Source organism: Ovis canadensis, chromosome 15 (genome assembly GCF_042477335.2).
Source record: "Ovis canadensis isolate MfBH-ARS-UI-01 breed Bighorn chromosome 15, ARS-UI_OviCan_v2, whole genome shotgun sequence".
Classification (NCBI taxonomy): domain Eukaryota; kingdom Metazoa; phylum Chordata; class Mammalia; order Artiodactyla; family Bovidae; genus Ovis; species Ovis canadensis.
Window position 1 is genome coordinate 65,388,093 of NC_091259.1, and position 72,089 is coordinate 65,460,181.

General features: G+C 41.6%; 1 protein-coding gene across 2 annotated transcripts; it reads right to left on the minus strand.

Annotated features, from left to right (window-relative positions):
- Positions 1–16,789: 16,789 nt before the first annotated feature.
- Positions 16,790–58,137, minus strand: BDNF (brain derived neurotrophic factor). 2 transcript variants are annotated; one of them, XM_069553844.1, is made up of 2 exons: positions 57,813–58,137; positions 16,790–18,308 (listed from the first exon to the last, which is right to left on the minus strand). In XM_069553844.1, the coding sequence occupies exon 2, from the start codon at positions 18,285–18,287 to the stop codon at positions 17,535–17,537; it is 753 nt and encodes a 250-aa protein (XP_069409945.1). In that variant the 5' UTR covers positions 18,288–18,308; positions 57,813–58,137; the 3' UTR covers positions 16,790–17,534. The 2 variants fall into 2 exon arrangements, with proteins under 2 accessions (XP_069409945.1, XP_069409944.1); XM_069553843.1 differs by lacking the exon at positions 57,813–58,137 and adding an exon at positions 56,669–57,118.
- Positions 58,138–72,089: the final 13,952 nt, after the last annotated feature.

The following is a 72,089-nucleotide window of genomic DNA, read 5'->3' on the forward strand; positions in this document are numbered from 1 at the left end:
AGACTGAGAGAAGTGAGGAGGGTCTTGCCCAGATCTCACAGCTGGAGAAGGGCAGAGTAAGGTCAGGGATTCCAGTCCACTGACTCTCAGGCCCATGTTTTCTCTCTGTACATGCTCATCCTTATTCCTCAGAGTCTCCACTTCAAGAATCCATCTCTTTATAGTCACACACACTGAAAGGAGTTCTGCTGCACAAAGCCTGGAGGAGCTTCAAGTGGAATGTATCCATACCAGGATGAAGCTGTGTCCTTGGTTTTCCTGAGACGGTCAGTTCAGGTTGGTGTGTGGTGGGGTGGAGGTGTGGGGAGCTGGCCAATTCTGCTCTGGCAAGTCCTTCATCCTTTCCTCCCCGAAATGTATCCCAGTTATTGATGTCTTTGTGAAGCCAGAGCCCGAGCCAGTCAAAGCGGAATCGGGAACTTTGCACTGGGCCTAACCCAGTCAAAGCCAAAACTTCCTTTTTGCACAGCATGGCTGCATCCACCCGCTTCTCACACTCCCAAAGGGAACACATGGTGAAGTCTCAATGGCTGGACTGGCTCGTGGGTGTGGCATGTGCATGTGTGGAATCACTGTGTGAACTAGTAAACATAATATATGGAAAAAATGAAAAGAAATCCGTAACTCTCCCTCATACTCCATTCTAACTCCTTTAAATAGATTAGATCCAAAGAATATTGGTCCTGATCTCTACCAACCAGTCATCATTTTCAGCCTTGTCTGGCCAGTAAAATCACTTGGGAGCTTTAAAAACTGTAGCGATGCTTGAGCTCCACCCTTAGAGATTTTGGTTCACTTGATCTGGGATGGCATCTAGACCTCAAGATTTTTTACAAAACTCCCCAGATGCGTAACATGCAAGTAGAATGGAAAACCACTCAATTGGATGATCCAGTAGCTTTCTGTGACTGCTGGGGCCCATCCTTTTGCTGCTGCTAAGTTTTTTGTATACACTTAGGGTTAAATGCCCTCAAAATGTGGTGTTACACTGCGTCATTCAATCTCCATAGACACTTGTTGAGTGCTTGATGGTTAGATGGACTGCAGGGGGTGAATAGATGAATGAAAATGCCCGTGGTCCTAGAAGAATGTAGGGTAAAACAAGGGCCTCAATCTCCTAGACATTAATAACTACTGCCTGGGAAGGCAGCAATTACTTTTTCCTGGGAAAATCCTAAAGGCCTTATAAAATTGAACCTTGAAGATTCTATAACATGTGGGAACAATTTTATCTTCTTAGTAGATGATTCACTTATAGGGAGGAGAAGTGAAGTGAAGTGAAGTGGAGTCGCTCAGTCGTGTCTGACTGTTTGCTACTGTAGCCTACCAAGCTCCTCTGTCCACGGGATTTTCCAGGCATTAGTACTGGAGTGGGTTGCCATTTCCTTCTCCAGGGGATCTTCCTGACCCAGGGATCGAAACCGGGTCTCTAGCATTGTAGACAGACGCTTTACCGTCTGAGCCACCGGGGAAGCTCTATAGGGAGGAGAGGCCTGCTTAATGGGAAGGGTGCTTCGGTAAGTCCATCATCGTGTTCAAAAGCGCCTTCGGCCAGTGTCTGCATTTGCAAGATGGAAGTGTCCCTGCATAACAGAGAGTGGGAGCTGGAAAGCAGGGCTGAATGCCCTGTAGAGAAGAGCTCAAAAGAACACTTGGCGACTTTTTCACCAAGAACTAGGGCTCAGCACTTGAAGCAACATGGATGGATCTAGAAACTGTCATACTGAGTGAAGGAAGTCAGAGAAGGAGAAATAGTGTAAGACATCCCTTATATGTGGAATCTAAAAAGAAATGATACAATTGAACTGACAAAACAGACTCACAGACTTGTGACTTTATGGTTGCCTGGAGGCGTGGGGGCATGGGAATGGGAGGGGAATGGATAGTTAGGGAGTTTGGGGTGGACATGTGCACACTGCTATATTTTAAATGGAACACTAACAAGGCGCTATTGTATAGCATGTGGAACTCTGCTCAGTGTTATGTGGCAGCCTGGAGGGGAATCTGGGGGAGAACGCATACTTGTATATGTATGATTGAGTCTCTCTGCTGTGTACCTGAAACTAACGCAACATTGTCAACTGGCTAGACCCCAGTACAAAATTAAAAGTTTTTAAAAATGTAAAAACAAAACCAATTAAAAAAAAATGTGGCTCAGGAGTCCATTTAAATAAGATTTTTGAAGATGAAAGTTTAGGTATTATGGAATGGGAATTCTACCTTTCATGTTTACTAAGAAACCTTCCATAAAATCTGCACTGTTCATCAATGATTTGGTAAGAGTGAATTATGTGTGGAAAATACAAAGAAGATGCTGAGTCCCATTTTGAGATGGGCTGAGTAAAATCGGAAGACACATATGAGGCAACATCTCAAGGGCAGAGCTGCTGGATTTAGCAATAAAAATTCCAACTCCATCAAGTTTAGTTTGAATTTAAATAAATACAAATAATATTTTAAGTATGTCCCATGCAGTATTTGGACATACTTATATTAAATATTATTCAATATTTATTTGAAATTCAAATTTAACTGGGAATCTTGTATTTTATCTGGCAGTGGTTTATGCTCGGTGGGGCTTTCACAATCAGGGAGTCAGGAAGTGAACAAAGGCATGGAAAAGGGAGAATGCAAAGTGTATTGGGGGATGGCGAAGGGTAGGCTGGGAGTTGTCTGGGCAATACAGTAGGAAAATAATCTACAAACATATCTATAAGGCTCTGAATGCCAGTCTGACTGATATATGCTCTGTAAGCAATGGAAATCCCTTCAATATGTCAAAGGAAGGGAAATCATATGGCCCACCCATCTATCCATTCATCCATCCATTGCTCCATCCATCCATCATTGCATCAGTGTATCTGTATGAATATGGCATATGGGAAAGCGCACATCCTCTGAATTTATATTCTCATTCTGCTACGTGTTCACTGAGCAATGTTTGGCAAATCATCCAGCTTCCCTCAGCCTCTCTTTCTTGAGAAATGGGCATAATTAGGTCTTCATCCTATCCTTTTCATCAGGATTATCATGCTATCACACAGTGCTGAGCAAACAAGGTCGTCTTAAATGACTTCTTGAGGCCTTTCTTGAAAGCGCCAATACTGTGTGTACCAACTGTTACCCTTATTACCCTAAAACATTCCACTCAGTCTGTCAGTTTCAACCTTTTGCAAAAGCACTGGACTTTATGCCTTACCAGTGCCCTTACCAGGGTGTAAGGACAGCATCCCTCTCTCCTGCCAAGTCAGTATACAGGTGTTGCTATTTCTTCAGATGTGCTACAAACTGTTTTCTCATGATTTCCATTGAATCTTCAGGGAGATCCTTCTGCTATCATGAGGGAACAGATTGGGATGGGGGTAACAGACTGGAGGTAGAGAACGCACCAGAAGACTATTCTGAGAGTCCAGACTGGAAGTAATGAAGACCTGAATCAGAGTAGTGGAAAGGGTGAGCTGAAAATGGAAGAAATGGATGAGGAGAAATGACCCTGAAATAAAAACAAAGAAAAGTTCTGACCCCAGCATTTGGTCCCTTTGACATTGCTTCCATTTCCTCTAGGGACATGTCCTGGATAACAGTGAAATAGGATATTCCTTGGCAGTTTCAGATGACACCACCCCTGACTTTCCATTGGATGAGTGAAGGCCCAAAATAGCCTCTGGTCCCAGAGGCGGGTGATTCCTGGGACTCAGATTCCTGTTCTGAAAAATTTGGGGAAGAAGCCAGGCACTTGCCCACTCACGCTCTCACCAGCTGACCCTGCAGCCTGCTGACACAGAGCATGTGCCAATTCCGATGAGCCCTGTGGCCTAGCAAAGCTGGCTATGTCCTGCACTGCTGTTCAAAGAAGCCCTCCTGGAAGGGGTGAGATATGCAGAGGTGTTTTTCCTACTAGGAGTCAATCAGACTGATTGCTTGGCAATTTGAGGTAGAGGTGGGAGGCAGATAGAAAAATTAGAAGGGGCAGAAGACAAACCCGAGTGTAAACCTAATGGTCAATCTGAAAGCAGAGAAGACATTTCAAACAACTGAATCTTAGTATTGCTTAAGCTTTACAAAGGCCTTAGGAGTCCTGCAGAACAATCCAAGCTTTAGTGAAACGACATATAGGAGTTCATCTCGCTCAGAGTGGGCTGCTTGGAGGTGGGACAGGTGATGACCTGTCTGCCCTCTGGCCGGTGGAGCTTTGTTCTCTGCACTGCTGCCACTGGACCTTCATCTGCAGGCTCAGCCCCCAGAGTTTGTGTCTCCTGCTGCTGATCACAGTGAATTTGAAGAAATTTGAGGACCCTAGTTTGGGATTCAGTGTTTGAGCTTTCTGGTCATCCCATCCTGACTCTGAATGCTGATTTTTATATCTAGAATTGTTTTTCTTGTTTCTATGGTGGCTTCTACTTTATTTGATTTCCTCTGGGCCTAGAGTCCTAGCTGGTTAATATACAGGCCTTAAACTCCCATGCCCAAGTCCTAGGCACCAGGTTAGGACTAGAATTCTCTGATGTTTCCTAGTCATGCTTACCTGGAGGAAGTGGAGTTTGGTGCAGTGGTTCTGCCCTAGCTCGTCAAGAGAACCACTGGGAAACTTTAATAGATGCCTGCTCCCCTCTCCAGAGATTATGATTTAACTCATCTGGGGTGGAGTCTGGGCATAAATATTTTTTAAATGTTCCCTAATGATTCAAGTGTATAGATCCTGATCAAGAGCCACTGGTTTGGTGATTAAGATTGGGGCCCTTGGAATTTGCAACAATAAGAACAGACCATAAGGGCATTATGCTAAGTGAAATAAGTCAGACAGAGAAAGACAAATACTGTATGATCTCATTTATATGTGGAGTCTAAAAAAGCTGGACCTTAAATCAGACCAGTGTTTTCCTAGGTCAGTCGCAAAGCAATAGAAATAAAAACAAACATAAACAAATAAACCATAAATAAAAGGAAAGACACAGAATGGGAGAAAATATTGCAAACAATGCAACCAACCAGGGCTTAATTTCCAAACTACATAAGCCACTGGGTTTCCTATGTGGCACTAGTGGTAAAGAACTTGCCTGCCAATGCAGGAGACTTAAGAGATGAACAGTCGATCCCTGGGTCAGGAAGATCCCCTGGAGGAGGGCATGGCCACCCACTCCAGAATCTTACATGGAGAATCCCATGGACAGAGGAGGGGCCCATAGAGTCACAAGAGTCGAACACAATGAGGCAACTTAGCACGCATGCACACAAGCAGCATGTACAACTCAAGAACAACAACAAAAAAATCAAATAATCCGATCAAAAAATGGGCAGAAGTCCTAAATAGACATTTTCCCAAAGAAGAAATACAGATGGTAAATAAGCACAGGAAAAGATGCTCAACACTGTTAATTATTAGAGAAATGCAAATCACAACTACAATGAGGTACCACCTCACAGCAGTCTGAACGATCATCATTAAAAAGTCAACAAATAACAGATGAGAGAGGGTATAGATAAAAGGAAACCTTTCTACACTGTTTGGAGTAGGAAATGGCAATCCACTCCAGTACTGTTGCCTGGAAAATTCCATAGACAGAGGAGCCTGGCAGGCTACAGTCCATGGCGTCACAAGAGTCAGACATGATGGAGTGACTTTCACTTTGACTTTTCTACACTGTGGTGGGAATGTAAGTTGGTACAGCCACTATGGAAAATAGTATGGAGGTTCCTCAAAAAACTAAAAATAGAATTGCCACATGATCCAACAATCCCACTCCTGGACCTATGTCCAGAAAAAACCGCTAATTCAAAAAGACACATGCACCCCAATGTTCATTGCAGCACTATTTACAAAGTCAAGACATAGAAGCAACCTCAATGTCCACCAACAGATGAATGGATAAAGCAGATGCGGTGCATATATACAATGGAATACTGCTAAGCTGTAAAAAGAATGAAATAATGCCATTTGCAGCAACACGGATGCAACTAGAGATCACCATACAAACTGAAGTAAATCAGAAAGAGAAAGACAAATACCATATGATAGCAAGTATACGTGGACTCTCAAATATGGCACGAATGAACTTATCTATGGGACAGAAAGAGACTCACAGACATGGAGGACAGACTTGTGGTCGCTAAGGAGGAGGGAGTTGGGGAAGGGAGGGACTGGGAGGCTGGGGTTTGCAGATGTAAGCGTTTATATATAAAATGGATAAACAGCAAGCGTATAGCACATGGAACTGTATTCAATATTCTATGATAAACCATAATAGACAAGAATATGAAAAGAATGTGTACATGTGCATTTTATATTCTTTTATAAAAGAATATAGACAACTGAATCGCTTTGCCCTATAGCAGAAATTAACACAACACTGTAAATCAATTACACAATAAACAAAAATTAAAAACTGAACTTATAAAAATAGAGACTAGATGATGGCTACCAGGGGTTGAGGGTCGAGGCAAAAGATACAACCTGCAACTATTAGAAGGAATATGTTTTGGGGACACTAATGTATACGCCGAAGAATTGATGCTTTTGAACTGCGGTGTTGGAGAAGACTCTTGAGAGTCCCTTGGACTGCAAGGAGATCCAACCAGTCCATTCTGAAGGAGATCAACCCTGGGATTTCTTTGGAGGGAATGATGCCAAAGCTGAAACTCCAGTACTTTGGCCACCTCATGAGAAGAGTTGACTCATTGGAAAAGACTCTGATGCTGGGAGGGATTGGGGGCAGGAGGAGAAGGGGACGACAGAGGATGAGATGGCTGGATGGCATCACTGACTGGATGGATGTGAGTCCAAGTGAACTCTGGGAGTTGGTGATGGACAGGGAGGCCTGGCATGCTGTGATTCATGGGGTCGCAAAGAGTCAGACACGACTGAGCGACTGAACTACTGAATTATAGCATGGTGATTATAGTTAATAATACTTTATTGTGTACTTGAAAGTTGCTAAGAGAATAGATCTTTAATAGTTCTACCACAAAAAAGAACAGTAATTATGTGTTGTGATGCAGGTGTTAGCTAACATTATGGTGGTTATCATTTTGTAATATATAAGTGTATCAAAGGTACACATTGTACTTAATTTATACAATGTTACATGTCAGTTATACTTTAATAAATCTAGGTGGGGAGAAAAATGCCAGGGTCATAATGAGAATGCCAAGAGATTAACACAGAGGCAGCAGCAACTTGTAGGTAGCATATGAACACCGAAAGGAAACAATGCTGATTTGAAAAAAATGGGACCCTGAGATTTTATAGATGAGGCTTCAAATCTGACTTTATCATTTACTAACTGTGTGACCTTGGGCAAGTTATGTAGGCTATCTATTGTCAGTTTTCTTGTCTCTAAAATTATATGTATCACACAGTTGACAAGTATTTCAGATAGCATGCAAAGGACCTAGCCTGGCATCTGGTACAAAAGAATGATGTAAATTATTGTGAATGTCAAACTCTTTCCCATGTTCAATCAAGCAGGGCCTGGATCACTTCTTTCTGGGCTTCTCCCATATAGATCACCTGTCTGAAGCCCATGGAATTCACTCTCTGTGAACACATCTGTAGAAGATGCTTTGTCCTTTCATGCCCCAATTCTGCTCCAACCTGATGGGCATATCCAATCCTCGGCATGTTGACTTTGCTGCCTGATGGGTCCCATCACCTATTGGATCTGTTCTTGAGAAACTGAGGAAATCTGAACAGCAAACTGAGTTCATCTCCTGCGTCAGTTCTGTTCCACTTAAGGTCACAGAGCGTAACACCTAAACTCTGCTAGGACAACATGGATGAATAGGGGACATAGGCCCTCTCCTGATGCCAACCCAGCAGGGCCTGGATCACCACCTTTTCTCTCCTCCACCAAGCCCAAACACAAAACAACTTTATAAAGTTTTAACCTAGAAGGACTGGGCATTCCTAAGTTTAGTAAGTGGTTCTAGAACACTGTGCCTGTCTACTCAGTCCTGGCCACTCACAGGAAGCCCTTCTGAGCTGCTATGAGATGGGAGGGGTGATAGGTGTCTCATTTTCAGCTGGCACAGAGTTCTAGAAACCGTGCCCTCATGTTGTTCAGCACAGACTAGAGTGTGTCCACTTCTGGAAGGGACACCAGCCAATATGAGCCTCTTGGCATTTAACCCTTAAAAGAGCAAGCCAGTGTTCTTTCAAAAGCTAAAAACTATAAGCATCACTAGTGCTCCACCTGTTTGATGGAGGTCCAACTCTTCTGAAATAAGTAGCTAGTTCCATTTCTCTTGTTTCCATATTTGCCCTTACATGGCTTCTATTAAATTCTGCAGGAGTTAACAGACTGGCTCCAGACCAAGACTGTCTGGATCCCAGACCATGCTCGGCTACTCACTAGTGACTTTGGCAACTTCACTGAACTCTCTACCCTGTGTCTTCATCTCTAAAATGGGAGACTTAATCCAACCATCTAGTCTATGGACTCTTAAGTGAGCACGTCTTCATAAGGCGCCTTGAATGTTGCCTGCTAACAGTCAGCACGAATCATTCTTACTGTGTGAAGGGCTGGATGACCTGCAGCTGAACGATGAGGTGGGATCTTCCTGATGGGAAGTGGCTATTGTTATAAGTGTGGCTCTGGCACCTTGTATCTCTTTCCAAGGATGACTCTGTGAGTTCATCCATTTTACCCTGGCTTCCATTTTTTCCATTCAATTGGGATGGACACTTAAAGGATAATTTCCAACGTACAGTCTAGAAAGATATCTTTGACTGTAGTACATCTCCTTCTCCATTTGCCTAAGTGTGAGTATTGGCCACAGTTTAATTGTCAAGGAATGTTGCAAGGGGCTACACTAGAGTTGCCTTCCTGAGTCTTCCAGAAAAGACAAAGTGGTCTTAGATGCTAATGAAACACAGATGAAATAGGATACCCTCTAGGGGTCAGAGAATATTAGAGAACAGTCTAATATCTGGTCTAGATGAGCCCAGCTTATCTGCAGTCAATAGAATTTGAGACTTTTCCATGGGTCTATCATTTTTCTTAAGGGTTTCACGTGTATTGACCTATTTGATTTTCACAAAATCCTATGAAGTAAGTAATAGTATTTTTTACCTGTCCTTTCCAAGTGAGGAAATTGGGACACAGAGAAGTTAAGTAACTTGCCCACCGACACACAGCTCTAGTATCAGAGCTGAAATTCAGAACCCTGCCCTCAGGCTTCAAAATCCACAGTCCTGTGCTCTGATGGGGTGATAAGTTGGATCTCAGGATAAATGGTGTCCTGAGGTCACCAAGAAGGGAAAATCAGCATGAACTGGGAGCAGACATACATGGGAACTAGAAAGAAAATGTAGGTTTTCAGAGATTCAGGCCCAAAGGGTTCTGGGCCAGGAATAAGCCAAAGTTGGGAGACTAGACAAGGAATTCCAGATTCTTGCCTATCTAGAGAAGTTTGTCTCCTAAGCAGGCCAAAGTTCTTTTCAGACTGACCTTCCCTAAAAGTTTGCTGTGAACAAGCCTATTGGGTGTGGTGTTGCCATGATTTATCATGTGACACCCTTATTTTCAATGCCATTGTCTCCAGAAAGAGGCTATACCTAGAGTGCTGGGGGGAGAAGCAGGTTGAGAGCTGCATGACCTTGGTGAAGTTATAAACCCAAAGGAATCAAAAGGCAAGTCTCTTCTGTTTTGGAGGTTTTTGCATCCTGACTTCACAGGATGCAAATCCTGCAGTTTGGTCCGGGGTTTCCTGACCATAATTCAGCAAAACACACCAGATCTCTCTTTCCCAGGAACCATTTCCGCCATGGAGTGACATACAACATAGGCACATATCATTGTCTGGCTTTGAAAGCAAGTTTAGAGCCAGGCAGAAAATGTTTGCACCTTGAAGAATATATGGGTATCTTTGCCAAGGAATTTCCTGCCCAATTGTCAAAGAGTTGGTAACAGTTTCATAGTTGTGTGTGAAGGGAAAACTTCCGGGGGCATCTCCCCCACTTCCTCAACTCTTATTTTGACAGGGCCTCCTGATTTCAATTTCATGACACATTCTGCGCTGTGTGCTCGCTCAGTCGTGTCTGACTCTTGCAACCCCATAGCCTGTAGCCCACCAGGCTCCTCTGTCCATGGGTTCTCCAGGTAAGAATACTGGAATGGGTTGCCATTTCCTTCTCCAGGGGATCTTTTTGACCCAGGGATTGAACCCAGGTCAGAATGATAGACTCAGGGTGGAATTTACCTCCAAGACCATCCAATTCAGTCTCTTCCTGCAACGGATGAGGGCTTGAAGGTTCAGAGATCAGAAATGGCTTTGGCCATTCTAGTTAAAGACTGAACTACAAGGATTCCTGGCTCCTAAGGTAGGCTGTCAGTGCTCAGGTTTCCATGTTGTTTAATAAATAGGTAACATACCTATGTGGACACCCTCCACCCCAGCCCATAAACGGAGACTCTTCAAATGCAGTTTGCAGTGTCTTAAATGTGCAGGAATATGCACACACAGACACACGCACACAGATGGGGTGAGGGTGAGAATACATTATTCTCCTGTCCTCCTTTCCAGAAATAGTTCCTACGATTAGGAAAAGGTTTGCCACGGAGACTGGAGAAGCCCTTTGCATTTGCAATCTGGTCATTCTGGAGGGGTGAACCTAGGACTCTTCAGCTGGACGTTAATAGCTGATTAATTCAGAAAGCTTATTTAATTTGTGACCAATATAGCTCTGTTTTGCAAAGAGAGGGCTGTGTTGGCAGATGCAGAGACCAGCTCCCCAGATGGAATAATCTTTTTCTTATTAATTTGCTGTATGTTGCTTCTCATTTCTCACAGTCACTCCAAATGTGTTACAAACGACTACATGCTCTGGGTCCTGAATCCACTGTTGCTATAGCTTTGGGAAAAAAAGGAAAAAAAAAATATTGACTGTCAGCTGCAGTGAGCTTTCCCAGCAGTTATTTCCATGCTCGATTTTTAAATCAACATTGCCATCTCCCATCACTGAACGCTGCTCCACCTGGGAGCAGCCATTGCTCTGGTGTTTTTTAGGAAACGACAATCTAGATGGTTTGAATGATGTTTTCAGGGCCCTGGAAAGAGGTCGAGGTGTGGCTGGGATTGAAACTCACAGTTCCAACTTCTCGGGCTGTGGAGTCTTCTTATTGTCTAGCATATGTAGCAGGGTGTTTACTCCCTTCAGGCCAGGGATGCATGAGCATTGCCTGGAGAGCTTGTTAAAAACTCTGATCTGGCCCTGCCCCTAGAGCATCTGATTCAGTAAGTCTAGGGTAGGGCCTGAGAACGTGCATTTCTAACAAGTCTCTGGGGGTGCTGCTGCTGCTGCTGTTTGAACAGCGCACCTTGAGAACCATTGCTTAGTTGAATGAGAGGCACATACAGATAGGATTGCAGAGAGTGGGGCGACCGAGTGACTTTACAACAGGTAGAACGATCTTCAGGTAAACACATCTCGGTACTTTTTGAAGAAGATCTCTGATGTTCGTCGCTCAGTAGTGTCCGACTCTGGGACAGAAGAGCCCGCCAGACTCCTCTGTCCATGGGACTCTCCAAGCAAGAACACTGGAATGTGTTGCCATGCCCTTTTCCAGGGGATGTCCCCAACCCAGGGATCAAATTCGGGTCTCCTGCATTGCAGGCAGACTCTTTACTGTCTGAGGGTTTTTATTTTGTTTTGTGTCTTTCGCTTTTCCCCTGTCGCTAAGCACCAAATTAGGGTTTAGAAACGATTGTGATTATTTTTTAATGTTAAGGTTCAATTGAGACTGTAGACTAAATTAATTTGACTGTGTACCTCAGTACGTGATATGGATTTTTCCAAAATATGAGCACTTGAGCTGGACAGAAATATTTCCCCTGAGTTCAGCCATTCTATGCAGACCAGCTCCTGGTTCCTAAGGAACCATCTGAACAGCATACAGCACCACAATGCAATGCTGCAGAAGCATCCTTGTGATGATTTCTAAGTGCAGAACATGTACCCCAAGCTCAGTCTTTCAACCAACATTTTTTTCTTGTCACTTACAGGCTTATGATTATTAATACCCTGTCATTAACTACAGTGTTCTGTTTGCGGTGTTTAAGACAGAAGGGCTTATTTTTGCAAAGGAGCAGTACTTTTGTTTTGCCAGATACAAAAATTAGCAGCTCACAGTTAAATAGACAATGAATGCAAAGGTCCTATTTGTTTATTTTGCATGTGTGTGATGGGTGGGATAAGATTTAATGAACTGGAAGACCAGCTTTTACAAGTCTATGCTGCTGACACTACTAAGCACACAGGATTGTCAGAAAAGCACATGTCAGGCTGCACAGCTCCTGATCTAGGATTTTGTGCCTAGCAAATAATTTGAGGGATTGAGGTAAAGGCCTATGGAAATCCTATAGAGCCACATAAATGGCTTTTTTTCTTAATGAGGAACATCATGGGTAAGGCCACATATTTTTGTAGTACTTAAACATATTCTTCAGGCAATTTACTGCATCTACTCACAAATCGAAAAGCGGCTAGAACTGAAGGAACAAGGGATGAGGTGTGGGTCAGGCATTTATTAGCTGAAAGGTACATAAAGGCTGGCTGGTTTGGAATGGCTGCATCTACTCTAGCCAGAGTTTGGTTCTTAGGTGGGGAGTTCATAGCCCCAACCACCAGTTAGCTTATTGTAACCAACAGCAGTCAGTTTCCCAATTATTTCTCCCCCAAACCAACCACCTAATCTTTAAAACAAGTTAAAACAACCCACAGCTTAAAAAAGAAAAAGCCCAGATTCCATCACTAATTTTGCTGTTCAACATTTTAAGGTTAGAGCGAATCTGTGGATCACTGTTTCCAAGCTAAATAATTTATCTACCTACATTATGTACGTAAGTTGCTTCTTATCCGAGTTATCAACCTCCTTTATTTAACCATGGCTTACCAAAACATGCAGCCACTTCCACTTTAGCTGACTTACAGGACAGGCTTGATGAACATGGAGAAGACATGTATGTTTTAATTAAGCCTGAGTCCTAACGGTGCTGGGGTACTGGCTGAGCTGAGGCCAGGCATGAAGGCTTCTGTTACAGTTCATAAGGTGTTGACATTTTATCCAGAGTCTAATAACCACTGAACCAGGGAAAACTTAACACTGATCCATGCTAATAATTCAGATTCTAACTCAGAACTGTGACAGAATTCAGTATTCAGAATCAGTACAGCTAATAAAAGACTTCATGGACACTGCTTATGACCAGAGAGGCTTATCAATAAGGCGATAAACAATAACAATGGTCTGGGTTATTTCCAGGCATCTTCATGATGAAAGAGGTTTATCTTCTTATTCAGTGACTTGAGTACCTACTGACTACTCCTGTTATGTTCAAGTTGGATAATTTTGATCTTTCGTTGTTTGTTTGTTCCTTGGACCTCTTCTTCTGATGAAAACTTCCCATCATGTTTACCAAACTCCTTTAACTTTAAAGAGTTTGAATGTCACATTGAATTCTCACTTCATTTTACTCAAGATTCAAAGTTTCCCTAAGTTCTAATTCCATGGCTGGGCTCCTGTCTTGATTGGCTGTTGCGACTTCTAGAATTAAGAGTATTTTGCAAACTCGCTGGACCCTTTAGGATTGAGGAATTCTGTCTTTGGATCTGCCTCCTCCAAATCCACAGGTCTGTTTGTTATGACTTCCTTGATCCTTATTTATAAGACAATACAAGAGGAAACCATGTGTGTATATGTTTGAAATAGAAATGATACATTGCACAGATATAGTTCACCACGTTCTGGGGTGGGTTGTCAGTGTTCAAACGGGGAGTCTAAAGAGTAGGAACAGATGCTTTTTTCCCTTAATGGCCCTTTCTCTCATGTAAAATCCTTCCATTTATTTCCCTAAGATTTAGTGATAACTTTAAACACTTTAACTAAATTACCCAGTGGCTTGGCAGCCATGAATGAGGCAAAATCTTTTTAGAAATCCTAGCAATCTGTTAGACTGTGGGTACTGTGATATAAAATCGGCGTGTTCCACGTAGAAAAATTAAATCAGTGCAATGGATGTGAGCACATAATGCAAATGGCACCATTTCTAAACCAAGGGTACATGACCTGCCTCTAAATATTGAATTTCTATGTTTTTTTTTCAGTCACTGACTTTCTAAATTTGGGCCAATTTATCCTCATTATCCCTAAGTAAACCTACTTTGATTTTTTTAAACAGTTATTTTATAATCAAATAGAGGCAGCCAGCCCTGATTCATGGATCCTGGTGTTGCTAGGATACATGGCTTGGTATTTGATGAAAGTATATCACTTCAAAGGGGAAAACTTTCAAGTGTCCTAGAAAATGACACTCCCCCGTCTTCCACTGTGGAAGACAGGCCCAATCCTAGAGCTTCCTGAAAGCTTGCAGACTGCAGGATTGGCCTCCCATGCTTTGAAATAAGCAACCTTTCTGGAGGGCTGTGCAATTGCTGAAACTCGTCAGGTTGATCTTAAGGCAAGGAACACACGTATTTAACAAAACACGTTTTCATGTTTGTTTTACAGTAAAGAGAAAAAAACCCAGAACCCCCAGATTTTATGTACTTTGAAAATATATTTAAAAACATTAAAAATTCTATATTTAAAACATATATTATATGTTAATTAGTACACTTAAATAGAACTTGTATTTACAATAGGCTTCTGATGCGATTAAGTTTTAATGCCAATTTTTTTCAAGAACATAATTATATAAATATACTAAAATACAATAAATATTTTTTTGTTGGTTTGTTTTACATGGTGAATAATATCTTTACCATAGAGAGAACAAGGCCACAGACATTTACTTACATTGTCAATGGGAATCACCATAAAAAAAGCAACAGGCCTGCTGCCATGCATGAAACACTTCTGCCACAAAGAGACCACAGCAAGACTTTTAAAAAAAACAAAACCAAACAAAACGGAACACAAATGAACAGCAACAGAGAAAGATTTGAACAAAATCAACCTTAGGTCAATGTAAACCACCAAGCATGTGACTGTGATGTAGGTTGTTGAGTAAGAGACGGCCACTGACCACATGGTTGCTGAAATGTCTCCTACTTGGCCACAGATTCGGCCTTTGCAATACACTTTAAAACTGTGATGGGGACTTCTTTCTGGTTTTAGAATTTTGTCCCTCGAAAGGAGGCTGGGAAAAATTGACAGCAGATATTTTGAGAATTCATTACAAGTTAAAGATAATTACAAAGATAATAATTTCAAACAGCACAAAACATACCTATACTACATAAAGTTATCCCTTCTTTTAAAGACAGGTATTTGGATGGTACAATAAAAGATAGGCTTGTTCTAAATGAAAGACTGAACAAGTTACACATTATTTGCTGATGGTATCTTCACTCCCTGGGTTGTGGTAGACAGCCTCTTTTGTTTATCCCTTACCCTAAGATGCAGCAAATTTCTTGAGGCTTTCTGATTCTCCAGAACGGGCCCAGGAGATTTTCAAGTTTACACGATGGGCTAAATGGGCCTTAGCACTAATTGTCATTGAGATCCCTTTTGACCAGGACCACTATTCCAGCTCCCAACTCGATTTCTCCTAACCCAAGATGGCAGAGGGAAGGTAGGGACCCTCTCCATGAACAGACAGGATGGTCAGGAGGTGGGGAGCATCATTTCACCAGGGAGCAACATTTTGTCAGCTTGTCCTGGTCTCTCCCACCGAGCAAGGTGCCTTTAAGCCTTTGGTATCTTGGATGGGTAGACACTGTTCCAAAGTCTTGTCCCTGGACAAGATTTTCTATTGGTAACTGTGGTCATCCAACCTGAGTTTTGGGGGGACCTTTTCCTGTTTTTCCTTCCCCTTTACTGAAGTTCTCAAAAGACAAAACCCTGGTTTCCTCATGTCTAATTTCAAAGCAATCAATGTTCATGTAGCAAACATCTCCCAACTCATTGAATCCATTTCATGATCACAATGCCACCCATGTGGTTCCAAAAATGCTCTGGGCTAATACAGCTTCATGCAAAATTATTCAGGGGCGGAGGGTATAATCAGCTTGAGCGGGGTCCTCCAGCGAGAACCTCTTAGCACTGTTAGATAATGTAGGCACTTAAAGCTCGAGGTCCAAGCAACTTGACATGTGTCATGCCAGAGCCACCCCTGATGAGTCCTTTAGAGGTCTCCCTTCTGGAATGTCTCAAGTCCCCTTCCCCACCCCCACCTAGACCTCAGCATGACCACTCAGAAATCTTTCCTGCACCACCTGGAAAGGATACATCCGCTCCACACAGCCTCCAGATGGCTGTTTAGTCTCATTTCACTGGCAGTGTGGACTCCTGCTCTATATCTAGGTGTTTCTGGGTCTGTATAGAACTCTACCTTTTGCTTCCAAGGCAGTTTTAAACTTTACCATGATTTTTTTTTAATCCTTATAATGACTGACCCAAATGTTTACCCCTCATCTAAAAGAATTTTCATTTTTGAGTTTTTTGTTCTTGTTTTTTCTCTCCTCTAAAAAAAAAAAAGAAGAAGAAGGAAAGAAAAGAAAGAAATCACTATTCTCTAGGCTTATGAGTACCACGGTGTGACAGAACGTGTCTACTCATTTGCAGCAGTGGTAAACTACTTCAGAGCTTGCAATTGGTGTTTCTCCCTTAAGAGAAAACAAAACAAGGAGGGGACCAGAGGGGGTGGGGGGGAAAGAATGTGCTCAGAGTAAATGAAGATCTTTCTGACCGAAGAAGATCCCCCCACACCCCCACCCACCGACCAAGGCCCAGAGGGTGAGTGGGCGCCTAAGTGGTGCGCCATGGGAAGTGGAGTGAGCACTTCATTTACTTGTCATAATTTTATTCACTTTCCAATCATCTGATTGATACTGCCAACATCTCTGCAACAGACAAATGAATCTTTTTATCAACCAGAATATAGATGGAAGGAATTCTTTCCCCATCCCTACACCCTATGGGAACTAAAAAACAAAACAAACAAAAAATAAACACAAAACAAACAAAAATATACCCCTCCCATCCCCGATCCCCTAAGCCAGTAAAGCGATGACAACAGCACCTTGACATTGTTTTAATTCCAACGCTATCAGAAGTTAAAAGCAGTAAAACAGATAGAGTACTAACAAGAACGAAGATACTTACTGTCTAAAATGTAAACGGAATGTTTTGGTTCAAATTTTTGTTAGACTTTTTTTCTTTCTTTTTTTTTTTTTGTCTGTTTTCTGAAAGAGGACAGTTTGTTATCAATTCACAATTAAAGCAGCATGCAATTTATTAGTAGTATTTTTTAAACTTTTTTTTTAAACGTTTTTCAATTCTTGGCAACGGCAACAAACCACAACATTGAGGAATGTAAAGCAGACTTTTTAAAGTTGTGAGCAAAAAAATGACTGTTTCCCTTCTGGTCATGGAAATGTCCAATAAATAGATTGTAGAACCACTGTACTGTATAAACTTCATTTATACATGCAGTTCATAAAATTATTTTTTTTCTTAACTGAATAATTTACCCTGTTATGTATATATACAAATAGATCATTTTTGTCTCAATATAATCTATACAACATAAAGCCACTATCTTCCCCTCTTAATGGTCAGTGTACATACACAAGAAGTGTCTATCCGAATGAACCGCCAGCCAATACGCTTTTTGCTATCCATGGTGAGGGCCCGCACGTACGACTGGGTAGTTCGGCACTGGGAGTTCCAATGCCTCTTGTCTATGCCCCTGCAGCCCTCCTTCGTGTAACCCATGGGATTGCACTTGGTCTCGTAGAAGTACTGCTTCAGCTGGCCTTTCGAGACGGGGACTTTTTCAAGGACCGTGACCGTCCCGCCCGACATGTCCACTGCGGTCTTTTTATCCGCTGCGGTCACCCACTCGCTGATGCTGTCGCACACGCTCAGCTCCCCGCGGCGGGCGGGGTCCGAGTGGCGCCGGACCCTCATGGACATGTTCGCGGCATCCAGGTAATTTTTGTATTCCTCGAGCAGGAAGAGGAGAGGGGGCTCCAAAGGCACTTGACTGCTGAGCATCACCCGGGACGTGTACATGTCCGCGTCTTTATTGTTTTCCTCGCTGGGCCGAACTTTCTGGTCCTCGTCCAGCAGCTCTTCGATCACGTGTTCAAAAGTGTCAGCCAACGACGACGAGGACGTCAGGCCTCTTGAACCCACCTTGGGCCCATTCATGCTCTCCAGAGTCCCATGGGTCCGCACACCTGGGTAGGCCAAGCTGCCTTGTGCTCGGAGGTTGGCTTCTTTCATGGGGGCAGCCTTCATGCAACCGAAGTATGAAATAACCATAGTAAGGAAAAGGATGGTCATCACTCTTCTCACCTGGTGGAACTGTAGGGAGAGAGCAGAGACAGGACACAAGACGGTTTAGGGCTTTCTTTTGCTGGGATGCAAGGCAGCCCTCCGACTGTAATTCCAGGCCCTTCTGCAAGGTCAAGGTTTCTGCTGTATTGGCGATAAACTTGCAGCTGCACCAGGCACGGGTTAATGTCAGTAGTGTGCGCAGTAGGCTTTAATATAAACCAGAGCTGTGCAGCCCTGGTCCCAAGGTTGAGCATGTAAACCCTAAATTTGATGGCTCCTGAGCAAGTGAAAAAAACTATGGCTTTGAGTGTTTTTTCCTCCCACTTGAGCAGCTTTGTAAGTTTAATTTTTAATGATCTCTGCTCAGGCTGTCACAAGAAACACATCAAAAATGTTACCAAGCAACAACTGCAGGGGCAATAGTAATTCTTTCCCCTCAGCTTGGCAACATGGCTCTAAGGCAGGAGTGTGTGATGGGACCAGTAGTGGCCTGTGGGGGGTGGGCCTTTCTAGCTATAGACCATCCAGGCATGAATGAGAAAACGAGTCAGGGAGCTACAAGGAGTCTTCCCATTGACTCTTTCCTCTCATGGAGATAATACATTAGAAGGAAGGAGGGACTTCCTTGGTGGTCTAGTAGTTAGGATTTGGCACTTTCACTGCTGTGGCCTGAGTTTAGTCCCTGGTCAGGAAATCGACCAAAACTGTGTGGCATGGCCAAAAAAAAAACCAGAAAGATCATTTCATCAAGCCATCCAGTTTTACTGTTAAAAAACCAAAGGCCACGGAGGACTTGCCTCCCATCATGAAGAAAGTTTCTGTTAGAACTCAGGGCTCCCAAGTCAAGCTCTAGTGTCTTTCTACTTATTTTCCTTACTACACTTTGGGTGGCCGTAATGAATATAAGTTTTGCTTATTCCCAAACAGAAATCATTTGCTACATGTTGATTTTAATGATGCGTCTATGCCTGGGGCTGCTATCATGAAAGCAATGTGTCTGCTTAAGAGAGAGCTGAAGAAGGAGGCATCGAAAAGCTTGGAAGGCAATTCCCAATGCCTGCCATATGTGCATCCATGTGCATCTCTACTAACTCCCCTGGCCCCTTGCCCCTTGCTTTTCTGGCTCATATGCAGACCCATCTAAGAGAGCGTAGCCTCTCTTTTTATTGGAATGTGGCCTGTGTGCATGTGTGGATGCACGCAAGCCCTGAGCTGATCGTACCTTTAAAAGGCCGAGGAGCATTGTATACATTTTGGTACAGGCAGCTGGTGATTCTTTCTGGGCTTTTGAAGTTTTCTGGGAAGTCCCTTAAGAGCACACCACAAAATTAATCTTTTCCTGTTTGCCAGAGGGTAGCTATACTCTAAATTTGACTCTCTCTTTACAAGCATGCTCTGGGAAGCCAATTAGAATGAGCGAACAAGTGAAATGAGAACATACCTACAGACACAAGGTTACCGTCGGATGGTGGAGGACATCAGAGTCACTTACCTGAGGCATCGCATCCCTGAGTAGTAACGAGAAGCATCCTCCCCCCCCCCCCCCCACACCTGGACACTCTAACTTATTCCTACTCCTCAGTTCTGGAGCAAGGACTTACAAAAACACACTCACGTGCCATAGCTGTTATACTGTGTCAATCAGTAGGAAAGGGGACTGCCTGTCTGCCCATGAAATGTCACTTGCCAGGGAAGGTAACCTACCTCCAGTCAGTAGGTCATGCTGCAGAAAGAACTGAAACTCTGGGCATAAGGAGCCAAGGTGTCTGTCCTCTACTTTTATTGAAATCACAGTTTCTACTACTATGGGGGGGTCAGTCGCTCAGTCGTCTCTGACTCTTTGTGACCCCATGGACTGTAGCCCACCAAGCTCCTCCGTCCATGGGACTATCCAGGCAAGATTACTGGAGTGTGTTGCCATTTCCTTCTCCAGGGGATCTTCCCGACCCAGGGATCGAACCCAGGTCTCCTGCATTGCAGGCAGACGCTTTAACCTCTGAGCCACCAGAGGTAATGAATATCATGAAAGCCCTCTTTGAGACTTAATTATCGTCCCCAGACACCAACCAATTTCCTTGCAGATTCACTCTTGCTTTGTGCAAATAGCAAGCATGCTTGGAGCTACTTGGAGTTCACAGTCTCAGATTGGCACAGACACAATGGTTTGGAAAAAACACAGATATCCATTCTGCTAATACCTGAACTTCTGGAAAGGTTCTGGATTCTACACCATCAAAGAACTGGATCCTCCAAGGAGATTTCTATTCCTGGCAGGCAGTATTTACACACTGAATGAAAACCCTTTCTCCCAGCATTCCCTGTCCAAATTAAAGCAACCCAAGGGGCACCTCAAATGCAGGTCACTGAAAAAAGACAAATATAGAATATTTTACTCCTGCCCTCTATATACTGGCTGAGATTTGCTGTGATGAGCTACCTTTTTAAAAAGAATTTTATTTTGGCTGTGCCAGGTCCTTGTTGCAGCTTAAGGGATCTAGTTCTCTGGTCAGGGATGGAACCTGGGCCGCCTGAAATGAAAGTGTAGAGTCTTAACAACTGAACCACCAGAAAAGTCCCTGAGCTATCTTTTAATACTATATTTCATGAAATCTAAGATACCATCCTTATAAAACACATAATTTTAGGTACCACTAGGATACAAAAAAAATGCAGCCAGATAAACTATTGCTTTCATTACCACTTAGAATGGAAAAGAGCTCTTTTAGACTTATTTGGACATATTTTATCATAGATAATTTTTGCTGCTGCTGCTGCTAAGTCGCTTCAGTCGTGTCTGACTCTGTGCGACCCCATAGACAGCAGCCCACCAGGCTCCCCTGTCCCTGGGATTCTCCAGGCAAGAACACTGAAGTGGGTTGCCATTGCCTTCTCCAATGCATGAAAGTGAAAAGTGAAAGTAAGTCGCTCAGTCGTGTCCGACTCTTAGCAACCCCATGGACTGGAGCCCACCAGGCATGGCCCTCCGTCCATGGCATTTTCCAGGCAAGAGTACTGGAGTAGGGTGCCATTGCCTTCTCCAGATAACTTTTGTGCATATGTAAAAACGAAAATTAAGCAAAATAACCTGGTTAAGGCAATGACAACTATGTTGCAACTGCTGCACAGCCCGTGACAATAAAATGACATTAACTGTAAGACACGAGCCAATTCAGAGATGTTTAAAAAAATGAATAAGAAAATGTGCATCTTAGAATTAACAAAATGGGTAAGTTTAGTAAATGTTTACTAACTTCCCAAACTTGCTGCTTAAAATGGCCCAAGGTATTAAGATATCTTAAACTATACAGTTGAAAAATTATTTTATTATCACTATCATAGTGAGTCTTTAAATGATCCTTTTTTCTATACTTAGCTTAAAGAAGCTGACACTGTAAAGTTACTGCTTTTCACTTGTCTCATTTTGTCTTTTTATTAAAAACTTTTGGCTTATAAAAGTAGTTAGCACTTCATATATGACTTTCTCATCAGTTCCACAAGCAAGTACTTCAGGGGAACAAATGGCATCTGAGTAAATATAATTTGGCTTTCACCCTGAGCCCAAACATGGGCCTTCCTTAGAGCAGAACATCGGGAGACATTCAGTAATTAACCTACCTGGTGATAAAGCCCTCCCTGCACACCCCTCCAACCCCCCCTCCCCCCAACCCGCCACCTTTCTACAATGCTGCCTGCCTGCTGGCTTATCAGGTCAATACTTCCTGTAGGAACAATGTTCCTTTCTAACTCTTCTATTTCTGACAATGGTTTCTTGATACTTTGGACCACCCAAGATGCAGGTTAGAAATCTTGGAATCAATTCTGATAATGTATTTCTTTCAGAGCCTTTAAATCCAGTCAATGAAGAAATCCTGCTCATTTTTCTAAAATATGTCTCCTGTCCATCCTATTTTCTCCATCCCACTGCCACTATCTCAGCACAGCCCTCACCATCTTATTTTGACTATAATCCTCTCATCCCCTTCAATGTACAGGACATCCTTTCTGCTCCACTTAACTCTGATGACCACTGTCTGACTAACCTCTCATCTTAGGCCCTTATATGAAGACATGCAATGATTATTTATTTCACCAGATCAAATCCATCCTTTTTTTTAACTTGGTATTCAACACCTTCCAAAACCTGGCATCATCCCACTTAGCTGACTTTCTTATGTTACTCAGTGTTCCATCACCTCTGCTCTGATCAAGCCAGTGTCCTTGGGGTCCCATATACATCATTACCCGGAAGTGACTTGTTCCTTTCTTCTGGCAAATTCTTTTTTCTCTGACTAAATCTTGCTTATTCTTCATGACCCACTTCAAGCATCAAATCACACGTGCCACCTTCTCTAATTGCTCCAGCACACACTGATCTTCTTTGCCTCTAAAACTCCACATGACGTCTCATTTCGTACTTCATTCCGTACTCACTTGTTAATTGTTAACAGTGTTTGTTAATTATGGCCAGTCTTCAGTTGGATGATAAGCTCACTGAATCGTAGGTGATTCCCCCATAATGCTTAACGCTGAGTAATACAGTGGTACTCAGGCCAAACTTACTGACCATTTTATTAAATCATGAGAAAACATAGTTCTGACATCATTTTCATAGGAAGTCTTTCCACATGGCACGTACCAGTGAACTCACCGAAATTATTAGGCCAAGTACAGGCTGTGCTAATCCCAAATTATAAGCTCTAAAGTATTTGATAGATGGTAATTATCAGCCATGGAGTTTCTCTAATAGGATAAAATTTTACTTGAGTAATAATTTTTAAAAACAAATAATACTATAACACACTAACTGTGTAGCTGTTTCTAAGAGAAACAAATAATACTATAAATAATTTTTAAAAACAAATAATACTACAACTACTAAAAATACTACAAATAATTTTAAAAAACAAATAATACTACAAATAATACTATAACACACTAACTGTGTAGCTGTTTCTAAGAGAAACACTACTTCCTGTGTAGCTGTTTGTAAGAGAAGACTTGAAAAGGGGGCAGTAATAATAATTATAGCAAAAATTAGAACTTTCAGTCTTTTAATGTCCTTTCTTCTATTTACCTCTTTAATGAGTGATTCTATATACCATATTAGGAAATCATAAAAGACTAAGTAAGTACTTCCATGACAATTTTCTTCTCTGACAGTTTCTTCAGATGAGCCTTTATTATGCAGGAGATAAAAGAGGCTATGCAAAATTACTAAGTAGATTGTTAGTCTATATATCTATTTATATACAACAAAATTCATTGCTGCTAATTCTGTTCCAAGCCTTACAACAATCAACTCAACCACATGTATAAAATGCTAGGCAAGTTGTTTTTAGCCCCATTCTTGAAAAATTAAACACAGTGCACAGGGCTAAAAAGAAACTTAATGAAATAGAAATGAGGTTTGCTTTTAAGCCTTACTCACAAGTTTTAAACATTCAACCAGATGAATATCCATGACAGCATGCTGTAGTAATAGCTTTTATTTGTCTAAAAGACTACAGAACATTCACAATCATCATTTGACTGTCACAAGGAGATAGAACAGGTGTTATTATCCACATTATACAGATGAGAGAATTACTGTTCAGAGAGGTCAAGTAATCTGTCAGACATCATACAGCTATTAATAAAAGGTTACCTGTTTCACTGTCTACATTTTTACCATCAGGATATATGTTCTAAACATTTTTTAAATTTAAAATATTTAACTGCAGGGAGGAGAGGCAGTGCTATGAAAAGTGGTCAAAGAAGAAGCTTATAAAGTGTGGACACAGTTTTCTCTGGTTGTATATATCTCAGAGTCCAACTTTCTAAAGGCAGCACCATTAAGATGATATTTTGACCTCCAAGACCCTTCAGTTTTAAGGCTTGATTAGTTCAGCAGATGGAATTTCAGACAATTCAGTCCTCCTCTAAAAGAAAGCTTTGCAAAAATTTACGCATGCTGGAGCCAAGTTTTCATGCCAGAGCTAAGAAGGGGAACCAAACAATAATATGGATAATTCGGGAATACAGGGAGAGAACTACAAAGCTCTGTTTGTTCCCCAATCCCTTTGAGTTCTGTCTATGAGCATGTAGTCAAAGAAAACACAGTTTAAAGATATACTTGCTCATGTTAGTTCTATAAGCAACAAGAATAATGGTAGTGTTGGCAAAATTATCAATTAATATTTAATTTCTAACATACATGATGCAAATCAATTAAGAGCCACCTTAACAAAATCTTTCAAGTCAATATCAATAATCTTTAATTTGTATCCAGTTTCATTCTATGCATATATTAGGCTTACTGTTGTTCATTCATCAGACATGACCTGTTTTCAAGCTTTACAGTCTAGGACGGAAGTAGAACATATATGTAAAGTAACTAAGATATAAGGGTGGAAATGACCCAGGAAATTACAGGTACAGTTCTATAAAGAGAACGAGGTTACTTCTAGCTACAGAATGAAGAATACTTTGTGAACAAGATATCGAAGGATAGAAAGGATTTAAATGTATCCAGAAAGGATCCCGCTGGATGGACAGCAGCTGGGTTAGAGGCATGGAGCACACTTATTACTTGTCTCCTGAGAAATCTGTATGCAGGACAAGAAGCAACAGTTAGAATTGGACATGGAACAATAGTCTGGTTCAAAATCGGGAAAGGAGTACATCAAGGCTGTATATTGTCACCCTGCTTATTTAACTTAAATGCAGAGTACATCATACAAAATGCTGGGCTGGATGACTCACAAGCTGGAATCAAGATTGCAGGGAGAAATATCAACAACCTCAGATATGCAGATGCTACCATCCTTATGGCAGAAAGTGAAGAGGAATGAAAGAGGTTCTTGATGAAGGTGCAAGAGGAGTGAAAAAGCTGGCTTAAAATTCAGCATTCAAAAAACTAAGATCATGGCATCTGGTTCCATCACTTCATGGCACAAAGATGGGAACACAATGGAAACAGTTTTCTTGAGCTCCAAAATCGCTGCAGGTGGTGCCTGCAGCCACAAAATTAAAAGATACTTGCTCCTTGGAAGAAAAGCTGTGACAAACCTAGACAATGTATTAAAAAGCAGAGACATCACTTTGCCAACAAAGGTCTGTATGGTCAAAGCTATGGTTTTTCCAGTAGTCATGTATGGATGAGAGAATTGGACCATAAAGAAGTCTGTGTGCCAAAGAATTAATGCTTTCAAACTGTGGTGCTGGAGAAAACTCTTGAGAGTAGCTTTGACTGCAAGGAGATCAAAACAGTCAATCCTAAAGGCAATCAACCCTGAATATTCATTGGAAGGATTGGTGCTGAAGCTGAAGCTCCAATACTTTGGCCACCTGATGCAAAGAGCTGACTCATTTGAAAAGACCCTGGTGCTGGGAAAAATTGAGGGCCAGGAAAGGGGGCAACAGAGGATGAGATGGTTGGTTGGCATCACTGACTCAATGGATCTCAGGGAAATAGTGAAGGACAGGGAAGCCTGGTGTGCTGCAGTTCATGGGGCTGCAAAGAGTTGGACACGACTTAGCAACTGAACAACAACAATATTTCTGGGTAAAAGAGTTCTAGAATAGGGAGGAATAAGAGAGACTGACTGACAGGTTTTGAAAGACTCTTTTAGGGTGATGCTAAAGAGTTTGGAACCTGCCAAACAAGCATGGAAGAATCAACCAGAGTTTCTGAGTGGGAGGAATGCTTTGAGAAGTTCAGTTTATCACCAAGTGTAGGAGAACCTGAAAGAAATGATACACTGGAAGAGACAAGTTAATTAATTGATTTTATTCTTAGTGGCTATTGAGCTTTGAAAGTAAATATTAAGGAGTACGTATGGAGTAGGGGTTAAGAGCCTGGACATATCTTTTAACTTATTCTATGTATGTATTTTTAGGCTTAAGTTGCCAAAAGCAAAGGGGTTAGAGAGAAGTATGCAGAGCTAGGTGGTAGCCACAAGCCATGTCTGTCTTGGCCAAAAGAACAGAACAGAGGGAGATGGAGAGAAGGCAAGAATATAAACTCTCATTCCAATTATGATTACACTGAACTTGGGTTCTACTGCTCAGCACTTTTAATTCAAAGATCTCTAAATGCTTTGCAAATATTAAGTAATTAAGACTCATAGTACCCTAGAGGTGCAGGTAACTATAATTATCCCCATTTCATCTAAGAGGAAAGAGACCCAGAGTTTTTAATCAACTCATCCACTCACTGTGGGTCCCCTGATAGAACAAGGTCAGAATCTCAGATTCCAGAGGAAAACCTGGCTTTAACCTACAGGGACTAGATTCTTCCATCCCTCTGCATTATTTTTGTATCGTTTGCCCATTAGGTACATGTTGCTTAGCCAAGAAGACTTAAAAACAGAAATACCTCACATTCCTTAACTAAAATAATGGGTCGCTGGAATCCATAAATAAAATGGAGAGGGAAAAACTCAGATGTTCACCTACTTACTTGAATGACCAATCAATTGAAACTAATCAATATTTCAGTAAATGATATCTGATAATGTACATGTTCCAAAGCTGTGAAGAAAGTTCCTTTAAAAACGTAGTTTTTTTTAAACCAAAACGTAGTTTATGTCCGAGAGCATCTGATTATACTTCCTATAAAACACAGTGCTTCACACTACTCTCTGATCCCTGAGGATGCCCATGGTGATGAGTGACACCTGGGGACATTACTTAGCCTCACCAGGAGTGCCAGAGAAACTGCTGGTTCTTAGTTCAAACCCAGAGTGACACATACATGCAAGTACCATGGAAAGAAAGTGTATTTCCCTGAAGCATAAATTTAATACACAGATGTACATACTCCTTTGATAGAAAGCCGTATAACTCTGGTCCTCTATTCACTCTTTCTATTCCCCACCCTATTTCTGAAAAAATGATTTTTTTTTTCCACTGGTTGGAGACCTACCTTATCCAGGAGTCAAACTAGATCATACTCTCCATCAGGCAAAGGATTAGGCATTTTCTGAATTAATGCAGTTTGTACAGTACCTTGCACAAACTACGTCCTCACACATGCTAAATGACGCTGTTCCCTTTGTGCTGGCAACATTTGCGTGGTTTTTAGGGAGGCATAATTAAAGCAGGAAGGTGCAGTTAAAGTAAGGGGCGTCCCTGGTGGCTCAGCAGGTAAAGAATCCACCTGCAATGCAGAAGATGGAGGAGACTCAGATTCTATCCCTGGGCCAGGAAGAACCCCTGGAGGAGGGCATGGCAACTCACTCCAGTATTCTTGCCTGGAGAATCCCATAACAGAGGAGCCTGGTGGGCTGCAGTCCACAGGGTCGCAAAGAGCTGGACAGGACTGAAGCGACTGAGCACAATTAAAGTTAAAACAGTAAGACTTGAAGTGAGTGACAATGATGGACTGAATTTTGGAATAAGAGACAGAAAATGCCTGGCAGATGAACCAAGTCTGGGCAGAGAACACCCCACCTGGCAGTCTAACCCTGGGCACAGCTGTCACCGTGTGAAGGTCTCCAAGTGCTTCCATCGTTACTGCCCTGGGAAACCTGCTGTTCTGCTAGAACCAAGGGAGCATCCCTGAAAGCCAGAGCTGCACAGAGCTGGCAGTCTTACCCATGCTCTGCACCCTAATACTGCCCCACAGGGCACATCTCTAGCCTCTAATAAAGAAGTCTCAAGCATATGCAAGTCATGTGCGTATCAAGTAAGCAGACTGTTTAAAAGATGCTTTTTTAAAAAAAAAAACTACCAATTGTTAGATTGTAAGAACCAAATGGCAGTTAACATTCAATTAAAAAACTAACTTCTTTAATTATTAATAGGATTTTGTTTTCCTTAGAATCTCTGGTGGAATTTATCATAATGATCTAAAATAAAGTTCATATTTAATAATGTTCTGACTATTAAATGATCCAAAGCAAGGAATTATTTATCAAATTTCCACACAGGGTAGACAGTAATATTAATTATGAAGACACTGTCTACCTGGTGCTGTGAAGTTTTAGTAATCCACTGTGTAAGGAAGGGCCTGAAAAAATTATCAAGTGTTGATCTCTACAAATCCTGTGAAATCATAGGGAAAATTATCCTACAAAGGGAAATAACCGTGGAAATAGTAAATAAGGAGATACAAACCTCATTATAACATAGGCATTTAAGTTATATTTAATCACACAGGCTTTGAATTTACAGAAAAAAATTAATTATAAAATTTATTTCATGCAACCTAAAGTCTCAAACTTCAGATAATTTTTTTAGTGCTATATTTATAAGCTAAGTGTATTAATGCAATTCCAATCTGTTACAACAGAAGGAAAAACCTGTGGAGCCTGAAATAAGTTTTAGGAAATATCGGTATGGGATCAGTTTCCACGGGCTGAAATTAAATGAAGCCTTGCTTCCCAAAGTGGAATCCACAGGCCTATACCATTAGCAAAACCTGGGAGCTAATAAGAAAAGCAGATTCTCGGCTTCCCCTGCTCCATCCCATCCACACATCCACTCAGTCAGAATCTGCATTTCAACAAGGCTCATAAACTTCAAGGTGATTCACATACTTATTAAAAGTTGAGAAGCACTGGACTAAGTGATAAGACACAGAAATGATAGGGTTAACATCAACTTAAGTATCTTCCTTGGTTCAACTTGTTTTATTTGGACATTTATTAGGTGGGAAAGTAGTTTTGCTTCTATAATGTTAAGTAAAATCTGGGTTCCCTTTATGTCAACTGGCTTTTCCACTATTGTGTTTATACCGTAAAGCGCAGGATATCTATAAATGTGACAGGCTGAATGAAAATTTATAGAGTACTACTGACCTAAATCCGGACTTCCACTCAGTCACTAATTTTTATCTCAGTGCTACAAGGCAAAGGCAAGCATAATTGGCTTCCCTAATCATTGCAACCTTAACACCACTGACTCAAGCAGAATGACACTGGAAATGATGTGACTAGTTACAGCAGCTAGTAGATTTCCAGGCAAATACTTTCAGCCAGATGTCTCTGATCCTTTTGAGTGCTTCTGTCTTGAAATAATGGAACAGAGGCAGAAAGAACAGACTCACCCACTCAATGGAGATTTCTTATTTCTAGGCTTGTCCTAAAACAAACAGATCCAGCTCTCTCCTACCAAGTACTATGAAATTAAAACAAAAACTCACAAAAGAAAACTACAACATGGAATTCCCTGGCAATCCAGTGGTTAGGATTCCTCACTTTTACTGCTGAGGCTCAACCTCAGGGTTCAATCCCTGGTCGAGGAATTTAAGATCCTGCAAGCCAAACGGTGAGGCTAAAACAAACAAACAAACAAACAAAAACAACAGCAGCAGCAGCAAATAGTCAAACGCGAAAGTATAAAGCATCAAAATCCCCTCCACAACTCAAGTCGGTCTCTATTTCAATAAGGTACCCAGCAGCAACTCAATTTCTCAATTGAGTTCCAACATCTAGGATCATTTGTTTCAAGATGGAAGCACCAAAAATGCTTAAAAAAAAAAAAAAGATTTCTAAAGAAAAGTAAAAAATTTGAGTTGAATGACATTATCAGGAAGTTGATGGGGTAGTTTCATAAACAGAACTGGAGACTGGTCCACTGTTCAGGCTTTTACAAAGGACTGAAAAGATGGCTAATTTCCAAAGCCTAAGAAGTCACCAAGTTCACCGGTACAAATGCGAATGACTCACATGGAGAACCCTGATATCGTGGCTGTTAAATCACTGGTGAATGGGTGGGGCTGAGATGCCACAGAACCCTGTTTTCCCAGCCAGATACACCTTGAGCCCCACAGAGTTGACACAGACGTCAGCGCTGTTAGGGACTGCCTCCCCAAACAAGGCGCGCCTACTGACAGGGGCTGTTGTGAAAGCACAGCAGAACCCGGATCTTCTTCTAGGTTTCTGGATCCAGGAAGGAGCATGCTCTATCTTAAAAAAAAAAACGTAGGGGTAACACAACTGCATTCTCTGTCCCTAAGGGGAGAACATGCAGTAACTCAAACCAGACGATAAAGAAAAGCCCCCTTTAAGAAGTTTGCCACAATGTGGAGACTGGGAACATGCCAGAACAATTACAATTGGGGGGGAAAAAAAAAGCAGAGAAGAAAGTTAAGACCCGTCTGTCCTATTTCAGTCTTTTTCTTCAGAAGCGGCAATGTCACATCGACGGGCTGCTCTCAGGGTGCTGCTGGACTTAAAACTCTTGAGTTCCTGCCAGGAGATGCTGTGGGGAGTTTGACAGCTGTGAGCCGACACCCACTCGACGCCGTCGCCACACAAACACGCTCTTAATGGACCCCAGAGCTGCGGTAAAGGCATGCCCTTCTCAGTGTTTCCACAGATGGTGCTCCTGTAAATTTCCATAGCCAATGTATGCCTGTGGTTAATTAGTTATCTGAGCAATTTCCATATAGAAAGAATATCCGCACATAATTAGACCCATCTTAGGTCCAAACTGGAAGGCTTCAATGTCATTAAGTCAGAAGAGGTGGAAAGAGAATGGGATGCATGAAGAGACCTCCCTCTAGATCAGACCCCATCTTCGGAAATACACAAAATTTTAATTTTTAACAAAGCAAGAGAGGTGAAAACAGGTAGGGGAAGAATGTGGATGGATAAGTTGCCTCTAGAATCAAAAGAATAACATTCCTTTAGAAGCCACTACCAAGAAATCCTAGGGGAAAGATAAAGTGAGCAAGAGAAGAAAAGCTCACCTTTATGAGACCATTTTCAGGAATCAGTTTGTTAAATTCCACTGCAGCACCAGTACACAGCCACAGCCCTCCTTCTGGGATGCACAGTCATACCATAGAGAAGCGTGTGGGTAGAGGCCAAACATGTGTGGACACGCCACCCTGTCTGCAGCAACACAGTGTTCTGAGCATTCACGAGGATTAACCTTTTCCACACATGGAGAAAGCTGGTGGCTCCACACACAGAGTTGTCCTTCGGGTTATTTTTGCATCCAACTCTATAATTTCTTTTAATTGCTTACTATAAAGCACAGGAAAGTCCTCATTATTTGTAGCTTAATGCAGGAGCAAGAATAATTGCAGTCCCCCGCCCACTGCCCTCACCCCAGCCCCTAACTCTTCTGTGTGTCACCGTTCATTTGAAGAGCCCAGGGAAGCTGGTTTCTGGGCCCTAAACATAATGAACCAGGTGGACCCTATTCTAGAAACTGGCTGTGCTCCAGAGCTACTATAAGATACAAGGAAAATACTAACATCTCAGATGACAGAAGATCCATATGGCTGGTCAGGAAATATCCACATCACAGACTGTACCTATAGGAAACATTCAATTCTGTGGTTTCATGAGTATGAGGACTGTGAGAACATCTGCTTGCCTCCAATCCTTTTCACTCAACATTGACGCCTACATCATTCTGAAGGAGATCAGCCCTGGGATTTCTTTGGAAGGAATGATGCTAAAGCTGAAGCTCCAGTACTTTGGCCACCTCATACGAAGAGTTGACTCATTGGAAAAGACTCTGATGCTGGGAGGGATTGGGGGCAGGAAGAGAAGGGGACGACCCAGGATGAGATGGCTGGATGGCATCACTGAGTTGATGGACATTGAGTCTGAGTGAACTCCGGGAGTTGGTGATGGACAGGGAGGCCTGGCGTGCTGCGATTCATGGGGTTGCAAAGAGTTGGACACAACTGAGCGACTGAACTGAACTGAAGACATGCAGACTCTTAACACTAATATATTTAATCTAAGCAAGGTAAGGAAGGCCATGTTTCGACACAGTACCATAAAGACATACAGTATTGGTAGTGGTGTATATAGTGGGGATTTGCGGAAGATGCTCTGGGACATTACATTAAATAAGTAATGTCAAACTTCTCTTCGAATTAGAAAGTGATTTAAAATAATAGCTAACATTTATTGGTTCTGGAGGTAAATAATCTAATTATGAATAGTAAGTTTACAGCTGAGAATACTGAGACTCAGAGAGATTTATAAATCATATTGCCTAACATCATATGCCCGGCATGTGGTGGAAATGGAATGTGAACCCGGCTGGCTTGCATGCTTTTATCCATATGGGGTCAGATGTGGATGTGGTGTCTTATATTTTTAGGGAAGTCCATTGCACCAGTTTCTTATTTATTTAAGCAAAGCCCCATGTGATCATTCCTAATAAGTAGTTTGTTTACATGCTAATTCCACAGAGGTTGAATATAATCCTAAGGTTTCCTCTTCACTACCCTCTTCCCAATATTGAATTATCCCTCAAGGTACCAACCATACATGCATACTTAACAGGGCAGAGTGTCAAAACTCTGCAGGAATTTATTGGACATGGCCAGACATTTTCCCCTGGAGGTCTCTTTGGGCACTGGAAAAGAACCACATGCTTTTCAGACTAGGAGCCACAACTACCAAGGACACGCCTGTCAGCTCCACATATGCAAGAATGACTTCAATCAAGAAGCACCCGAGTGCCTTTAAAAAATACTTGTGACATAAAAATCTTTCTTTTTAGTATCTCAACCTGATCCCTTCCAAGCGTAGAGACCTGGCAAAATAGGCTACCCCGCTTCTGATCCGTGCAGTTTGTCCTGTTACTCAAGAACAGGGCTGTGGGCAGACTTCCCTGGTGGTCCAGTGGTTGAGACTGTCTTTTAATGCAGGGGGACACGGGTTTGATCCCTGGTCCGGGAACTAAGATGCCATATGCCGCGGGGAACCAAGCCCACGCTCCACAACTAGAGAGCCTGAGCACCACAGCAAAGATCCAGTGAAGTCAAAAATTAAAAAAAAAAAAAAGAGTAGAGCTGAGGGTCTGAGATGGGAGTGAACGTAAGGCTAGAGAGTGTCAAAGTTATTCTCGGGGAGCAGTTCAGACAAGTTAGGGCCCCAAAGACAGGAGACCAGATGGTCCAGTGTAGACAGAACGGCGGACTCTCAGACTGCGCTAATAGGAACCATCGTGCCAAAAAGCCAAAGGAAGAAGGGTAATGGAATGCAGGCCTCATGCATCTTCTCTGCCACCCAACTGGTACCCTGAGGCCCTCCATGTGGGCTAGGCAAAACAGACCCCATGGCTCTACAGAGCTGATGCAGAACATACACCTGGGATGATGTCCTGAATGTGTGTGGTGGGTCAGATGATGATGGCCTAAAACAACACCTTGCTTCTGGCAATAGTCACCCTCAGAAGACAGCAAGCTTCTAGAGAAGCAGCTGTAAGGAGCTTGAGAACAAAACTGGAAATGCCTGTTGTGAAGCCTTGACAGGTATTAACAAAAGAAAATGTGTATCCACATTTGTCAGTGGTGTGTCAGCTAGCTTCTGGCAGTCCACCCTTAAGCCCAGGAATCATTCCGTGTTTCTTGTGTAGGCCAGATACAGTCATCAATCAACTCCCCAAGTGCAACTGGTCCTCACAGGGGGAGAGGAGTGGCTTTCTGCTTTAAAGTGGCCCCATCAAAAATTATGAGAAAGAAGAAGTTTCATTTGGACTGAATAACCATCCTGCCAGTCTCATTTGGCACACTTCTCTATGCAGTGGAATGAAAAGGAGTTTTTCCCCCTAAATTCAGGAACTCACAGAGAAAAGTAATGGAGAATCAATCTTAGCAGTGAAAGTGGCAGAGAGTCCTGCGAAGATGACATGGAATATATGTATGCTCTTCAACAATTGGAGATGTTGTCTAGGGTACAAATCTGCATTTACAGGATGGCCTGTTGGCATCATGCAGGAAACTCCCTACAGCTGGAGAAGTCTAGCAATACTGTAACATTCTATCCTATAGTTTAAATTTATCTTATAAAAGACTTAGTACTAGTAGTGTTAGTTGCTCAGTTGTATCCGACTCTTTGCAACCGCATGAACTGTAGTCCAAGGCTCTCCTGTCCATGGGATTCTTCAGGCAATGATACTGGAGTGGATTGCCATTCTTGGGGGAAGCACAAAATTATTTTTCAAAAGAGTGTCCCCGTGGGAATGAAAGTTTCAAGCTTAGGGAGACTTCCACTGTGATTTGGGATCTCTCTCTTGAACTCAGTCCCTAGAAATAAGGTTAGCAGGTGGGAAACAAGTGTTGAAAGCCTGGTACGCGGTGCACTGCAGTGGGACAATTGCCTTTTCTGCCCCAGTAAACACTGCTGGGCTCTTTCGACCCAGTATTGCTATTAGGTGAATAATGAATGCAGGTGTAACCTCCCACTGCAGGAAATTCTGCAAGTGGCAACGCGGGTCCATTCCATGTGTGTCACTAGAGCTGGCACACACCCATGGCCACGCTGAGACATTACTTCCATTGGAACTGATGCCGGCACCAGTTCTTGGAACTGGGCAGCATCCCCGCTGCAAACCAGAGGCCGGGGAAGAGACTGAGGCCTCACTTACAAGGTCACCTCCTGTTTCTCATCTTTCAGACTAATATGCACTCTGTTGATAAGGTTGGTACTGAAACAAGCACTCTCATTTACGGATGGTGGCTATACAAACAGTTCAAGACCTTTCTGCAGTACAGTAAGGCAATATTTATCAAACTTTTAAATGAATTTCCCTGAGAATACATGTACAGTAACAGGTAGGTACATATGTACAAAATGACGAATACACAAGGTTATTCATTGCAATAAAGCACAGAATAGCAACTAAAAAGAAGCCCCATTTCTAGCTAAAGGAAAACAGATAAACTATAGTACATATTCATAATAAATTCACACAATTGAAAGGAACAAGTTAGCTTCCATATACTGAAATGGAAAGCTCTCTGAAATATATTGGTAAGTGATAAAAGCAAGATACAGATCAGCCCATGTATACATATACATACTATCTTTTGCTTTAAAATCGGGTAATATAAATAATATCCATATTTACCTGTATTTCCATATAAACACACTGTAAAGGATTCACATGAGATGGAAACAAATATCCACCCCACAGGAAGTATGTGTCAGGTGGGGTTACAAGCGAGCATAGCACAGGTGGGACAAGACTTCTCAATGCAGACATTTTAATACTATTTTGATTTATGAATCATGTCAATAAATTATCAAAAACTTAAAAAATAACCAATTAAAATGTTTAACCTAGAGGCTTCATTTTTGGCACCAAAGAATCCTTCAAACTGCTCTGATGCAACAGACACTCCAGAGATTCAGAGAAGTTCTGGCACCTGGTGGTAACTAAAATAAAAACTCTGGGTTGGGGGAAGGCGGGCCTCCCTGGTGGTCCAGTGGCTAAGACTTCACCTTCCAGTGCAGGGGGTTCAACATCTGGTTAGGGAGTTAAGATCCCATGTGCCTCGTGGCCCAAAACCAAAACATAAAAATATAAGTAATATCGTAACAAATTCAAGAAAGATCTTAAAAACTCTGGGTGGCGGTGGCCACCCATCTCAATTTTGGAGACATTTTCCTGGAAGAAACCAGTCTAAAGTAGGATGGTTGGATGTAGAAAATAGTCTCTGGGGTTAGGGGGCTGAAGATCTGAGTTCTGGTCCTATTTTTCCCACTTGCTATTAAGTTGACCCTATGAAATGGCTGATAACTACTCATTTTTTTTTAACCAACAAATTGGGCAAATTTGTGGGTGAACCTTCCCGAGTGAGCCCATTCAAGGACTCTGCTCCCTCAGCTCTGTGACAGGCAGAGGGTCAGAGTTCTCACCCTACCTACCACAGCATCACGCCAAGGGTCACCAACAAAGGGCAGTCCTATAAAGAACCTTTGCAAGTAAAGCATAACACCAAACTGAGTGGTGATGGCCAAACACAGGAGGAGAACGAGACCCATCCCCCAAAGTCTCTGAGATACTCAGATGGTGGCGAAGAAAGAAGACTTCTACACGATGGAACCTAAATTAAACAGAACATAAGAGTAGAATGCCAAAGAAAGACTTTGAAGAGGAAAACACGTGGTTAAATGACTCCATATGTGGTCATCTGCAACGGAATATACTGCAAAATCCAGAAGCCTTAACAGGGAAATCAGGGAAACATATATGGGGCAAACATTCAGACCTGAATACAGATGCATGATCAATGTCAAACAAATGATCCAAAAGGATGGCCCTTATCTTTGCAATCAGTGTAGCCGCTGAAGCCGTGTGCCTGTCACATGCAGGTAGGCCTCCAACTTTCCTCCAAAATCAGATGCAAACTTCAGATACTTTTACAAATGCTCCCTGGAGGACCTTACACACCAAATTTAGAAACAGAATGAAAAAAAAAAAGACTCTTTAAAAAGGCAAGAAAGGAAAAAACCCACTCATCTCCATATGTACATCTGTACATCATCTGGAAAGCAGATCTCCTATGAAATGGATGGCCAAAGCTGCACCACAATGTTAAACTCATCATGAAAACCCCAAGGTTGCTTTCCTCACCTTCCTGAAGTGAAACATTCCAAGAAGTAGGAAGTAACCACAGGAGGAAGTTCACTGGTGGTACCCTAACTTGGTACTGCTATCTAGATGCCTGGAAACCAGAAGCCTCTTTGGAACTCAGAAGAAAGTGAAGAACTCCTTTCTGCTTTGATTAAGGAAGGTCTTTGAGCAAGGTTCCTGATTCCAGTTGGGTCTAGGTAGTCGAAACAGTACCATGCATTCTGAGACCACCACTTAATGACTTTGATGAACCCTGCTGAGACGTTCTCAGGCTCCTTGGGGTCAAATGCCATGTCCTCTCACTTTTAGCTTCATTTTCACAATCAACCCATGCTTCCTTACAGAAATTTCTCTAGGAGGCTTACTATCCTGTATTATTTCAAGTCAGAGTCCCCTCTTGCACAGAAGGTTTAAACCACCTCTGATTAAGAATCAGAATGTGTTCTATTTTAGTTCAGGATTCATTTATTCATTCAGCACAGGTTATTAAGAACTTACCAAGTTTAAATGCACTTTGCTTTAGGAAAATAATTTTCAAGTAAGTTTCTTGTAAAGCAGGAATAATTAACTTGGTAACTCTTAATAGATTCTTCAAGTGACTGAATCCTGAGTTTAAATTCTCACTGATTTTCAAATATAATAAAAAAAATTAGTTATGGAGGTTGGGTGCACGCCCAGCTAACTCAATAGCTTTCAAGGGAGGTGTTTCAATGTTACCCCAAAATAGTCAATATTATATGGTTAAATACTGAGTTAGAGATTCACTAGATCAAAAACAATTCTTTAAAAAAAAATGTTCACAGAAACACAGGGACAATGCGTTAACACTTCCAAGGTATATGTCAGGGTCAAGGATACAAGCTCATATTTCATCAGCAGAGCTCTGGTCATTTTATTGAAGTTGAAGATCATAACAGGCTATGTTTCTGTCATTTCCTCGTGAGAAGGAAACTAAGTTGTACTCTATGTTTATTCCATGAGGGAAAAAACCTACAAATATTTTTAAAGCTACATTTTGGCCTCTTCTCCCTTCATAGCTACAAAGGTCATCATCCTCTTTCTATGGCTGGGTTATCTTCTATTTGGATATGTCAACTTGTCAAATTTATAGCTTAGGGTGACTATAACGTAGGATGACTATGGCTTAGATTCTCCTGAAATTGACATTTTAACTTTTGTTCATTTAATAGACATTCTCTGAGCACAGACACTGGGAATACCAAAAGGAATGAGACAGAATCCTTGCCTTTGAGGACTTCACTATTAAAGGGTAGGGCGGGAGGGCGAGGGGTGGGGAACAGGTTAGACATATTACAGACAATTATGGTTCAATGTAGAACGTGCTGTAATTGACATGCACATGGGGATTCCTTACAGAGTAAAGGAAGGGAAGGTGAGAGAGGAGAGGAAATTGTCAGTGCAAGTTTTTGTTTAAAATAGATCATGTTTTAGACACTAAAAGATTGTATTACCTGCTTGGCATCTACCACCCATGAAGGACCCACAAAAAGTCCAGAGTTGATGGGCTTTATAAACTGGAAACCAAAAGGCTCATTTATGAATATTTACATAGAACCAATTTCCCATTTAGAGTGCTTTTTTAGCTGAATATCACAATGCTGGAATCTTTATCTTTTCCAGGGAAAAAGACATGCTAAATTATTTAGCAAATAGCTGTGGAACCCCCTACTTTCTATGTGCACATCAGTCAGCTATGTGCTATGGCGACTAAAGACAATATAGGAGATAAAGCTTTTGCTTAAAATACACAAAAGAAAAAACCTAACTTAAAAGACAACTTCCTTGGGACATACAGCTCACTCAACTTTGAAAAAATTACCACTTCTTTTTAACTCTTCCCACTAGTAAATGTTTGGGTTAACCACCCCTCCTCTCCTTGGGATTTTCTGCTGAGAACAGAATTGAAATAAGACGTCAAATGGGAATAATACAGGGTCAGAGTCATGTTAGGAAAGCTGTGCTAGAAAATGCAGTGGGGCCTATTTCCTACTACCTCAGATCAAGTTCCCTCATGGAAACACAGGAGGGGGAAGAGGATTTCCCTCATTATTTTAGACAAGGAATTTAAGTAACTTGCCCAAGATCATAGATCTATTGAGCAATGGAATGAAACTTGATCATCAGCTCCAGAGATGCAGGGTCCCAGGCTGAGACTGTTTCATGAACTTTCTATTTAAGAAATGTTTCTTTAGGGACTTCCCTAGTGGCCTTGTTTGAGAAACCACCTTCCAAAAGCTGGGGACAGGGGTTCAGTCCCTGGTGGGGGAACTAAGATCCCATAAGCCATGAAGCAACTAAGACTGTGTGCGATGAATGATCCCATGTGCTACAGGAAGACCCAGCATATCACAACTAAGACTATGCAGTCAAAAATCCATAAATAAATAAATATTTAAAAAATTAAAAATAAAAACACAATGTACCTTAAGGTATACCAAAAAAAAAAAAAAAAGAGAGAGAGAGAGAAAGAGAAAGAAAGAAAGAAATGTTCCTTTAAAGTCACAGACTATCCTAAGCAGGATATTCTAGAATGTTTTTCTAGACTAAACTTCACATCCACAGCTCCTAGCAGAGAACCTATACAGAGAAGGTACCCAGTGTTTAACAGTTGCACAATTATTGCTTATATAATTAACTATTGTAAGATAGAGACTGTGAATGATTCAGGAATCCAAATAGGGCAGGTTTCTCTTGGGCAAAAGTCTTTCCAGAGGAAGTTGAATTTGAGCTGAGTCTAAACAATGAGTCGGATTTAGTTGGATGAAAGGAAGAGAAAGTCAATGAGTAAACAAATTAGCCTCCAAAGATGACAACAACAGGGCTCTTTTCTTGTTACCGCTGGAGCAAAGTGAAGCAGATTTAGACAGGGAGCATGCTAATAAAGTCTTCTTTTAATTTTACTGGTCTTCGTTGCTCTGTGTAGGCTTTCTCTACTTGCAGAGAGCGGGAGCTACTGCTCTTCGTGCTGTGAAGGCTTCTCATTGCAGTGGCTTCTCTTGCTGCAGAGCACAGGCTCTAGGCGCTTGGGCTTCAGTAGTCGCAGCTCATGGGATCTGTCACTCATGGTACATGGGATCTTCCCAGACTAGGGACTAAGCCCACGCTCCCCTGCATTGCAAGGTGGATTCTTACTACTGGACCACCGTGAAAGCCCACTGATAAAATTCTTAATAGTCTCAACAATAAGTCTTTGGCTCCAGAATCACTGCAGATGGTGACTGCAGCCATGAAATTAAAAGACATTTGTTCCTTAAAAGTTATGACAAACATAAAAAGATGATTAAAAAGCAGAGACATCACTTTGCCAACAAAGGTCCATATAGTCAGAGCTATGGTTTTTCCAGTAGTTGTGCATGGTTGTGAGAGTTGGACCACAAAGAAGGCTGAGCGCTGAAGAACTGATGCTTTCAAACTGTGGTGCTGGAGAAGACTCTTGAGAGTCCCTTGGACAGAAAGATTAAATCATTCAATCCTAAAGGACATGGGTCAAATGTCCCTGAATACTTATTGGAAGGACTGATGCTGAAGCTGAAACTGCAATACTTTGGCCACCTGATGGAACTGACTCACTGGAAAAGCCCCTGCTGCTGGGAAGGATTGAGGGCAGGAGGAGAAGGGGGCGACAGAGGACAAGATGGTTGGATGGCATCATGGACTCAATGAACATGAGTTTGAGCAACTCTGGAAGATGGTGAAGGATTGGGAAGCCTGGCATGCTGCAGTCCATGGGGTCGCACAGAGTCAACGACTTAGTGACTAAACAACAACAATCCCTACAGCAACCCTGTTAGAAGGCTGAGGCACAGAGATTAGACATAGTCTGTACAAGGTCCCAGACCTTGTAAGTAAGTGGTAGCCATGGAATCCTACTCCATCCTTGGGCCAGGCCTACTCTATTGCTGCCGCATGGAAGTCTATGATTAGGAAACATCTTTCAAGTCAGGAGATTATCTTCAACAGGCCTCCTACTTCAAAGCTTTGGAGTTTCTGATTATTTATAAGGCTGCAAATCCCTTCTAACCATGTTCAAATCCAAGTATTTGGACGGCGAAGTCAATGATGAGTCTTTTAAAATGTATTCGGGTTCAAGCTCAGCAACTCTTCAAACTTCCTGCAAGTCTGAACCACCTGTGGAAGTTTCTAAACACAACACATGCCCAAGCTGCAGCCCAAACCTCCAAATCTCAGGGACTAGAACCTGATATCTGTTTGTTTTTTTAATGTTTATTTTTTGGCCACACTGGGTGGCATGTGGGATCTTAGTTCCCCAACCAGAAACTGAACTCACACCCCCTACATTGCAAGTACTGAGTCAACCACTGGACCACCAGAAAAGTCTCTGTGAATTTTCTTTTTTAAATTTCAAAGGTAATTCTGATGATCATCACCTTTTTAAAAAATAAATAAATAATTTTATTTAGTTAGTTAGTTTGGGCTGTGCTCGCTCTTCATTGCTGCTCGTGGACTTTCTCTAGTTGCTGTAAGCAGGGGCTACTATTTGTTGTGATGCAAGGGCATCTCATTATAGTGGCTTCTCTGGTTGGAGAAGGCTCCTCTAGAGCCTACAGGATCAGCAGTTGTGGCACACAGGCTTAGTTCCTGGACCAGGGATTGAACCAGCGTCCCCTACACTCCAAGGTGGACTCCCAACCACTTGACCACCAAGGAAAGGCCCTGATGATCACCCTCTTTAAGAACCACTGCTCCATGCTATGCTCTCCAATAGTTCACTTATAGGATCCTCAGCTTTAAGCAAAATTATTACTAAGAAGCTCAAAGAATAAGACATGCCCTTTTCCTCTCTTCAAGTATTTTATTTCCTTAAAACAAGGAACTTTAAAAAGTCCATAAAATAAACATTTCTTTTTAATCTTCCCACCATCACTTTTTGCCAATCTCTTTTCTAGAGAGCGGAGACTAGGTCACGGTGATGACACTCGTCCCCATCTGTGCCAAGCATTCATGTTAACAAGGGTGGAATATGATGTCTTGAATTCTGCAGGTCATGGTTTAGATAGCCTGTGTGATGGTGGGAGGGCTGGATTAGGATCACAGAGCTGTAATCCTTGCTCTGGTTCTACAGCTGTGCCACTTAGATCAATTTATTTACTCCAAACTTCAGTTTCCTCAACTGTTATATGGGAATAAGGTGTGCCCAGTTTTTTTCAAAGGGTTATTTATAGGATCAAGTAGAACATGTGGATGCATTTTCTTAATGTTCAGTTCAGTTCAGTCGCTCAGTCGTGTCTGACTCTTTGCAACCCCATGAATCGCAGCACACCAGGCCTCCCTGTCCATCACCATCTCCTGGAGTTCAATCAGACTCACGTCCATCGAGTCCATGATGCCATCCAGCCATCTCATCCTGGGTTGTCCCCTTCTCCTCCTGCCACAAATCCCTCCCAGCATCAGAGTCTTTTCCAATGAGTCAACTCTTCGCATGAGGTGTCCAAAGTACTGGAGCTTCAGCTTTAGCATCATTCCTTCCAAAGAAATCCCAGGGTTGATCTCCTTCAGAATGGACTGGTTGGATCTCCTTGCAGTCCAAGGGACTCTCAAGAGTCTTCTCCAACACCACACTTCAAACGCATCAATTCTTCAGCACTCAGCCTTCTTCACAGTCCAACTCTCACATCCATACATGACCACAGGAAAAACCATAGCCTTGACTAGACAGACCTTAGTCGGCAAAGTAATGTCTCTGCTTTTGAATATACTATCTAGGTTGGTCATAACTTTTCTTCCAAGGAGTAAGCCTCTTTTAATTTCATGACTGCAGTCACCATCTACAGTGATTTTGGAGCCCCCAAAAATAAAGTCTGACACTGTTTCCACTGTTTTCCCACCTATTTGCCATGAAGTGATGGGACCAGATGCCATGATCTTCCTTTTCTGAATGTTGAACTTTAAGCCAACTTTTTCACTCTCCTCTTTCACTTTCATCAAGAGGCTTTTTAGCTCCTCTTCACTTTCTGCCATAAGGGTGGTGTCATCTGCATACCTGAGGTTATTGATATTTTCTTGACTCCAGCTTGTGTTTCTTCCAGTCCAGTGTTTCTCATGATGTACTCTGCATAGAAGTTAAATAAGCAGGGTGACAATATACAGCCTTGACGTACTCCTTTTCCTATTTGGAACCAGTCTGTTGTTCCATGTCCAGTTCTAACTGTTGCTTCCTGACCTGCATACAGGTTTCTCAAGAGGCAGGTCAGGTGGTCTGGTATGCCCATCTCTTTCAGAATTTTCCAGTTTATTGTGATCCACACAGTCAAAGTCTTAGTCAATAAAGCAGAAATAGATGTTTTTCTGGAACTCTCTTGCTTTTTCCATGATCCAGCAGATGTTGGCAATTTGATCTCTGGTTCCTCTGCCTTTTCTAAAACCAGCTTGAACATCAGGGAGTTCATGGTTCATGTACTGCTGAAGTCTGGCTTGGAGAATTTTGAGCATTACTTTACTAGCATGTGAGATGAGTGCAATTGTGTGGTAGTCTGAGCATTCTTTGGCATTGCCTTTCTTTGGAATTGGAATGAAAACTGACCTTTTCCAGTCCTGTGGCCACTGCTGAGTTTTCCACATTTGCTGGCATATTGAGTGCAGCACTTTCATAGCATCATCTTTCAGGATCTGAAATAGCTCTACTGGAATTCCATCACCTCCACTAGCTTTGTTCGTAGTGATGCTTTCTAAGGCCCACTTGACTTCACATTCCAAGATGTCTGGCTCTAGATTAGTGATCACATCATCATGATTATCTGGGTCATGAAGATCTTTTTTGTACAGGTCTTCTGTGTATTCTTGCCACCTCTTCTTAATAGCTTCTGCTTCTGTTAGGTCCAGACCATTTCTGTCCTTTATCGAGCCCATCTTTGCATGAAATGTTCCCTTGGTATCTCTAATTTTCTTGAAGAGATCTCTAGTCTTTCCCATTCTGTTGTTTTCCTCTATTTCTTTGCATTGATCGCTGAAGAAGGCTTTCTTATCTCTTCTTGCTCGAGGAGTGGTGGCTGTGCAGGCACAGGAGGGCCTAGAGGAGCAATCCCACGTTGAAGGTCAGGAACGGTGGCGGTAAGGAGATACCCCTCGTCCAAGGTAAGGAGCAGCGGCTGTGCTTTGCTGGAGCAGCCGTGAAGAGATAGCCCACGCTCAAGGTAAGAGAAACCCAAGTAAGATGGTAGGTGTTGTAAGAGGGCATCAGAGGGCAGACACACTGAAACCATACTCACAGAAAACTAGTCAATCTAATCACACTGGGACCACAGCCTTGTCTAACTCAATGAAACCAAGCCAGGCCTGTGGGGCAACCCAAGACGGGCGGGTCATGGTGGAGAGGCCTGACAGAATGTGGTCCACTGGAGAAGGGAATGGCAAGCCACTTCAGTATTCATGCCTTGAGAACCCCATGAACAGTATGAAAAGGCAAAATGATAGGATACGGAAAGAGGAACTCCCCAGGTCATTAGGTGCCCAATATGCTACTGGAGATCAGTGGAGGAATAACTCCAGAAAGAATGAAGGGATGGAGCCAAAGCAAAAACAATACCCAGCTGTGGATGTGACTGGTGATAGAAGCAAGATCCGATGCTGTAAAGAGCAATATTGCATAGGAACCTGGAATGTCAGGTCCATGAATCAAGGCAAATTGGATGTAGTCAAACAAAAGATGGCAAGGGTGAACATTGACATTCTAGGAATCCGTTAACTAAAATGGACTGGAATGGGTGAATTTAACTCAGATGACCATTACATCTACTACTGCGGGCAGGAATCCCTCAGAAGAAATGGAGTAGCCATCATGGTCAACAAAAGAGTCCGAAATGCAGTACTCGGATGCAATCTCAAAAACGACAGAATGATCTCTGTTTGTCTCCAAGGCAAACCATTCAATATCACAGTTATCGAAGTCTATGCCCCAACCAGTAACGCTGAAGAAGCTGAAGTTGAACGGTTTTATGAAGACCTACAAGATCTTTTAGAACTAACACCCAAAAAAGATGTCCTTTTCACTATAGGGGACTGGAATGCAAAAGTAGGAAGTCAAGAAACACCTGGAGTAACAGGCAAATTTGGCCTTGGAATGCAGAAGGAAGCAGGGCAAAGACTAATAGAGTTTTGTCAAGAAAATGCACTGGTCATAGCAAACACTCTCTTCCAACAACACAAGAGTAGACTCTATACATGGACATCACCAGATGGTCAACACCGAAATCAGATTGATTATATTCTTTGCAGCCAAAGATGGAGAAGCTCTATACAGTCAACAAAAACAAGACCGGGAGCTGACTGTGGCTCAGATCATGAACTCCTTATTGCCAAATTCAGACTTAAATTGAGGAAAGTAGGGAAAACCGCTAGACCATTCAGGCATGACCTAAAGCAAATCCCTTATGATTATGCAGTGGAAGTGAGAAATAGATTTAAGGGCCTAGATCTGATAGATAGAGTGCCTGATGAACAATGGAATGAGGTTCGTGACACTGTACAGGAGACAGGGATCAAGACCATCCCCATGGAAAAGAAATGCAAAAAAGCTTTCTTAATGTATGGAACACTATACCTGTGGACAAGACTTTTATTGAAATGTACAACCTTGGTGCTAGCGGTAAAGAACCCACCTGCCAATGCAGGAGATATAAGAGACGTGGGTTATGATCCCTGCGTCGGGAAGATCCCCTGGAGGAGGACACGGCAATCCTCTCCAGTATCCTTGCCTGGAGAATCCCATGGACAGACGAGCCTGGCAGGCCACCTTCTATGGGGTCAGAGTCAGACGCAACTGAAGCAACTTAGCATGTACATAAAATCTTACCTACATATGACATACATTCACGTAGGAATGTTAATGATGACAAGTCAACTAAATTTTGGTCCCAGTACCAATGTCTATCGGGGCGCGGCACTAGGACAAGCTATCAAAACCTCTGACACTGCTTGAAGCAGTGATGGCAAGGGTTCCCCTAAATTTCAACATGAGATTAGTTTTGAAGAACAATCAAATACTCTGGAATAATAGACACTTTCAAGTGTTAAGAAAATCATTGCCAGGGATGTGAAAACCAGAAAAATATACTTGTATTTTAGGAAGAACATTTTAAAACAAATTCTATTTATTTTTTTGGCCATGTCACGTAGCTTTGGGGATCTTAGTTCTCAGACCAGGGACTGAACTTGGCCCCAGCAGTGAAAGCCTAGAGTCCTAACCACTGGCCCTCCAGGAAATTCCTGATAAAATTTTATTAATGATGATAAACTTAAATGATTATTAAAATCTTTAAGATAAGGTCACCCTGCATTGCTTCTAAGCCATTACACGTCTACGATTATTACCAAAAATTATCCAGTAGGGAAAATTTCACATATCCATATCTACGTTACCGAGTTTCCATTTCTGCATAATTTAAACAAAAGGATGAACACAATCCTGAATGCGAGAGAATGGCTGCAAGAATAGGCAGGACGGTCATTTCCATGAGGAAGGAAGAAAGATTTAGGACTTGGGGATTTCTACTTATTGACTTTTCTCAAGAACAACAGTTTTCCAACATGGTTTTGCAGAGAAGAGTATCAAGAGGCTTCTTGCAAGGGGCAAAGTCAAGGTCAAGGAAGCAGGACTCTGCTGTTCCCACTTACAGTTCAACGAGCCCAGCACTATTTATTTTGTTTTATACATTGGGGTTCTACCGGAGATTTTGTCAGAGAGAGAATAATCCAGTCCTACAATTTACTTATTTACATCTATACTACTAATTTGGAGGTTAGAAGATCTGTGTCTACTCCTCTGGTTTTGTCTCAAAGAACGCAAAGGTCTCGGTCACTATTTACGGCTTATTCTCTTGTGTTTATGGGTTTACAATTTAATCTGATTCCCCTGCTCAGGAGGGAAAGAGAAGGTTAGAAACACGGCTATAGGTTTGGTATTAGCAGGAAAATGGGATTTCTCACCACTTCCTAATCCTGTGGGTTTTTTGTTTTTAATTTTGGCTTGGGTTGGTGGTTTGTTTGTTTTTTTTTTTTGAGATTCACAAGAGAACTATGTGAGAGTTTGCTTCCTTGCTGTATATCAAGAGGTTAAATATTTCTGAGTTGATGGTGCCAAACTGCGCTCTACTTCCATTGACATATTTACACGATCCATGAATACCACATGGTATTCTTATTTATTTCATATATTTGAGTCAAAATACCTCCTGACTTCATGGTGAAAGGAGACCACCCAACAGATTGAAAAGTGGTTTTCAGTAAACTCTTTAAAAAATACCATTACTAAACTTAAACATATTATTGACTAATGATAATATTCACAACACTGATCTTTCCTTCTTTTTCTTACTCAGGAGAATCATGAAACCAGATTCTAGTAAATGGAAGCATTCTCACATTTTAGCTCCTTTAAGGGGGAAACACATGGGATTTATAAACACTGTCAAATAAAAGACACATTCCTGGATACTAAGAGGCCCAAACATGTCCTTGTAAGTAAGGAAAAAACTCCATCATAACACCAGTGGAAATGAATGGCATTTTTAGTCCAGAAATTCTTCTACTGTGGCTTCTACCAGCACCGTTAATGTGAGTTCCTCCAGAAATAAATAAGAATACCAATAGCGAAATGTTTAAGGCAATGTCTAAGCATTTTCACTGCCTTAATTTGAACATGAAATGATACTCAATTGTTATATATATAAAAGAGATTATTCTCTTAAGAGTGACATAAGTTTTTCCAAAATATTACAATCCACAACTGAAAATACAAGACAGGCAGGAAGTTCTGAAATGACTCAGAGAATTTGTTCAACAGCTTTTAAAAATACTCTTTTGAAGTGAGTATATAAGGAAGTAACGGAAGCCTTACCTGGGAGAATCAATGGAGTGGCTTACTAGGGAGCACCTGATGATGGATGGATCCATCTAGCCCAGTGCCTGGCATCCACTGGGCACTAAATTAATGCTAGATGAATTAATAAATAAAAGAATCATTCCCCATGTATAACACCTTTACTTTCTTTAAAGAAAAGCTTTGAAACAGGAGAAAACATACATGCAGCAACATGAACTATAAAATATGTGAAGCTCTAAAGAGTATGTAAACAGTAAACTGCTTGCTTTGCTGACTGAAAATATGAATATTTGATAGCAGTAATGAGAGACCACCATGCAGAATAAAACGGTCATGACTCCTAGGAGTGGGCTGTGAAACCTCTGGTCTAAACTTGCATATTAAATGTGGGTTAATTAATTTCTGACTGTTCAACAGAAGAGCAAAATAAGTTGTTTAAAAAAAAAAAAAAGAAAGTTAATCTATCCATGTTGAAACATGAAAAGGTTGAGGGAGGGGCCAATTCTTGGACAGTTTACATTTAGAAAAGGAAACTTGTTGGAAAACTGTTAATAGCCAAGGGTGCCGTACTTTGAGAGGGGGAAGAAGGTGAGTGCTGTGGGCTTTTTTTAGTTCAGTTACTGAACTCTAAAAAAATCTAACGTCAAAAGCTAATTTCTTAAGCAATTTGGGTATCTGAACCTGATCAGGACTCTTTTTTAAAACATTCCATTCTGTATGATCCAAAGGAAAAATAACTACTTTTGAGAACCCACGTGAAAGTATGAAAAAAGCAAAAGTCCAGCACTTTTCAAAGAAATGGGAAGGATTTCTGATGCTCAATTCATGATGCTGCACCTATCTCAGGCAGAAGACCCAAAGAAATACATGATTGTCATCAGGATTGTATGCGAACTAAAACAAGGAGCAAACTGATGATATGACCGATATATCTGAAAAAACTTAGGAGTACAAAGGTACTTCAGAATATACCTAACTCCAAGCTTCCATGTTAATATCTCTCCTTTCTAAAAGGGTTTCAGTCTGTGCTTATAACAGGAAGCTGAACATATTCCATATTCTTTCTTTGTTAAATCATAAATTCACTCAATTCAATGCTTTGTATGTGGTGAGCCTGTGATATTTACTTAATTAAATCGAACCGAAAGTTCTTCTAGATACTACGTACAGTACTTAAATTTATATCACTGGGTCTAGATCTGCTCTCTGGGGCAACATAAAGTAAACTCTCTCTTTCCTCCATATGCCAGTTCTTCACAATTGTGAAGACGGTCCTCTAGACTGGACATCAAGAACAAGTCAGACACGCTGCCCCCTAGTCCCCAAGACATGGTGGGCAGCGACAGGATATTCTTTCTCATTAGGCTGGGTTTGGGTTCAGAACTCTTCTTAACCCAGACTTCTGGGAGCTACCATCATGTGAATTTAGACTAAAGAAGACAAAAATACATTTGTCATTCCAGCCTAAGTCTTCCTGTCCCCACGCCACCCATTCCAAGTTTCCTCAGTCATTGCTTACTTGCAATGGTTTCCAACTTCCTATGCATCCTGGTCACACTGATCTCAATATATACCCTTTCGTCAGTGTTGTACAGAAAGCAACCTATTTCATTTCTTGAACTGAAACTTGTTCTTTTTTATTGGGAGCATAGCCAGTTAATGTAGTGACAGTTTCAGGTGGACAGCAAAGGGACTCAGCCATACTTATACATGTATCCATTCTCTTCCAAACTTCCCTCCTGTCCAGGCTGCCACTTAACACTGAGTGGACTTCCCTGTACTATTCTAGGTATAGTTTACTTGAGAAATGGGGGGAAATTATTAGTTTCCCCAAACTAAAACTGCAGACCAAAACTGCAGTGTGTGTGTGTGTGTGTGTGCTAAGTCGTATCTGACTCTTTGCAACCCCCATGGACTGTAGCCCACCAGCCTCATCCGTAAACAAAATTTTCCAGGCAAGAATACTGGAGTGGGTTGCCATTTCCTCCTCCAGGGGATCTTCCCGACCCGGATTAAAGCTGTGTCTCCTGGGTCTGCTGCATTAGCAGGCTGGTTCTTTACCACTGAGCTGCCTGGAAGGCCCTAAACTGCAGTAGTTATATCCAAGTTCCTCCACCCCCACGGCCATATAGACACACCACTGTCTCACACTCATAGCCTTCGACCGTTTAAAACCTCTGAGTTTCCTTTGTGCAGTCTAAGTCAGCCCCCCAAATCTGGTCCCAACTCCATATTCTCTCTATTTATACAGTTGACTTTGAACCTAACTAATCATAGTATTTTACATTTAGCTGATCCAGATTCTATCATTCAACAGAATGCCTGCTGGCTTTATGTTTCAAAATGGTAAGCATGTCGTCTGTGCCTTCAGATACATTATCAGCCGGTGCGAGAAGGCTGAATGTGCCTTCCCCATGTTGCATAAGAGAGAACACCTTCAACAGTTTGGTCTAGGAATGTGGCCTGGGACTCTGCCAAGCATCTCTGCCAGCAGCGTGAAGCAAATTTCTCGACCTTCAGATTCTGTGTGATGTAAAAGAAATTTATCTATGTTTAAAAACACTCCCCATAATTCAAGAAATAAATGAACATGTGAAAAGACAGGGAAACTTGTTTCAGTTTGGGCACAGGTTCAGTTTTCAAAAGCAGAAAGCAAGTATCAGAACAGGCAGCAAATGCTGATGGTAACAGCTCCGAATCAAGAGTGATTAGATTAAATCCCATGTGGCAAAAATTTTACTCTATGAGTTTCCTTCTTTTTCTCTCTCCCTCTCGCACCCCACCCTCCATCTTGCTCTCTCTGTATGTGTGAGATATATAGATTTTTCTCCGGAAAAGTTAAGTTTTCTGCACCTGATTGCTCCTATGCATGACACAATGCACAGACAATATAATAACTTCCTTTGGTTATCTGCTTACCAGAAATTGACACTCACTTAACATACACTGTTTTCTGTTCCCTGAAGCACAATGATCAGCATCGCCACCAGTACCTCAAATTGAAAACATTAAGTGAAAATTCACCAACATGTTTATAGTTGCTACTATCTAAATCGGCTTTAACATTTCATGTTCCAAACATGACAACTTTATGAGTGAACCAAATTGGGCACAAGCAACCTTAGAATTCACCCAACTGAAGGACATTTATAATACCTACCACGAAAACAAAAATATTACACTTATTTCCTCCAATTTCTGCCTCTCTGCCAGCAAAAAATATTTTTTTTTGTAATTACAAAGTTTCTTCATTGTCCACACTGTCAGAATCTGAGGCAGCTCTTAATCAATCTATTTGTTCATTCAACAATATTTGTTGAAGTGTTTCTTCTCCGACCAGAATCATTTTGGATACTATTGCGGAAGCATGCAAAAATGAAGAAAATGCAGATTTTGGCATCAAATAATTTTAAGCTAATTTGTAATGATTGGTTCCTGGTTCCATAAATTTTTGGAGCTGGCTCATAAGGTTGAGGCAGCTCTTACATACAATGCCTTCTCCTTGTCTTCCTCCTACCCCCTTGTTTTTTTGGTGTTTAAAGTCTTGCTACATATATGACCCTTTTTTAATTCTCAAATCATTAAAGTTAAAATTAGATCACAGATCAAAGACATTCTTAAGGTAGTTCTATTCAATTTATTTGGTGTTATTATATCTCAGAAAGGGCAATGAACTCTCTGTAGCAAGTAAACAAAACCAGAACCTTTGTACTCAGTGCTTCAGCATATATTGTTGAAAATAAAAAACGTTTAAAAGGAGGCCAGCTCTTCTTCCTGGCAGGTTATTCTACATTTGGCTACTATTAAAACACTAAAAGGGACTTGGTGTAGATATTGAGGTATGTATGTGCCTGTTTTAAAATCTCATCTACAAACCCAAGTGCATCCTAAACCACCCACACACAAACACCACACCCCTACCAACACACACACTCACCAAATCTGAATAGGGTGGCAAGGCAATCCTAGTAACGGTAGCCTTGGAAAAGAGGCTCATATGGCACAGAATCCGTTTGGCTGGTAACGCTGGTGATTTTGTTCTCTAGGTGGCGCTATTCCACTTTTGATGAGTTGATTAAATTCCTTGCAACTGTCTATGATCTATTTCCATCATATAAATCTTAATTTTATATGTACTAGTTGTAATTAAATGACAGATTGCCTTCCAGTTTGATTTTAATAAGCTATTTTGAAGTAAAGTGACTTTTTCACCACTTGATGTTACACATTTCCTAGTGATGTTGTCTTAGAGTTAAGCAATCTTCCTCTGCCTGACCTCCTCCCTTTAAAATGCAGACGCATGTCAGAAACACAGAGGAGCATCATGAAGCTTCAGCCAGACCAAAGGAACCAAGCTGAAAGCACATTTAAGGGCTACTAGGTTCTGCGAGCTCTCAAAATCAGGACATTACTACCATGACAACCAATGAAAAGGTTTTTCAAGTGAACCTTTGGGAAAACTGCATAACACACGTTATTCTCTGGGCTCTTCGGAAATAAACTTTTATTTTATGATGGCTGTCATGGAACCTTGTGAAATGACTTTGCTTCCCCACCTCCAGTCACTCTGCTGTCGGACACCCACCCCCCAATTCATCTAATGAAACCCATGCTTAAACTTTAGACAATGTATAGATGAGACATCACTGCAACTAGCCACTTCTTAGCATCCAGTGTTATCGGGTCAGATTTGTTTCACCAAAAGCGTAGTGTCGCAGAGTTTGTACTTGAATTTGAGTACTTTCATTTAAAGAAAGCTCCCACACTACTTCTTTGACAGATACTCATGTTTTTCTTACAGAAACAAGAATACCTTCCAGTTCACTTAGAAAACATGCCCATTTACCACTCCGTCACCCCCATAAGTTTTCCAAAGTCCATATATTAGTGAGCTCCACTGTTCCATATCTAGCATCAATAATGATTCCATATATTTAATAACTAGGTCCATGACTTTTCTAAGCCTTTGGTGTGAGTATTCTGGAAAGCCAGGGATGCATTCAAAGTATACATATTTAGGATTAAGCAATTCTAGGATTTCCCTGGTGGCTCAGTGGTAAAGAATCTGTCTGCAATGCAGCAGACCAGGGTTCGCTCTCTGGGTTGGGAAGATCCCCTGGAATAGGGCATAGTAACCCACTCCAGCATTCTTGCCTGGAGAATTCAACGGACAGATGAGCCTGGTGGGCTACAGTCCATAGGGTGACACAGTCAGATACCTGAAGTGACTAAGCAGCGGCAGCAAATAATTTTATGACTTAAGAGGAAGTTTAAGGAGACTTTGAGGACACATATGTCTCAGCTTAAAAATACCAGAGCCTTCCTCCGTTTCCTAGGGTTAAACCCCGTGTACAAACGACATACTGATTTCATTTGCCATCATTTACTGTTTAACGTGACTCCATCCTAAACAGAGTAAATGGATGCAGAGTATAACCAAGAAGTTCACTCACTCACTTTTGAAGCCCATCTGGGCATGTTATTAATCCTAATGGAGAAAATTTATCACAATGCAGTTAAACATTCAAAGATTTCTTCCTCCATGAAGCAACAGCTAGCCGTTTGAAACCTAGAATTCCCTGGAATTTTCTCCTCCATTCCTCTTTTAAAATGCAATTCACAGTTTGAGATTACAAAGTCTGCCGGTGGCTGAATGACTGCACTAGATGGCTGAGAGTCCTTCAATTAAGCAGCAATTTTGCAATTAGTGGAAACTGAGGGAACCATAACAATCATTTGACAACAAGTTGAGACAAGTTAGCAATTACCCTATTAGAGGGATACATTCACATGCATTGGGCAGAGCTAGGCTAGGAGAGCCCCCTCACAGAAGGGGAAATCTTCTACACAGGGAGACACAAGCTGAAAATGTTTCCCCCATTAAAATAAATTCAGTTTTATGGACATCAGAAACGGCAATGGTTTTCATTTTAAAAGATACTTAGAGTTGAGCTCTCATATACTTTTCCATTCTGTTTTCATTCAAGCAGCCTAAAATCAGTCTGTTTGCTGTGGGACTAACTTCCTAAAACTAAAATGTTAATGAAGTACTTGTAGATTACCTTTCCATTGTGTACGTCTTCGATATTCTAAAACTTAGTAGAAGATTAAGTCTATGGTTGAGATCCAAAGCTGCTGGCTCTTACATTCCACAAATTCACACCTGCATACAGGGCTGTGGATGTGTGTATATGACCAGGGGTGGGGGGGGGGGAGGTATTGGATACTTAACAGTAGGTTCTAAAGACAAAAGTACCCAAAATATCAACAAGCTGTTTGCTGTACTATGAGGCGGGCATGCTCAACTTGCTGTGTGTTAAGCTGAAAACCAGAGCTATTTATATTTAAAAGAAATGAGATTACCAATCATCTGCTTTTTGAGTATTGAAAAGCTGGAACTCTTCAAAGATTCCAGGAAGAAGAGAACAACTTACATTTTAATGGTGCCCCTATTAAGCAGAAAATTCAAGGGTTTTGAGCCAGGATTTTAGAAATTTGCATTATTTACAGAACTTCCCTCTCTCCAGGTGAATCAAATGAACCAGCAACATTCCAGCATCTCCCCACCCCTGTTTGGCTATTTTGAGATTTAGGCAATTAACTCACATAGTACAAATGAATCATTTGAGGTGAGGTCATTGTATTTCTGGCAAATGATCATTTTCTTGGTTCCTTCTGTTTGCAAGTAAAAGTTACACTTATTGAAAAGACATCCTAAAACAGAGTTCCTAAATGTTTTATTTTCTGGACACCCAAATGTTGACCTGCTGTAAGTCTTAAATAATCTTAAAATAAATGAGATTTCCAGTCACTAATTCAGCTCTGAATAGGCAATGAAAGCCTCCAAAGGTATGTGAAAAATTACTCTATTTTCCTTTTTTTAAAAAATGTGATGTCTAAGTGTGTCTGCAATGTTCTAATGCTTCAAAACATGTACGTAAGTCTTGTTTATCTGGAAATCATTTCTTTCTGCTTATATCATTTATAAATAGAAAACGTTTTGTAATGACTTAAAATAGCTCTACATACATAATGCTTCTCCTGTCATAATACTTAGTACAGGTCTATATTTACCAACATTTATCACATTTTGCAAAATAAAGTGGAAGAAAAAAAAAAGACGACTTTATGGCCTGGGAATTCCAGTAATGGTGACCAACGTGTTTTAAATTCCAGTAAAGGTTATGGTTACATTTCAACAAGTGTCTCTTTCCTTTCCCTTACCTCCAGCAGTAAACTTGCAAAAGAAGAATCTTAAGCAAGGTATTTGCAAAATCAAGGAACAGGAGTTAATGACCTTAAGCAAGGTATTTGCAAAATCGAGGAACAGGATTAATGGCGATTTTAAAGGGGTATGGTCCCTTGGGTAAAAACTTTATGATCTATTGCTTATAATAATTTGGAGTACTACATCCCATAATCTCATAAATTTTCAACCTAAAAATCATAATGTTGCATGAGGTAAACAAACACCTGTAGACGAATTAATCAGTAATTATACCTCAATAAATTAAACTGCAAAAAATATAAGTATATACAGATATAATTTTAAGACCAAAATGGCCTCTGACTTTATAACAGACTCACATAAAAATACCTTTTGGGGGTAAAATTAAAGGTAAGGGGATATTTTCCCAGAAGTCAAACCAATTTGAAGGTCTCATTTAATAACATTACTTCCTATTTAAAATCAATATGCAGTTTTATATGCAGTAAAAAGAAATCAACGTTCCCAATTACACATGACTTTGCTAGAAAAAGATAACTGTACTAGGAGAATTAATACACACTCAGAAATATGCTTTTCTTTGCTTCTGGCCAAGAACATTCCTGCACTCTTGTCAGAAAATATTCGCTGTTTACTGCTGACATTGAGGAGTAAGTGTTAAGATCCCTGAAGGACCCTAAAATGAGATCCAGGAATCCCTAACACACCACCAACCATAGCCTGTCAAAGCTCCCCCAGCTCAAGGAAAACTTGCACTGCAGCCAGGGAGGCGCGAGGAGTCGAAATTCATCCGAGTCGGGAGTCAGAAGCGTCATTCAACAGGTCCCTCCTACCAGCTACCGAAGAGATCCCGCAAAGCCATCTCTTACCACTTCCCCACCCCCCAGCCTCCCGCCCCTGCAGCCGCTCTGGGCAGCTTAGCCGGCAGAGGGCACCCTCTACCTTCCCTAGCGCCGCTCTCCCCACCCCTCCTCCTCGCGGCCCCTCCAACAGTGTCCCTCCACCCCGCTCCACCCCCAACACACAAACAGCATCCTTCGACGGTGACTCTAGTTCACCCCAGCAGTCCCAAGGCTTTTCTTCCCTAGGGGGTGCCACCAGTCTGGAAGTCCCCTTCTCTGCCCGTCGAGCAAAGAGCCTCCAACCCTCAGCTATTTCTTTCCACGCACGTCTCATTCACCCATTTCCTCTTCCCGGCTGTGCATGGCATCCCCGGGGACCTACCCGAGTCAGAACATCACCCTCCGCCAAACACATACACATACATATACACACATCCCTCCCAGCCCCTGAAAGCCAAAACTTTTCACTTTTCTGCAAGGTGCCTCAAGGGAGGTGGCCGGGGTGGGGAGACGCGTGAGCACAACTAGCCCCGGAGTCCCGCAGCCCCTTTCAGGTCCGGGCTGCAGGAGTGTGCTAAGTTTCCCGAGATAAACTCGTACTGGACCCGTAAAGGTCCGCTTTTTAACTCAGCTCCTGGGGAACAGCTGATGGTGTGCAGCCCTGCTGAAGCCCCGGGGACGCGGTAAGCGGGCTGAAGGAGCAAGCGGCCCCCCAAAACCTGCGCAGGGGCCGCCCAGCCCTTGGGAAAGATTCATATCTCAGCCCCAACCCCGTCACCTTAGTCGGGGCCCCCCACAGCTGGCGCCCTAAATCGCTCTCACGACCCCTCCTCTTCTGGGGGGTACCCGGGGCGCCGTCTTCTATCGCGCAGCTCTGCGTCTCTTCTTGGCTTTCTCTCCGCCACTTCTGGGCTTCCCGGGGTCCCCTCTCTCTCGGGCGTCCTGGCTACCCCTTTGGATCGTGCAGTGGGAGAAGAAAGCTCAACAGGAACAACGCAAAATGCCCCCTTCTTTTGGAGGGGAAGAAAGGAGTTCTGGCCTGTTCCCCATAACTTCGCACTCCCACCCCTCGCGCCCCAGCCAACTTTCCCCGGCGAACCGGCGGCTCCCGAGCCAAGCCCCACGTCCGATGCTCGCCTACCTCCGGGTCCACACAAAGCTCACGGGTCCCCGGCGGCGGAGTCACATCGTCGTCCCGCTCCTGGCCCCTGCGCCCAGCCCAGGTCCCCGTCGCGGAGCCGCTCGCCGCCGGCCCCACAGCAGCGGTGGCAGCTGCAGTTCAAGCGTCTCATCAACGCTTCCCGAGGAGAAGGTGGGGGGCGCGCCGGACCGGTTCCTCGGCCGCGCCCGGAAGCCCGCGGCGCGACGGGGTGCGCGGGACAGCGAGCGGGCGGGTGCGCCCGGGCGCGGCGGCAACCGGGACCCGGAGCTCCAGCCTGCGCCTGGAGCTCGGGTCAGACATTATTTAGCTCTTCGGTTGAGCTTCGATTGGTCAAACGGCGCCGCCCCCCGCCCCCCCTCCCCCAGCTCGCCCGCGCCACCGAGACCCGTGCGGGGCGGCCGCTTAAAGGGAACGCCGCGCCTTTTCCTCGCCCCCGCTCGGCCCGGGGGAGTCCCCGGGCTGCCCAGGCGCCCCGGACCCGCGCGCCCCCGTTCGGCCAGTCCCCCGGGCCCCGCGATGTGGCCCCGTAAGCCCCGCGCCAGTCCCTGGGGCGCCTCAACGGGACGCGCGCGCCACGCCCGCGGCTCCGATGGGTGACCTAGCCCCGGCCCGGGGGAACCCCGCGTCCCGGGCCCTCCGCGGAAACCCGGGCGGTCCACGCCGGGACTGAAGGGAGCGAGCGCGCATCGGGCGCCCCCGGGGTCTCGCTCCCCTCTGTGGCAACTCCCCCCCGCTTCATCCCGGCACCTAAGTTCTGTGGGAGAGGGCGTGCGTTTCCCGGGCCACGGACACACCTTCCCGCACCTTCCCGCACGACGGAGCTTGCCAACGCGAGCACACAATGAAATCGCACAGAGCAGGGGGGCTATTGGTTTACTCCGCTGCCTTAAACACGCCGCGGCTTAAACAGAGTTCGTGCACTGACCTCTCCGGAGTTTGCCTAATAGGAATCCAATCAAGATAATAACAGCATTTTTTATTCATGAACACCCCCAGATAACGTTACACCAAGTTACTTGCTCCAGTCGGGAAGCCGAGGCAATGACAGACCTCACTCAAGCCACACGCTTTCTAGTCGACCAAACAAGAGGAAAAAACGGAGAGAGAAAGAAAAGAAACCCACCTTTTCAGTCACTACTTGTCAAAGTAAACATCAAGGCAGCTGCTCTGGGGAAGACTTCGGCCCCGAAACTCCCAGACTCTATTCTTTTTTCACGTTCCCTTTGGTTAAAAAGAAGGGGTGGGGTTGAGGGGAGTCTTTGGTGCCCGGTATGTACTCCTTCTGGTCTGCAGCAAAGAAGTTAAATTATTGATAGTGGAAATTGCATGGCGGAGGTAATACTCGCACCCCCTGAGCGAAGAGCTCCATTTGATCTCGGCAGAGGCTGGGAGATTTCATGCTAGCTTGTGGGGGGAGCGGCTGCGCGAGCAGCCTTCTCCGGGTGAATGGGAAAGTGGGTGGGAGTCCACGAGAGGGCTCCACGGTGCCTTGACGTGCGCTGTCATATGATACCTCCGCTGCCTCGAAATAGACACTCTAGTGCACGAATTACCAGAATCAAAATTCAGCGCATTTAAAATGATACATCTTTTATTAGAAGAGTTCCGTTCCAGGGCATTGCATGGTTCTGCAGATGTTTTCACTTCCCTCCCTAGCAAACTTACACACATAAACCAACCCTTTTAATAAAGAACCTGGGTGGCAAAGATAAATAAAAAGCCTTCTGTTTTAGTGTGTGTGTGTGTGTGTGTGTGTGTCTCGGGGTGGGCAGTTGGCTCAATTAATCCTCACTTCGCCCCTCTTCCCCCGCAGCAGTCTTTCTGATTCTTAGTTGCAGGTAGCCAAGACCCTTGCAGAGAACTTCATATTCACTTTCAATATACTATCGGACAAACGCTTTCAACCGCCAATCTAGGTTCCTGCTTGAAGGCGGAATTTTCTTCCCACTAGTTCGACCAGTTCCTGCGCGAGAGTACAGACCTTAAAATTTAGAATAAGGAACGGAAAAAGACCCTGACATTTAACTTGTAATCCTGGGACCTCTTTCGAGCATAGAAACCACCTGTGTTTTAGTCGCTCAGTCGTGTTCAACTCTTTGCGACCCCATGGGCGGTAGCATTCCAAGCTCCTCTGTCCATGGAATTCTGCAGGCAAGAATACTGGAGTGGGTTGCCATTTCCTTCTCCAGGGGATCTCCCTGACCCAGGGATCGAACCCAGGTCTCTGAGCCACCAGAGAAGCCTAAAAAACCTCCTGGGTTGCCTATTAAAATGTAGATTTATCCTCCTGAAATTGTGATTTAGTAGGGGTGGGGCAGCGTCCAGAAATTAGCATTTTAACAATCACCTCTAGCGATTGCGAAGCAGAAAATCTGGGGTCAGATTTGAGAAGCACTCTTTCTTAAGCAATGCATATTTGGGTGTCATAGGAATCTCTTGTTTCCCCCAAATTTGGTAGGCAGTTTTATGAGTATGTGCATTTCTTCTGTAATCTCAAAGGAGTTTGACCTAATCATTGCTAAGACTCATTGCTTTAAGAATTTCTCTAAACACTCCAACATTAATTTGGGGAAAGGGAAAGATTATAAACAGTTTCCTCCCCTGAACCCTTCTGTGGTTATCAAGAATGTGCTGTTGAACTGAATATGTAATATCATTATATACTCAGTTCAGTTTGCCTAAGGGTTTACAGTTTAAAAAAAAAAATGAGTGCACTTATATTAGCTGTTTTAGAGCTTCTAAAGACCAGTCACAGAAATTACTATTCTTATTTTATAAATGAAAACCGGAGGCTCAGTGCCACGAAATCATTTGCCCGAGTTCACACAGCCAAAATGCCAGAGACAAGACTTTAATAAATAAGGAACTCCAGCTAGAAATATCCCTGCCTCTCCCCACCCCCAATAAGGGAAGCTATGTTTCTTGGAAGTGTTACCAAGATGTGCGATCTTTCAGCGCCTCTTTGCAAATTGTTGGACTGAATAGTCAAATTATTCAAATATATGCATATTCTTAGAGTGTCACACATTTAGCTTTGCACCTCTATCAACTTGACAGTATACATGACCAGCACAAACTACCCTACAGCACAGATGGTGAAGTATATTGTGGAATATTTAATGTATGTGAAATATACAGGCTAGTTGGAAGCAATGAAGGACAGAGATCAAGAAGCCCAGCTTGGCCCCCTCAAAAAACCTCTGTATGATTCCCTAGGACATCCCCGATGGCTCAGTGGTAATGAATCTGCCTGCAGTGCAGGAGACTTGGGTTCAATCCCTGGGTTGGGAAGATCCCCTGGAGAAGGAAATGACAACCCACTTCAGTATTCTTGCCTGGGAAATCCCATGGACAGAGAAGCCTGACAGGCTCCATGGGATCACAAAAGAGCTGGGCACGACTTAGTGACTAAACAACAAATTGATTCCTAGGGGTGTAGGCTGAGTGCAAACCCAATTTCTTTTAATATGGCAAAACAATTTGAGAGGCTAGTTTATAAATTTAAAAAAAAACTGTACTGCTTTATAAAATACTGGAGGAGCCCTACCCTAAGCTCGCTCTCTCTCTCTCTCTCTCTCTCTCTCTCTATATATATATATATATATATATATACATTTATGACTTTATGATGACTTCAAACCAGTGCTTACTTTCCAACTTTAAATTTACTTGAAAATGAGTTATTTCCCCAGGTTTTTAAGCTCCTTTGTAATTGCGTTCCTTCTGGAGAAATTCCTAACCAGTGAATATCAAGAATCTGAGCATTCTCAATACTGCTAAATGAGAAGTTATGGCAAATCTACCTGCTAAATTCACATTGCCACGTCAGCATTTCTGCTGAAGCAAGGTGTGTTCTTATTTCTGAGACTCTGGTTGTATATATAGCCAATCTTCTTATTTCTACTCTCCCTCGATGTTATACAGATGGATATATCCTTACTTTCCAGTGTGTGGTGCAGTTTTACTGAGGAAAAGACAGACGAGCCAGAAATGGCAAGAATATTTAAAAATAAAAGAAGATCAAATGCCAATTCAGATAAACCTTCTGATGAATCAGACCTCTGGACACTTATGAGCATTTCCCAACTTTCTGATTTGTGATAATGGTGTTACCAAAACAATAAAAACACAGACTTAAATGCTTGCCTATTTGCCTTAAAAATACATCTTACATTAAAAACAATGATGCCAAGATAAAGTTGTACCAGTGTCTTGATTGGAATTCTGAATAATTTTTTTATTTGGTTAATTCAGGTGGCATATACAGATAGTGTTAGAGGTCTAAGATCAAATGCTTTACAAAAATCATTTTTCTATTGTGATCAAGGGTGATGCTGAAAATATAAGCACGTATTTCTGATTATTTTTAAAGATTGGTCTCTGACATGATTGCTGTGGGAGCAAAGATTCCAAGTTTGTAATCTGAATATTTTCTCAGTCACCAAAATGGGGAAAATTTTCACTGCTTGAAAAGAAAATGCTCTCGATTCTACTTTTGTGGGACCTACAAAATTAATTTTGAATTAATCAAAATCTCTATTTTTGGTTGGATCTAATCAATCCTTCTAACACGATATTCTAGAAGGACAAAGGTCAGGGAGAAATTCCCATCTATTCTTGTCAGGAAATATGAACTAATCCTCATTACCCAAGTGGGAGCAGAGGCAGTAAGCTTAGATGTGACATTGACATATTTTTTCTATTAATAATTTTAATTGGCTGAGGTCAATTCTACTATCACTATAAGCATTTTATGTTTAATTATGTTTACTTAAGTTTCCTAGTTACCCCTGTCTTCAGTCTTCCTTGCAAAAAAAAAAAAAAATGTCTAGGATCAAATCAACTGACCTCAAAAACTGCTGAAAATTGGCATATTGGAAATAATAAGTAAACAGAAAACTCTCCTGCTCAGCAGAATGGCAAAGATGTTTTCAAATTCATGATGTATGGTTTCAAAGGGCCAATCCTGAGAAACTGTCACTCAATCCTACAAATTATTGAGCAAGGCCGTCCTGAGAATAATCTTACAGGAGAAATAATATCCCTTTTCATCAGATGGTACCTTAATATGAGGTGTACTTCTTACTGGTAAGCTTTTCATGAACCATAACTGTGTGCCATACTGAAATACATCCAAATGGGTCAACACCTGTTACAGAAATTATGTAACCAGGCATGGCCATTAGTGATGAACAAAAGAAAAACACAGTAAGAAAATATTAGAAGCGCCAAGATTAGGCGAGTAGCACAAAAAGGTCAAAAACTGATCCCATCTGGGAATAATATTTAGCTGGATCAAAAAAAAAAAAAAAGGCATAAAAACCATTATGAAACAACTAACTCCCAAGCATATGAGAGTCATCAACTTGTAGCCCTCCAAGTTACCAGATTCTCCCCCAGAACATTTAAAAACCAATAGTGAGCAATAAATTGGTTTACTTGTTACAATGTTTCTACAAGGATAGTCAGAAAGGACCCGACTGTGGGCTTTAGGACCAAAGTTAGGACTGACAATGGTAGCTGATGGTTTGCTGGTTGTGCAGGGAGAAGAGCCAGAAAGAACCATAGTAAGTTTAAACCAAAGCGTTTTAGGACATTGAATCAGGTTGTAAGGAGCAGGTTACCTTATTTTTGAAACCCAACTATTTAGGTTGTGTGATGATGGGAGTGAGAGATTTTCTACTGCTAAATTTTATATTCTTCATGGAGAAAGTTAGCAACGTATGCAAAAAGATAATTTAGAAAAAATAATTACTGAACTTCCTAAAGTCATATTTTAAAAATCGCACCAAGAATTTGGCCTATTTTTTCATGATTCTGAATCTACACAGTGTCTATGGTGAATATTTTTTGGGAGGAAGGACTCAAGTACTCTTGTCAAAATCTTCTGGGTAACCCAGATGTGGTAGGAATAAAGTCCCCAGTGGTACCCATGCAAGGATTAGGTTTTAGATTTGTGTCACATACAGAATCATTTAGAAACCTCTGAGACTCTTGATTGTCTTAACTTCAGTTTACTACCTTCACTTCATAGTTCCATTCATTCAGTTGATGAAAACTTGCTGAGCACCTCCTGCCAGACAATGCTCTGTGGACTAGCATCCATGCAAATGAGTAAAACACATCTTAGCCCTTCAGCTGCTCAAATCCTACACCTAAGGTTTGTGTTTTAATCCATTGGGCCACATATGAGTTAGTTAAAAGTAGGAAATTATGCTTTATTTAGTTTTGTTTCCCCTTGCCTTGGGTTTACTATGTAGAAAGATGACCATCAGCATGATCCTAGTGGTCAAGGAGTAGTAGTGATGGACAAGAAACCTGCTCCCAAAGCTGAAAGGGAAGCTAGCAGCTGGGGAGGGCCCCTCAGGGTTGATCAGTGCCCTAGCCATCTTTGGTTAGCAGTATTTTACAGAAGGCAGACAAAGGATAAGAAATTAGGGTAGAGTTAGTGATAGGGAGAAAATGAGACATAGATCGGGAAAATAATTTTTCTAAATATGATTAGGTAGACTTATAAAATGGGCTCCCCAGGTGGCACTAATGGTAAAGAACCCACCTGCCAATGCAGGAGACACAAGGGTTTGAACCCTAGGTTGGAAAAATCCCCTGGAGGAGGGCATGGTGACTGGCTCCAGTATTCTTTCCTGGAGAATCCCATGGACAGAGGAGTCTGGCAGGCTGCAGTCCACAGAGTCACACAAAATCAGACACCACTGAAGCAATTTAGCATGTATACATGCAGACTTATAAAAAGATAGATCCAGAAGGGATCTTTCAAGATTATCTCCTCTTCCTCACTACTCATAGGCCTATCACAACAGACCAGGAAAACAGACTACACATACTTCCTCCGACTTCCTCCGACGACTTTTCTAAGAATCCAGTCATCATAGTGCTTGGAAGTTCCCACTTGTAACATATTTTTGTTCTTGTTGCAATTTATATTTTATTTCATTTTATCCAACCTTAGTGAAGATAGAGACCAGCTGCTTCCTAACCATCTTGTGTTATTAAGTCACCCCTTAGCTTTTCTCATAGCGAGAAATCAGATCTCACAATCTTTCTTCATAAACTCCAACTTCCAATCCATTAATCATGTTCCTTGGTCTACCCTGGACCTCCTCCAAGATTTCCATACTCTTCTGAAAATGTAGAGGCCTGTATTAGACATGTCTGTGAAATTATCCAGGGCTCAGGAAACATGGGAGTCATGAATTATATGAACACAGCTGTTGGGAAAAACTAAAGGGAAGATTCAATCAGATTGATGAATCCTTCCCTTGCAACTTGGAGACAGAAGCGGTTGTTTCAGAAAAAGATGAGACTTTATGTCAAAGCTATATATTCTATCATTAGTTTTCAGATGAAACATTTTTCAAAAGAAACAGATCTTTAATAGGACATTGTGTTTTTATTTATCCTCAGCAAAATTGTTTAAGAACAAGTAATTTTTCTGTTCACTTAATGTCCCACGTTGTAGACCTTATCTGGTAAATTAGGATAGTACTTTCATAGTCTCAAGTAATTTCTCTCAGAACGTAAGGTCTACAAAACACTACATGACTTTTGAACTTTGAACTTTCTCCTAAATTGAACCATGTCTTTTCATTTCATCTGCATTCCAAACCTAATTAGAATACAGTAACACTAAGTTGAAGTCCATAAAAGAGAATCAAGCTAACCTACATGATTGCTAGAATCAGGTTTAACTGATCATTTCACTTGTCAAGAATACCTCTGTTATAATCTCACAGTCCAATGTGACCAACTATTTTGGGGCTTCTAATTCTTGATAGCCCAGTTGAAGAGCATGAAATTAGCATAAATATCATCCCCACTACTCCTGGTTGTCTGTTTAGGCCATGTTGAAGGAATTCAACGGTAACTTCAAAATCAATCCAGCAATCCCCAAAAGAAATTATGCCAGACATGGAATGAAATCAATACTCTAAAAAGAAACTGAGTAGAAATGGGGAACATTTACTTCCCCTTCCTAACATCATTTGGAGAAACTGTCAAGGCACTCTGTGACCAAAAGATTTAAACTGAGAGCATTTGCTTCTAAAACTTTATTGTACCAAGAAGGGTACCAAGAAGTGCAAAGTCTAGCTGAACCTAAGAAAAAGTGATGGTGATACAGATGGATAAGACAAATATAATAGCTCATAAAACACGAGGACAAAGAGCTGGGGTAGAGTGGGAAATGAATGGGGAAAAGCAGAGCCACACATTTAAATTCCAAGATCTCTTCATTATTATTATTATTGTCATTTTAGTTATGGTTACATATATCCTCAGGGAAATTTATTTTTCTCTGCTTGGACTGAAGTCATGACCTGGGAGAGGGGGTGATATATAAGAGGTGGGGGAAAATAGATGCCCAGTTCTGGAAGTCAGATTTTGAGTCTATGATACAAATTAAATATATTTCTAGGATGCAAATTCAGCCCACAGTTAATTTTCCTCAAAACAGACTCCATACTGAATTAGAAAAATGAAGACCCAACTCTTTATTATCAAATTTTATGCTTCTCCCAAATGCAGTAAAATTTTTAGCATTGAGAAGCTTTTATTTCAAAGACATGTTTTCCAGGAGGCTTTGGGAAGAATGAGCCAATGCTATCATGCATTCTGGCCTTTTTAGCAAAAAAAAAAGTTCCCAGGATAAATAACTGAAGTTAACTTGCATTGCTCATTGCTTTATGTCTATGATGAATGCTAACTTGAATTACCATTCTCACATAATAAACATATTTTTATGGTATTACAACCAGATTGTGGATGTAGATCATCTTAGAACTACTTTGCAAGCCAAATTTCCATTGCCTTTCATTTTATCTGCACACAAAAACTAATTAAAGTGAGTAAAAATAAGTTGAATTCTATAAAAAAGAATCATGCTAACATACATGATGCCAATTTATCTCAGAAAATATGTCAAAGTTTGACATATTTTTGACTATTTGCTTGACTAATTAACATTTTTTTCTAATTTTACTTTTTGTTACTGTGTTTTTGATAAGTCAAATTGTTATTTATTGATATGATTTTGCCCTCCATTCCTAGGAAAAATTTATAAAGTGTCTAACTTACCCTTCAATGAATTGATAAGAGCACAACTTCAGGACAGTATTTAATAATAAAATTAATCTTAAAAACAGAATGACAGGTATAAATGTCATATGAAGTACAAAGAAACAGTCTCAAAGAATATTTCTTTGGAAAATGATATGAGATAAAAAATTTAAAGTTTATATTAGTAAACATTTCCTAGTGTTTTTAAGAAAAAGGATTTTAAGGAATTTTAGAATTTTTTCCTTATTTTTTGTTGTTTTAAGAAAAATAAATCAATTTTTTTTGCTTTGTTTTCCTAGCGTAAGAGGGGAGTATGCTACAAGAATAAATAAATAAAGCTGTTGCCAAACCTCAGATAAAAATCTAGAACCAACTGAAAACACTGGGAATAATATAAGAATCAATGAAAACTTGAGGTTTCAACTCATCTTGTCTTAGTGTCTCAATAATCATAAAAGTAACTATGGAGTACTGAAGAAATTTAAAATACTATGATTAGTTTTGTCCTGAAAGTGAAAGTTACTCATTCAGTCATGTCCGACTTTTTGCAAACCATGGACTGAAGCCTGCCAGGCTCTTCTGTCCATGGAATTCTCCATGCAAGAACACGGAAGTGGGTTGCCATTCCCTTCTCTAGGGGATCCTCCTGACCCAGACATCGAACATGGGTATCTTGCATTGCAGACTGATTCTTTACCATCTGAGCCACCAGTAGGATCAAGGGAGTAGTGAAGAAACTTAAAATATTATAATTAGTTTTGTCCCAACACTTTGAAATTAGCAATGTTTTATTGGAATGTTATTAACATTTTGTTAATTATGTTTATATTTAAGAAATTAAGGTATAGACACAAAAATCAAGATATTTTGAAAAATCAAGATAATTAAAACCTTGTTCAGGCTATCTATTGTTTTATGTTTTGATTATTAGAAAATAGAAGAAGTATCATTATCATATGATATGCTTGCAAGTCCTTCAGTAGTCAAGAGAATTTGGGTTCTTGTTTAAACTCTATCACTCTCTGGTCATGTGACCTGGAAAGGCACTTCACCAGCCCAAGCTTGTTCACATCAATACTATCAGTTTCATAGAAATATTTATTGAATAAGTGGAACAGTTTTAACTATTGTGCATCTCAGTCACCTGATCAATGAGGCCGGGACAGCGGGCTATAAGCCATGGTTGCCAAGTCTAGAGGCACATTCAGACTTTAGCTCAAAGGAATACATAATTCAGGTGATTTTAGTGTACTAAGGAATTTTGTGAACTAGATCATCTTTAAGGTACTTTTTTTCCATATAAATTTGAGCTGCTTACAGGAACTGTATATATTTGGTAAACTAAACTTGGAACTCATGTAATTATTTCCCCTAAATTTAGAGCCTTGAGCCAAGGTAAGGAGTCATACTCTTCTAAATTTTATACTACATAGTTATTTCTGATGAGGTTTTAGGTAGACTTTTTCATATACCAAAATGTCCTTTAATATCATCTTTTCCCCCTGGGCTGGTTTCTTAGCTCTGGGACATATCAAATGCATTCTGAGTTCAGGCCATCCTTCCTTGCATAGATCACAATGGCAGTGGGATGAGGTTTTTCCATAGCCTCCAGGTCCTTGATTCTGTATATAACTTTGGCAACTCTGCAAAGACCACTGACTTGTACTATCTTGGACTTACCAGTTTGCATCCACTTCCTCATTAAAGACCACATCTTTCTAAGAGTTGTTTTCCAGAAGGAAGATGGATGAAATTTATTAGAAAGATGCCCAAGTGGATATTTAACTCCTTTACCCAGACTACTCCCAGCTTAGTTTCTAGAGCTGCTATTCTGAGTTGGTGCAAAGATGCAAAGGACCCAGACACCAATACTTGGCATTCTCCCAAACGAGATGCTAATTCCAGAGAAGTTCCAAGTTTGGAGTAGGGCTTTGGGAGGAAGAACGTTAAATTGCACAAGAAAAGCCAATAAACATTTTAGTCCCCAGCAGGGACTATAAGCCTTGTAATTACGTTTAGGATTGTGCTTGTCAATCCCCTTCTTCTCCATCTCTGTAAACAACATGTTAGCTTTGGAAGTTTGTCATCCACTGGGTTTTTGGAGAAGGCATTCCTCATCACAGCATCTGCAGTGCTATAGCCAGTAACAGTTTGAAAAGGCAAATTTATGAAAAGGCTTCTAAACATACTAAATCCTAATCTAAACAATTTATAACGTTTCTTACTCAATAACTCTCAGAAGTCAACTATCTTGGAACTGCCCTAAACAAGTTAAGAAAAGCATCAGACATCATCCATAGGGTTCATAAACTAAAGTAAGTGGAAGGAAGAGTGTGCAGGTGAAATATTCCATGGAGTAATCTTTCTCTTTAATGACTATATACTTATTTCTGGACAATATATACTTATTTCTCTCTTGTTAGTGTTTTAAACATGACAACAATTATAATAAGAACAACTAAGATTGTGTAGGGACTTACAGATTAGTTTACTGAGTAAAAGAAAGGGCTTGGAATTAGACAGATGTGGGTTTAGTCAAGCTTAACTACTTTTTGACTCTGCTAATTTAGGATACTGGCCCAGACGGTAAAGCGTCTGCCTGCAGTGCGGGAGACCCAGGTTCAATCCCTGGGTTGGGAAGATCCCCTGGAGAAGGAAACGGCAACCCATTCCAGTACTCTTGCCTGGAAAATTCTGTGGACTGAGGAGCCTGGTGGGCTACAGTCCATGGGGTCGCAAAGAGTTAGACACAACTGAGCAACTTCACTCAAGGAATTAACGGCTGCCTCAGTTTCCTTATCTTTAAAATAGGAATATTAAGATTGTTGCAAGAACTCAGCTATGGGAATGTAGAACTCTCATCATAGTGAACTCAACAAAGTTAAATTAAATGATTAATTTATTTGATCCTCCCCCACTTTAAGCAGTAGCACTTTCGCCATATTATGATTGTGAAAACGGGGTTTTAAAAAGGAAAGGGGACACTCAGTGGTTTGAAAATCTTTCATTAGTTAGCAAAGATTCAATATAATTCTAAAGCAGCATCTGTGGCCACTGATGTTGAGATTCTCAGCCATACCAAAGGGTTGTGTTAAAGATCTCTTGACAAAAACATGTGTGCCAACCTGACAATGGGGAATCCAAGTCTAATCTGTGTGGTAGCTATTCCATAGGGAAGTGTAATATTATAATGGACTTTGGAACTAGAGAACATTAGGTTTGAATTTTAGCTTTTCCATTTAAGATTTGCTGTATAATTTGGGGTAAATAAACTCTCTGAGCTCCAGTTTCCTTCCTTATACAATAATAGAATCTGTCTCAGAGAATTGCTTTGAGGGTTAAATAATAAATGTCAAATGCAAAGGAAACACTGGGTAAATGCAAGATGAATGCTATCGCATCCCATCATAATTTGCACGTACTTTCTCATAGTGTAGTAATGACAGAAATGAAGTCTTTATGAACTCTTGAGGTTAGTGAAGCCACACCAGGAATCTGAGGCAATGCTCCCTAAGTTAATGACCAGAATCTGAACTTTTTGTCTTTATCAGTGGAGTGATGGATTTCTAGAGCAGTGAGGGTAGTGCTAGTGGTAATACAGATAAACCTCAGAGTAATAGGGGCATCCCTGGTGGCTCAGTGGTAAAGAATCCACCTGCAATGCAGGAGATGTGAGTTAGATCCCTGGGTTGGGAAGATCCCCTGGAGGAGGAAATGGCAACCCACTCCATTATTCTTGCCTGGGAAATTCCATGGACGAGGGGCCCTGGCAGGCTACAGTCCATGGGGTCACAAAAGAGTCGGACATACTAAACAGCAACAATAGCAAGCTCAGCTAATAGAAACATGTCCACTACACCTTGGCCATCTCATCGGCTAGTTCTTTATCCACTTGGCAACTTGTTAAGTGGCAGAAGTGAACTTTAAAAGTTTTCTCCAAATGCCAGTTTCCTTTTGCCAGGATGGAACATTCAATGGCTCATACTGAAAGGCAGGGAGAGACTAAATTAACATTTCTGAATCTATGCCATGTTAATAAGTACCCCCTTCCCCAAGTGTTCTATTGTCAAATATGTTTGGGAAATGCTTCAGTAGTATTTGCCAGACTTTGCCACCAATAGAAATCAGTCCCCTTTACACCACATGTCAGTTGTTATAGATATCCCAAAATACACAGATGCTTATCACTCCTGGAAAACTACAGAATTCACTTTGCTGCTTGATCTTATTTAATCTTTAAGAAAGCACATATATTGGGCATCTGACTCATAGCTCAATTGGTAAAGAATCTGCCTGCAGTGCAGGAGACCCAGGTTCGGTTCTTGGGTTGGGAAGCTCCTCTGGAAAAGGAAATGGCAACCCACTCCAGTATTCTTACCTGGAGACTCCCATGGACAGAGACTGGCAGGCTACAGTCTATAGGGTCGCAAGAGTCAGACACAACTAAGCACAGCACAGCATATCTATTACTATATCATACAAATCGACTTTTAAAATATTTTTACAGCTATATTTCAATGTAATTGACTTCCTTTGTAATCGTATACTTTTAAGTTTTATTCATTTAGAAACCTTCTGAGAAGGGTTTCTAGGCTTGACCAGACTGCCAAAAGAGTGGAGTCCACAGCACAGAAGTGGTTACCAAGCCCATGTTAATCCAACACACCCCAAGGAGAAGTAATAGCAAGGCCATTCTCAAACACTGGCTATGGAAGTTGTTAGGGGAGAAAGAAGCCCTTACTGGAGGACAAAGGTAAGAGCAGAAGAAATCATTGTTGCCTATCAACATAACCAGAACAGTAAGGAGTAAGGGTGGCCGAGATCTAGCTCAGTGGACAACTGGATGTGAAGATTACCCTCAGAGAGGACATGTCTATCTAAGAACACGCCCAGTATTCTAATACTAACCCTGTTTTGGCTCAATGTTTCCCATGTTCCCTCTCTTTTTTCCCATTCACTTGCCCTGTAATGTCCTATCCCGCAGGCTTTAGATGTTTATGGAGCCTTTCTGTCCTGCTGGTGCTGATGGGTATGAGGTTTAGCATACTCTGAAGGAATCCTGAATTCCATAACATCATAGCATACACTCTGGGCACAAAGATCTCAAAGCATCTTCTTCTTCTGTTACAGGCAATTGATTGGGTTTCCCTTTTCCAGTGTGAGAAGGTTTTTTTTTTTTTTTTGTATTTTTAGTTTTTTATTTTTTAAATTTTAAAATCTTTAATTCTTACATGCAATGTGAGAAGGTTTTTAAGTGCATTTAACATTCACTCAGAGGTTAAAAACAGTGGCAAAATACTTTCTACCTCCTGGGGTGATCCAGAAAATGTTCATAAATGGTCGAAAATGCCTCACACAGGCCACAGGTTTCTCCTAGCTCAGACTGAAGGTAAATTTGGAGGTCACATACTGCTAAACTGTTGATTTTTAGCAACTCGACTTTAAACTTTTTTATTTTTAAATTAATACTTTGGAATATATTTTCCCATTTGTCTAAAATAGAATTTGAGAATGATGCATGTCATCCTGAGCGCATCAGAACTTATTTTAAATATGGCATCTTTATAAAAGTCAATAGCTGCCTCATCAAAGGGCAATCATGTCCAGTGTGGGTGGCTGTGCCAATTGTTTTTGAACTACTGCAGCGATCTAGCCAATCCCAAGGAATGGCTTGCAGCCTTTCTACACCCACATTTTTCTTAATTATCTCCACCAGGCTGAGTTAGCTAAGGACAGACCTATAGCATTTCCTGGATGTCAAAATGCCCACACACCTTCTGCAATCCTTGGGCTACCAGCTCCCTTTCATGTTTCTCCTGGTTGGTCCATCTAATTACCTATTATCATGTGTATATAATGCATTATTCATGAGGCCCAGACAATTTCAGGGTGTAATATCTTTGATTTTAAAAGGAAATGACCTGAAAAATGAGAACTTCTGCTGGCACAAAGAAAATAAGCATTTAATTTGTTAGTGAGTCTCTCATCAGCCCATCCCTTCAAAAAATAACCTGCAGAAGTTTGAGATCATCATTCAGATGAAAACTTTCCAAGTCTGTTTCTCAAAAACGATTGGTTCAATATCCCGATTCTTTCTATGCTAGATTCAAATACGTTGCTTTGATTTTTCATAATGTACTTCCTAACAAACAAGTTAAAAATTGGTGACGCCCAAAACTGTACATCATCAAAGATTAGGGTAACTTAGGCCCAAGAAACAAGTTAGCCATCATATCACTCAAACTTGGAGCTAAAATGGAACTTAGAGTTTATCCTAAGAACATCCTCCTTGTTTTCTGTGTGAGGAAATATGGATCAAGGGGGA

What these genes read in the sequence shown, in the direction of transcription:
- BDNF (XM_069553844.1), bottom strand. Translation starts at nt 18,287, where the DNA reads ATGACCATCCTTTTCCTTACTATGGTTATTTCATACTTCGGTTGCATG.